This window comes from Channa argus, chromosome 2 (assembly GCF_033026475.1).
Source record: "Channa argus isolate prfri chromosome 2, Channa argus male v1.0, whole genome shotgun sequence".
Classification (NCBI taxonomy): domain Eukaryota; kingdom Metazoa; phylum Chordata; class Actinopteri; order Anabantiformes; family Channidae; genus Channa; species Channa argus.
The window spans coordinates 10,413,926-10,483,937 of record NC_090198.1 but is presented as its reverse complement, the minus strand read 5'-3'; the positions used below and the strand labels follow the sequence as shown (position 1 = coordinate 10,483,937).

At 38.7% G+C, this 70,012-nt stretch overlaps 7 protein-coding genes across 20 annotated transcripts in view; 5 read left to right on the top strand and 2 right to left on the bottom strand.

The window, feature by feature from the left end:
• LOC137113629 (ubiquitin-conjugating enzyme E2 Q2-like) overlaps nt 1-11,739 on the bottom strand; it is a 12,724-nt gene extending 985 nt beyond the window's left edge. Inside the window, exons 1-14 of one of the 3 annotated variants that reach the window (XR_010912767.1) lie at nt 11,007-11,738; nt 10,483-10,587; nt 9,125-9,247; nt 8,750-8,803; nt 7,700-7,840; nt 7,172-7,256; nt 6,558-6,618; nt 6,381-6,471; nt 4,867-4,925; nt 4,701-4,749; nt 4,494-4,589; nt 2,640-2,706; nt 443-2,243; nt 1-209 (exon numbers count right to left, since the gene is read on the bottom strand). The exon at nt 1-209 is cut by the window's left edge and continues 985 nt beyond it. Coding sequence is in view for 2 of the 3 variants with exons in the window: in XM_067495286.1 (XP_067351387.1) it covers nt 2,212-2,243; nt 2,640-2,706; nt 4,494-4,589; nt 4,701-4,749; nt 4,867-4,925; nt 6,381-6,471; nt 6,558-6,618; nt 7,172-7,256; nt 7,700-7,840; nt 8,750-8,803; nt 9,125-9,247; nt 10,483-10,587; nt 11,007-11,165 (1,122 nt within the window). In the remaining variant the exon portion in view is untranslated. Of the gene's footprint in view, nt 2,244-2,639; nt 2,707-4,493; nt 4,590-4,700; nt 4,750-4,866; nt 4,926-6,380; nt 6,472-6,557; nt 6,619-7,171; nt 7,257-7,699; nt 7,841-8,749; nt 8,804-9,124; nt 9,248-10,482; nt 10,588-11,006 lie in introns of all 3 variants that reach the window. The other 2 variants (XM_067495286.1, XM_067495284.1) reach the window with 2 other exon arrangements.
• A 15,408-nt stretch (nt 11,740-27,147) lies between these two features.
• On the top strand, nt 27,148-34,901 carry chrnb4 (cholinergic receptor, nicotinic, beta 4 (neuronal)). Its single transcript, XM_067495564.1, is given in 7 exon segments — nt 27,148-27,878; nt 27,881-27,952; nt 30,140-30,285; nt 30,824-30,868; nt 31,085-31,194; nt 31,522-32,566; nt 34,129-34,901. Coding segments are annotated over 7 exon segments (1,641 nt in total). The 5' UTR covers nt 27,148-27,820; the 3' UTR covers nt 34,294-34,901.
• A 1,777-nt stretch (nt 34,902-36,678) lies between these two features.
• On the top strand, nt 36,679-43,689 carry chrna3 (cholinergic receptor, nicotinic, alpha 3). 4 transcript variants are annotated; one of them, XM_067495274.1, is made up of 6 exons: nt 36,679-37,169; nt 37,603-37,742; nt 39,690-39,734; nt 41,228-41,337; nt 41,588-42,788; nt 42,888-43,689. In XM_067495274.1, the coding sequence occupies exons 1-6, from the start codon at nt 37,109-37,111 to the stop codon at nt 43,014-43,016; spliced, it is 1,686 nt and encodes a 561-aa protein (XP_067351375.1). In that variant the 5' UTR covers nt 36,679-37,108; the 3' UTR covers nt 43,017-43,689. The 4 variants fall into 4 exon arrangements, with proteins under 4 accessions (XP_067351375.1, XP_067351376.1, XP_067351378.1 ...); XM_067495275.1 differs by lacking the exon at nt 37,603-37,742 and having other exon boundaries at nt 36,681-37,169; XM_067495277.1 differs by lacking the exon at nt 37,603-37,742 and having other exon boundaries at nt 37,116-37,169; nt 41,593-42,788.
• Nucleotides 43,690-44,436: 747 nt separating this feature from the next.
• Nucleotides 44,437-48,544, top strand: LOC137113593 (uncharacterized). 3 transcript variants are annotated; one of them, XM_067495282.1, is made up of 10 exons: nt 44,437-44,544; nt 44,641-44,676; nt 44,776-45,087; nt 45,165-45,485; nt 45,618-45,722; nt 45,881-45,905; nt 46,023-46,105; nt 47,540-47,570; nt 47,735-47,792; nt 48,409-48,544. In XM_067495282.1, the coding sequence occupies exons 1-10, from the start codon at nt 44,520-44,522 to the stop codon at nt 48,493-48,495; spliced, it is 1,083 nt and encodes a 360-aa protein (XP_067351383.1). In that variant the 5' UTR covers nt 44,437-44,519; the 3' UTR covers nt 48,496-48,544. The 3 variants fall into 3 exon arrangements, with proteins under 3 accessions (XP_067351383.1, XP_067351384.1, XP_067351382.1); XM_067495283.1 differs by having other exon boundaries at nt 45,618-45,710; nt 47,735-47,796; nt 48,409-48,533; XM_067495281.1 differs by having other exon boundaries at nt 47,735-47,796; nt 48,409-48,533.
• Nucleotides 48,543-57,632, bottom strand: chrna5 (cholinergic receptor, nicotinic, alpha 5). 3 transcript variants are annotated; one of them, XM_067495279.1, is made up of 8 exons: nt 57,423-57,632; nt 56,982-57,122; nt 54,940-55,091; nt 54,716-54,760; nt 53,518-53,627; nt 53,212-53,389; nt 52,437-53,123; nt 48,543-52,272 (listed from the first exon to the last, which is right to left on the bottom strand). In XM_067495279.1, exons 2-8 carry the CDS (start codon nt 57,070-57,072, stop codon nt 52,114-52,116), a joined length of 1,422 nt encoding a protein of 473 aa, XP_067351380.1. In that variant the 5' UTR covers nt 57,073-57,122; nt 57,423-57,632; the 3' UTR covers nt 48,543-52,113. The 3 variants fall into 3 exon arrangements, with proteins under 3 accessions (XP_067351380.1, XP_067351379.1, XP_067351381.1); XM_067495278.1 differs by having other exon boundaries at nt 52,428-53,123; nt 57,423-57,631; XM_067495280.1 differs by lacking the exon at nt 56,982-57,122 and having other exon boundaries at nt 52,428-53,123; nt 57,423-57,631.
• Nucleotides 57,633-62,297: 4,665 nt separating this feature from the next.
• Nucleotides 62,298-64,628, top strand: LOC137114971 (UDP-glucuronosyltransferase 2C1-like). 3 transcript variants are annotated; one of them, XM_067495401.1, is made up of 3 exons: nt 62,983-63,121; nt 63,529-63,614; nt 63,697-64,628. In XM_067495401.1, exon 3 carries the CDS (start codon nt 63,708-63,710, stop codon nt 64,521-64,523), a length of 816 nt encoding a protein of 271 aa, XP_067351502.1. In that variant the 5' UTR covers nt 62,983-63,121; nt 63,529-63,614; nt 63,697-63,707; the 3' UTR covers nt 64,524-64,628. The 3 variants fall into 3 exon arrangements, with proteins under 3 accessions (XP_067351500.1, XP_067351502.1, XP_067351501.1); XM_067495399.1 differs by adding an exon at nt 62,298-62,437 and having other exon boundaries at nt 62,937-64,628; XM_067495400.1 differs by having other exon boundaries at nt 63,529-64,628.
• Nucleotides 64,629-66,528: 1,900 nt separating this feature from the next.
• LOC137113474 (UDP-glucuronosyltransferase 2B15-like) lies at nt 66,529-69,422 on the top strand. 3 transcript variants are annotated; one of them, XM_067495273.1, is made up of 3 exons: nt 67,067-67,207; nt 67,615-67,700; nt 67,783-69,422. In XM_067495273.1, the coding sequence occupies exon 3, from the start codon at nt 67,794-67,796 to the stop codon at nt 68,607-68,609; it is 816 nt and encodes a 271-aa protein (XP_067351374.1). In that variant the 5' UTR covers nt 67,067-67,207; nt 67,615-67,700; nt 67,783-67,793; the 3' UTR covers nt 68,610-69,422. The 3 variants fall into 3 exon arrangements, with proteins under 3 accessions (XP_067351371.1, XP_067351374.1, XP_067351373.1); XM_067495270.1 differs by adding an exon at nt 66,529-66,639 and having other exon boundaries at nt 67,023-69,422; XM_067495272.1 differs by having other exon boundaries at nt 67,615-69,422.
• The last annotated feature ends 590 nt before the right edge of the window (nt 69,423-70,012 follow it).

Sequence of the window (70,012 nt, the reverse complement as noted above, 5' to 3'; positions counted from 1 at the left end):
ATGGCAATACAACAGCTAACAACCATGCCAGTAAGTCATATAAAAAATTTTGCTTAGTGAAAGGTGAAAGCAAAAAGGAGGGAGCACTTGTTACATCCTGCATGTCTTAACAAATGTACGAAATGAACATGTTATGTTTAACACCCGTCTCTACCTGTTCTGAAGATGATGTTGCTGTAACTGATACTGTTAGTATCATTGAGGAAATTCTAAAAAAAAAAAAAAAAAAAAAATTAAGAATGAGGAATGACTGTACGAATTAGCGTAACTAAGCTTTCTATGCTGGTTTTCAGGACAATATACTCAAAACAAGGCAAGTAACCACACAATAAAAACACCCACAACAAACGTGTAACTGCATTAATTGGAATGCTCCGCACAGTTTTCTGCATATTATTCACATTACATCAAAGACCTAGCGCGAATAGTAATGAATACTAACCAGAGAGGAGAAAAATGGGAAGAGCTGGGTCCTTCCTGCGGCAAATGTCAATGAATATTTATCAACAAATAATATGGAAACTTAGGAGACTCCAGTTGATCTTCCCAGGTGTGAAGCAAGAAGGTATATGGTTGAAGACTATTGCTGTGAATTTGAAAATCTAGCCGTGGTTAAGAAGAAGATGGGGGTTATTTAAAAAAAAAAAAAAAAGCAGCCACAAGATGAAGGAAAAGTCAGAAGGTAAAGGTCACTTTTTTCCCTAGACTGCAGGATGCAGGATTGGCAAAGTGGTCAGGATGTGAACCAGTTACAAGAACTAAGCAGGTGACTACACCATTAAGCTGTTAAGACTAATTGTTTTTCAGTAAAACAAAACTCCACAACTGTCTTCACTGCATAGCCTTACTGAGGTCCATCCGGTTTGAGTGAGGAGATATGAATAGCCGAACCTCTGCTGTGCCTCCGCCATTATTGTTACAGCCATTAGGAGGTGCTATCAAAAAAGGGGTATGGTGGTCATTTTCACCAGTATCATGAGGATTACAAATCAATATAAAAATGAAAAAAAGAAAAAAAAAATGCAGTAGTCATTAAGCTTACATAAGAACATGGTGTACTTTTGTTTCCTTCTCCAAGAGTATCCATGAAGCAACTTCTCACTCTAAATGGGTGATGAGAAGTTGCAGTGCCCCTGCTGTTAACAGTCAGGGGTATATAGTAATACAGTCTCTGCCCAGCCAAAGACCCAGACAAGGTTACATTATAAACAATTAAATCCTTTTGCAGAAATACAAATTTACATGTTTACATGTGGAGTTAAAATCAACTACATTACAGTGTGATCCAATCTATCAACGCTCCTCTGCTGTGCCTAGTCAAGTCTGTTGTGCTGCCAGCCTAGCTGCACAGCAAGCCTCTCCTGCAGGGAGTGGTCCAGCTGCTGGTTGTGATGATGACAGTGGTCTCCAACTTTAGAGCTCAGCACAGCTGCTGTTCTTCATTATAGGATATCCCAACCTGGCTGCAAGAGTCTTACTATGTTCTTTCCCACATTATGGCTTCAAGCTTTAAAAGATAAGAGGCTTGAAAGCAAGCTAGCCTCAGAAATATGTTATTCCAGGGGAAGGATCTTGGCATTATAAGATAATACATAAGCACAACATTACAGAAGCAGTCTGTTGAGAAAAAGGTGGTGGTTCTTCCTACCACCAGCATTTAAGTGTCCATCTCAGCCACCGCTGCATTATGCCAGGGAATGTTGTGTGCCATTCTCAGATCCGGTCTGTGGCCAGAGCGTCAGCGTCTGCTGACTGGAGCTTTAGACTGCCACTGCAATGAGGATAAAGCCATGCTGCACCTTCAACTTCAACTCACCGCCAGCAAGTATCCATGACATGCTTAACACCAAAACCAAAGGGTGAGTTTGCACACTTTAGTCCAAATTTTTCCTGGAGTGCAGGATGAATGTCACAATTGAAAAAAAAGAGGCTGTGTAAGCCACCAGGATGTATAGAGATAAATATCTGATGACAGAACACCCCTGTGAGCAGGTGTAACTTGAGTCTGTGTTATGTTCTAGTTTCAGGGTGGTCACTGAATGTGGAATTTGGTTTGTAGTTTGAACTTTCATGTAAAGAGCAAAATGGTTTGCAGGATTTTTAAAAATGGTCGTAAGAAGAAAGAAAAAAAAAAAAAAAAAAAAGCAGCAACAATAATAACAAAAACAAACTAAGACATGTGGTCCCAGTGCAGGAAAGGCAATAGTCTGTTTAGCCGTCCTCTTTCGGGGGTGTGTACCAGCCTAGGTCAGAAAAATAACACAGAATGATCATACATTAAAGAAAAACTAAACAAAAAAGCCCAATCCAAGTCATCAGATCTCTACCACTAAGAGTTCATAAAGCATGAACTCAATATAAATTTTAAATTTGCCTTTTTGGCAGAAAGACCAAAAACCAAGTTGAGTTTCCAGTAACAAAATCCAAAGCAATTCACTTCCCTTCAAATCTCCAGAAGCCTTTATAGAAAATATAAAAAGTCAGTGTAGTAATGTGGACAGCATGCATGTAAATGTCGGTCTGGTACATACACAACAGCCCAAGCACTAATTTCCCTCAGTTTTGATGTATAGGAGGGATTTCATATGATTTCAGTAAACAAGGTCAGCACCATGAAACTGGAGACAAAAAACACTCACCGTTCTTTTCATGGATCTGAACCAGGGATTTGTAGGACTGCTGTGCTCTGGCAAGATTGTACTGGTTCTGCATTAAAAGATGAAATTGAAGTCAACCTTAAAGTTTGCATTGGGTTTCTGATGACCGTACAGAACAGAAGATTTTCTCACCATCTTCAATTTCAAGAACAAAATCTTATTTATGGTGCAGAATACTGAACACACATCCTGCCCTTGTTTAACCACTCAATAGCATGCTGTTTTTATGTATGCCTGATTGCCATTCAGGGAATGCCTGGCTCTGACTGCACTTATACTACCACATATCACAGCTAAACACCAGAGTTCCACAAGACTACAAATCTATAAGATTGGTATTCAGTTGAGTATTGAGTTTAATACTGTTTCTGGTTCCATATATGGGTTTGTTTTTACAAAGAATGACTCTGATCAAGTAACAAACATCAGGTACATGTCACAAATCATCCATTGCACAAGTCTCTCTAGTTCTTGACTTCTGCTCCAGCAGAAGACGTTTGCCATCTGGAACAATCTAAGAGTTTCAAGGAAATTTACAGAGAAAATGCAGCAAAGATTGTAAGAATGAAACAAACTATTTCTAATAGAATAAAATAGCAAACCAGACCTGTAGCATAACCGAGAAGTGTAAGCATTACTTCTGCTATCTCATCTAGTCAGGTTCAGGACTGCTTCCTTATACTAGTAATGACTCACATTGTCTTTACTTGATTAAGTTTGTGCTTCCGTATTGCTAAAACCCCAACATGATTATCATAAGCTTAACTTTTAAAGCTTACAACTTTGGATTTGTTTTTCAGCTGTCCCGTCTAAAACATCAATATGGCTTTCTACAAGGACCAGATTATGGGTCATGTTTAACTCAGACTCAAAATGCATTACTGTAACCCTTAAGCATGTTTTTGCATACCTAATCAATTTCTTATCATTTAATGAAAGTGCCGTCACAGAAAGCAAATGACTCTATCTCTGTGTCTGAACAGATCCTGTGCAGTGTACATGCTGCTGCCAGTCTTTTGCAACTCAGTAGTTTTAAAGAAGCCTTTGTTTACATTTTGTACCAAAGTGAAGTGATTTCACACTGGGTCCCTGACCCTGGATGAGACAGGTAATAACGCTAATTGGTCTACAATGTGTTCACCTCATCAAACTGACTGAGACAACAATGAGACAACATTATACAACATTATACAATGAGGCACCTAAAGCACTGAAATATTTGCCCTTTGTTTTCCAAATTAAAAATGTTTTTAGTAGGTGAGGCATACATTAGTGAGTCAATTACAATAGCTCTTACAATAAAGAGATACAAAGGTTTCATGTCAAAAAAAAATAAAATCTAATTTTCCAATTAGATTTTATCCCAGTTGCACACTCACTCAGCACTTTTTAGATTTTTAAAAAGATTAAAGAAAAAACACTGAGAAACATTAACTATATTAAGTCTACATCAAAACATATCACACACCAAACTGGGACCACTTCAAAACATCCTTGTTTTCTTAGAACTTAGCCTAAACTGAAACCTAGGGGCTATTAAAAGAAAGATTGCTGTAACACAGCTGCTGTTTGTACAGTAAAAGTAACTGAACACTGCAGCATAAAAAAAAAATTAGCTTCTATCTTGTGTATCTTAGTAGTGATGCACTGCATCTCAAACATATAGCCCACTTTGGCTGCAGAAACAGGACACACAACAAAACAGGTCCCAGCTAAAAGAAACCAGGCTTCCATGTCAAAGCACTGTCATTATGATTCATGTCATCCATTATATGACAACATAATCACAGGACATTTCCTGACTTGAAAAGAAACCTCTAGTGCTTTCTCACTTACTTTATTGGCTCCAAACTGCACTCTGGCTTTTCCTTTGACTAAAGTGGCATTGATCTGCATGATGACAGACTCAATGGAATAGGCACTGCTCCAACCCTGCAATCAGGAAACTAAGTGTCAGTAAAAATGTAATCCAGACATAAATATAGTATTATGCAGCACAAATTCACATTGCTGTATGGGTTCAAATAAATACATTCAACATACCTGTTTGGTGAGAAGTTCCATACACAGGGCACCTCCTCCAAGAACATAACTGAGACAAGGAGAACAAACAGAAAAAGTCTGAATTCATTTGCAGAGTTAACCTCAAGTTGAAAATAAACCATGGGGACGGAAGAAACAGATAGGTGTACAACATAAATGAACTTACCCTCCAGAAAGCACAGGGGAAACAACCCGGACAAAGGGTGGATCAAACGGGAAATTATCCTGTGGAGACAACAAGCATATACCGTTGAAAACAGATGGTTACACACACTGTTTTAAAAGACACAACCTTTTTTCCTCTCACTGTCTGACATTAAACCAGACTAAACTTTTCCTGTTTTTGATCAGTTAGCATTCTTTTAATTATTTCTATTTGCTAAACGCCTGAATAATGAGAGAAAGAGACAGACTTACCTTCTTCAAAGTCGGAAGTTTACATACACTAAGATCACTTCGTCTTTAAACAATTTGGAAAAGCCAGATCATGATGTCATGGCTTTAGAAGCTTCTGATAGGTTAATTGACAACATTTGAGTTAATTGGAGGCACACACGTGGATGTATTTTTAGGTCACACCTCACACACACCGCTTCCTTTTTCGACATCATGAAGAAAATCAAATCAGCCAAGATATCAGGCAAAGAATTGTGAACCTCCACAAGTCTGGTTCAACCTTGGGTACAATTTCCAGAAGGTGCGACATTCATCTATTCAAATTATTTACTTCTTATTAGATCTTATTTAGATCTCTCTAAGCTTCTCATCGAGCGATCAGAGTCCTGCACTGAACCAAACACAGCTCCCTTCAAAATACATAGTAACAACTTTAACAATGGACAAAGACAAAACACAGCACCTTTCAGTTTACAACAAACACAACTGGTACTTATTAAAGGGGCATCATTAACTCTCATCTGTTCAACATTAACACTCGGCGAGGAAGAAGCCATTACTCCAAAAGCAACAATAAAAAGCCAGATTACAGTTTGCAAATGCAAACAGGGACAAAGACCTTAATTGTTGAGATATGTCCTGTGGTCTGATGAAACTAAAATTTTAATGTTTGGCCATAATATCACCACATTTGGAGAAAAAAAGGGTGACTGTTGCAATCCTGAGAACACCACCCCAACTGTGAAGTATGGGGGCAGCGGCATCATGTTGAGGGGTTGTTTTGCTGCAGAAGGGGCTTGTGCAGTTAACTAAATAGATGGCAGCATGGGGAAAGAACATCATGGAGAAATATTGAAGCAACATCTGTAAGCAATACTGCGAAGTTTGTTACAAAGTGGCTTATGGACAACAAAGTCAATGTTTTGGAGTGGCCATCACAAAGCACTGATCTTAATCTTATAGAAAATTTGTGGGCAGAGCTGAAAAGGCTTGTGCGAGCAAGGCAGCCAACAAACCTGACTCAGTTACACCAGTTCTTTCAACAGGAATGGGCAAATATTTCAGCGAACTATTGTGAGAAGCTTGTGGAAGGATATCAAAAATGTCTGACCAAAGTCTTACGGTTCAAAGGCAATGCTACCAATTAGCAAGGAAGTGTAAGTAAACTTTGAAGAAAGTAATAATACTATTATCTCTCTCATTAACCTGGGATTTAGCAAATAGCTTCAAAAGCCCCCCAACACTGTTTCCTTTTAATTTATTGTCATTGTCAATTATACTTACTTTATAGGAGAAGTTAAGTAAAATGTAGTCCATTCCTTCCTTTTCCTTTAGGACTTGTAAATCACTGTGTAAGGGGCTATCTGGATCCACTCTGTTGGTCAATAATTTATGCAGTCACTTTGTGTTTACGCAGAGTTTAGAAAATAATGTAGAACACGAGATCCTAAAGCCACTTACGTTCTTAATTTGACATGCCATTCATACAGGCTGTCATTAACAAGCTCGACTGAATAGATGCCTGCGGGGGAGGGAAAAAAAAAAAAGAGGATTAATTACAAGTGCTAATGTCTCTCAGTCTAAGTTCAAGAAAATGACTAATGGTTCATCCAACCATTAGAAAAAGAAACCTTCTAAAAACTAAAAAGTAATGCAGGGACATAAAAACAATGTATTCTTTCTAGTACCACATTTAAATGATATTTTTGTCTATTTTTAAAATAAGAATTGGTTAATGTTTTTTTTTTAAACTGCTGTTAAAAGCATGTCATTGTACATATATTTATTACTATAAAACAGGTAAGTCATTTGCACAAAAATAAAGTATGTGGTAGCTTAGGGCACTGCCAAAATACCCACAATGGTGGAGCTGACTTCATAAAAATGTCACCTTTTAAATTATGCTCAAAAGAGTTCACTCTCTATTGTGTGTTTTTTTAACTTGCATGCACTATGGTCCTCGTTTGCTATGTCCACCAATAACCTATCACATCAAAAGAACAGAATTGGTGATTTTTGCATGTGGCTTTGTGTTTATTTGAGTTCTTGTCAAAATGATTTGGCAGTGTGCATACCTGTCTTGTAACTCTGAGATCTGTAGATCTCTCTAAGCTCCTTCATCAAGCGATCAGAGGCCTGAACTGAGCCAGACACAGCTCCCTTCAAAATACAAAGTAACAACTTTAACAATATGGACAAAGAACACAGCACATTGCAGTTTACAACAAACACAACTTCTACTTATTAAGGGGGCAACATTAAAGACAAAGCTTTTTTCTTAATAGGTGTCAATAATTATAACCTCTGAAAACATTTTACTTAAATATTAACTTAAAGTGTAAAATGCATTGCCAAAACATGGATTGTTGGTTCTATAGTTAGAAAATAATTGTTTTTGACACATTTCAGATACTAATACAGCCACTGAACAGGATGATGAGCAAGCATAGAGCCTTTCACTTTATTATTTTCTTCTTAAATGTGTTATATGGTGCATAGAAGCTCATCTAGAAATGTATTACCCTCCCTGCTGCCAGTTAAGTGTATAAATGTCTTATTACCCTATTCCTTAACTGTAAGTACTCTAGTAAACAAAGACTTACATTCAAGTGGTCCTGCCTCTGGTTCTTTCGGATCTTCTCCAGAATGGCCAGATTTTCCTTCTCAATGCCATCATCCTCAGATTTCTTCCCATCCACAGGTTCCTCCTCTTTCATTTCATAGTGGTCCAGATCCTCTATGTCCTGTTGGATTGTATTTGATATCTTAGCCATTTAAATAGGTTTTGCTTCTCAAGGGATACATTGGACATAAAAAAAGATCTGAGGGCTCAAAACCAGTGAGTTAAGAGTTTGTAATAAACCAGCATAATTATCAGTGTAACAAGAAATATATGCTCAATCAAAATCAAATGAAGAATTAAAGCTAACATTATTCAAATACTTTTTGGTTGATAAGCTCTATTACTTCTTAATGTGGGAGTTGTTGAATGCATCTCCCCCGACATACATTCCCAGAACAGCACAAACATCATTGCATAATTTCTTATGCTACAGCTACCTTGACTCCCAAATGTTGCAAATTGCAGCTTTAAGTCACTACTTTAAAATACCTAAACACCACAACAAATTTCTCAAATGTGTGAGTGAGATGCTTCCGAGATTATCTGTACTTTATCCTTCTTGCACCCCAATGCAATGTCCATATTATGGGCATGACCTTGTGGGTTTAGCTCACTGCTGTGTCCTGAATCATCGGGAGGATTTAAAGCGAGTCAGCATGTTGATGATGCTTCTCAACTCATCACTCAACTGCCATTGTTTTAACTTCTAGAACCTTTTTTTAATAGATGCACAGCTCTGACATGCTGTAAACACAACACTCTTTCCCACAGCTCAAGTTTGGTACCATGCTGTGCCTCCTGTATGCACTTATCGCGCACTGAAATAGAGCGGATTTTCACATGCGAGGATGGTCCTTACTCGGATGATCTCCCGCTATGTGTTACATCTGTGAAATGCCACTCTGGACATGATCTCAGTCTGAATTTTCCTAACAATGCTACATACATACACACACGTTATCACTAAGCGCCCAGCACAACACTAAAAAAGTAAATACAGTACTGTATTAGTTATCAAAAGAGGAGTTACCTCTCCCATCTCTTCCTCCTCCTCTTCTTCAGATGTGACCTCCTCTGTCCCATGCTAAACACACAAATCAGACAAGGTAGTAAGTCAAGCTAAATTTAATTAGACTGCATGAAACTCACTATGCACCAGCTTTTACTGCCCATGACCACCGGAAAAGACTAACAACATATTGCAGTAGATGAACAATTTAGATCAGATAAATCATCAAGGCTCTGTGTAGTTTGAATGCCATTTCAATACTAAACAGAAGTGGTTAGAGTATATACATATACATATAAAAACATATTCTTCAACGGTTATCCAATATTGGCCAGTCTGCCATTTGTATCATGCCATGGGGAAAAATGTGACATAAGGCAAGCTAGGCAGCCTTGCCTTTCGTTCTTGTCCGACAGGGCCTGTGGGTAGGGGCTGGTCCAGCATCTCCACATCAGGATGTTGGGGAAGGTTGTACAGCCGACACAGGTCACAAATGAGTTTCTTCAACTGCTGCAAAAGCTAGGAAAGGATAAAGAAGTGGATAAAGAGTTAAACAACAGGATTAAAAACTCAGCTCCAGAGCAATTTGACATTGCAGACCTTTCGTATGAGTGAGCATTAGTGAAAAATATATTTTGAACAACAGACACATCTGAACGAAAGACTAGAAATTGTATACCACAACGTAACAAAAAGTGAAGAAAATATTGGAAAACCTACCACCTCTGTGGGTATGATGTTAGGACTACTGGCCACATCTTCAAAGTAAAGATTTTAAGATAATACATGTATTACAGTAGTATTGTAAACACATGCAGGAAGACATTGTACTCAAAAAGTCAGCTCTGCAGATTTGGTGCAATTTATATAAAGGTTACCACAAAAAACATCTGTGTAACAGACTGATCTTATCTGTCGACAGGAACTTTTTTTACCCTTTACCTGATACGCAGCATTGACAATGCTTTATTTGTTATCTGAATAGAGGATAAAAATTTAACACAAAACATTGAACACACACAAAAAAAAGTCTGTCTAAAAAAACCGATAGCACTTCTAGAAAAACGCATATTGAGCATGCAGCATACACAAGTAGGCTAACTAAACCCAGAATGTCACTTACTTTAGGAGCTGGCTGTCACAGAGCGATATCAATATTTGCCCTGCAACAAACCCTTTTTCTGTCAATACTTGCCAAATGTTTATTCTACTTACAATGTAAAGTGATCTAGAATAAAAAAATGCAAAGTCTCAACTCGCATCAGTTACTTTAACTAGTACAATTCAGAAAAACAATTGCAAGAATGTTGCAAAAAAACTTGAGGACAATAACTTGTATAATCTAAGATTCCATTACAGAAATGCAAATAATACACAAAGCAATTAACACAAATAAAGAGTGTCAATAGAATATTCTGAACAATAATTCGTCCCATTTAGATGCTCATCACAGAATGGTATGATGTCAAAACCATGCAGAGAAACATGCTTCTGCTGGGACCAATATGTGTCACATCAGATATACAATGAAAGCATTTTAGCTGAGGCTACCGACTAACTTCTTAACCTTTGTGTTTTAGTAAACATTCCCCAAAGCCTAATGTATATATTCTGCTGGTATTTCTGAGGAAAAGGGTTTTATAATTAACCTTTATTGTGAATGGTAAAATTTCAGCAGATTCACACAAAGTGTACAGAAAACATTACGTTGTGGTCATCACCACATTGAGGAACAAGCAAGTTAGGATAACTACCAGGGTGCTGCCTTTTCTCACATCTTCCAGCTTCTCCAAAACTTGCGCTAAACTCGGGTCATCAGAGTCCACAAACCATATTGGGGGCGTAGAAGGATAGGATTCCTAAAGACAGTAAAACACAACAAAAATGGGACAGTTCCTCAACACATTTGACCTACATATGCAAGCATTGCAGAGTTGAACACAGTATTTAGCATAGCTACATTGTGGGTGGGTGACACCAGTATTCACAGTGCTGCGATGGCTAACATTAATCTAGGTTAAGCTAGGATTGATTGCCAGTAGGGTTTAATATTGGACTTTTAGCCTGACAGGCTTACTAACAAAACTGCGCAGTTCCCCTTGGCACTGGTAAATGATCGTACGCAAAGCCTGTATCGCACAGCATGAGATTGGGCTGTTGAGAAGGTAGCCTGCTGCATAACGCTAGCTACCAAGTTAACCAGCTAACTTTAGCTCGCTAATGAGCAACAAGGGAAGTGGCTATATAAATCCCTGTCCTTGTGTTCACGGGCACTTACCGTTATATTACAGTGTATAATTAGAAGCTTTTCTCCGGTTACATTAAACTGACAGCTCAACTCGTCGGGCTTCCAGTCAATTATCCTGAAGCGTTCGTGGTTTGGATCAAAAATGGACTCCAAAAACTTCAGTTCGGCCTTTAGCCCCGACACCGACATCTTCCACGCATCTCCGGCCGGGCCGCTGGGGAGGGGAAGAAGTCGGGACTTAGCGTTTAGCTAGCTTAAGCCCCAACGCAAATTTTAATAAAAAAAACACTTCTTTGAAAAGTGCCAACGATATGACGTACTGCCCCTCTAGATGTAGCTGGAATCACAGCGCCAGCTATAAGTGGCGTCCACTCAAATTTCTCCGAGACTGGATAGATTTGCTAATGAAGTAGCTACCTTAAGCTAGCACTCGGTTAGCGTTAGCAATTGAAAACAGCGCAGTGCTTGGCAAGATGCTAACGAGAGTTAGCGAGCTAGTCCGTTGTTGTTGTCTTCCCGTCTATTGTTGTTGTCTGCCTATGATAACTACATTTTTAAGGTCTTGATGTGTCCCGTGGTCCTCTTCTCGCAGTCCCATCGGAGGGTTTGTTGTTATTTACTTAACGGGGAAAGAATCATCCGATCTCCGCGGTCTGAACTTAGTTATATCCTGCTGTAGGTACAGTGTTTTTCATCCCGGTGTAAAACTGTAGCTGGCCTCTTGTGGGGTTTAAAGATGGCGTTCTGCAATCTGCCCGTTCCCGCAGACTCCCAGCATTCAGCGCGTCATCAATTTATTTGAGGCTCAGAAAATAAAGGAAAGTTTACAACAGTGGGTCGTTTAGTGAAACATTTAGGCTGGGGCAGTAGTTTCGAGGTGACTTTAATAGGGAAACAAACAATCTCCCCACTACAGATATTAGGCTACTTGAGTAAAACGAGTTCACACAACTTCAATAAATTGGCCCTTTCTACTTACTCATTGTGTCCCGGTATCTCCAAGATGTATGCAATTATTTACATTATGTTTCCATTATGTATTATGATGCAGTATCAAAAACTCTGGCTGTGGGTTGTTTGTAGGCTTTTACAACACCTTAAAGTTCAATAATATCTTATCAACAACATAATCAGACACTTTTAACTTACAATTTTGTTTCTCTTTGAAGAAACCACATTATGAATTTAAAATGAGCTATTATTTTTGCGTCAAAATACAAGCATCCTTTTAGTCAGCTCTTTTTGTTTAGTCCACAAAATTAATTTTGATTCATTTAATCAGTATCATGATGCCAACTTTGTATATATATCTATATATATATATATATAGAGAGAGATATATATAGATATAGATAGATAGATATAGATATAAATATATAATTTTTATATTTTATATATATATTTTAAAAAATTCCAAAGATTCATATGTCTCATATGTCATGCCAGTGTAAGTGGATGCAAACCTTAATCTAACCCTAACATCAAAATAATGCAAATTCAGTTGGTACAAATATTCTTCCATGGTCATAACTAATGGTCACTAAAATGTCTTTCTCTCTTTATCTAACTCTCTACATATACACTGATCAGGTGCAATATTATGACCACGTGCGCAATTTAATGCAATCTAATACTGTAGCTCTGGTGGTTCTAATGTTTTCAGTGGCCAAAACATAGAACCACCTCTTCTTATTATGCACTCTAGGATCACTCCATCACCCACTTTGACCTCAATTATAAACTCATTTATCACCTTTATGACAGTTTCAACCTAAAAACTGAGAATATTTATCAATAAATTGCTACAAATTAACTTTAATTAAATTCCAATAAAGGCTCAGTTGTACTAGCTAAATGTACATTATATATTATGCAAAAAAAGGTCTAAATACAGGGATGCAAACTCTATTAAATCAACAGCTTTTAGCTTGTCCCTTCAGGGGTTGCCACAGTGAAACATGCTCTGCATGTAGATTTGGCATGTGTTTTTAAACTGGATGTCATTCCACAGTTTTGCAGCACTTCCAACCAGGTAAAGACGCTCCTTAGATGGATAGGTGCCACCTCTCCAAAATGAATGAAACATGGACATTTTCCTAGCTAATATTTGTAACTGAGCAGCGTGTCAACTGTTAAGAAATTAGTTTTAGTAGTTTTATTAGTTTTACAAGCTACACCAGCATTCACTGTACTGGCATTGCTTCATTTTATCTTTTATATCAACCAAGAACAGTAAATGTGACATCTGTGCATTTATAAGCATTTGCCAAGGTTTTTGATGAGCATCCTCTGCGTGCCAGATTCTCGCTGCAGTAGCACCTGGTGTCCACTCGGGGTTAGTGTTGCCTAAACATTTGAACATCCCGCTGGTATGATGAGCTTCTCTTTAGTTGTTTCTGCTCTTTGCTGACTTGAAATTACCTACCAGGACAATGCCACAGATACTTCAAGAAGCAGTCCTATTAGTCTTTGAATTCAGTTAGACAGGTCAATTTTGGTTACATTGCTTCTGTGATTAAGCTTGTTATCTGGAAAAATTGGCATAGAACTGACTGGCATAGAATAGTGCTGTGTGATCGCCTCCAAGTATGCTATCAGAAAGTCTTCCTTTTAACAGAACTGATATTTCTTTTATTTGTCTTTCTCCAAATTAGTGTCCTATAATATACAATGGATGAAATTGAATACTCACTGTAAAATCATTGCTAGAAGCTCACTTCTTCTTTTTAGGAGTTCTAGACCTATCGTAGTATCTATACATTCAGTGGATTTAGCAGAATAATGCAAATGTTAAAATGCTTTGAATATGTTAGATTTTTCAAACTTTCACAACAAATTGATTTTCTTTTTTAAAGGCCAATAAATTAATTAAGTGGGCAGCTACAGCTGATTGACCTACAGCTGCAGACCAGTGCCTTGTAAATGCACGAATGACCAGGCGTTAACTCATGAGAAGAGCATTCTCACTTGAAAACAGGGATGTCTTCTTACATTCCAAGCCACACTGCCACCCATATATGTCAACCTCTACATATTTGTTTTGACAGATTTTCACATTCACTGGAACATTCCAACTGTGTGCATTAAACTCTAGCAATCTACCTGAACCCACTGAAGTGAGGTCAGGGGCTTTGTTAATATAACAGTTCTCCACAAAAAGTCAAAGTTCCAGACCAGCAAATACAGTAATTTATGTTTGTGTGTGTGCGTGTGTTTGTGTCTGTGTGTGTGTCTCATCATACTTTGTTCTGACTAGGCCACACAGGTTTGAAGGGTAGTTACTGAGTTCCCCATTTAAATATCACAGCCTACCTGTACATATGAAGGTGGTTGAATGCTCTGCAAAAATATGGTAACACAATCAGTATACGCGACAGAAAACATGGCAATAGTTTAATTTACCTTTTAAGTTATGAATGCTCTAAAAGAGTGGGGTACCAAAGATCGTGGCACTAGATTAAACCCAAAAAATAAACCCTTTATTAAATGTAACATATTTAATTCACATCAGGAAGTATAAGATTTGTTTTCCTGCTTTCAGCACATCCACCTGGCCACCACACTTTTCACCTCTTTAAAACTGCCACGTTATCAACTGCATCCATTCTTTTGGTTACTGTAATAATTCTGCAATAACTTAGGGCTGTATTAATTGGGCTGTGTTATTTGATGTATTGGTAAGACAATGACATGAGACCCAAGATGTCCAAGTGGAGTGGTGAAAGGTTACTACATAACAAAACACAGTGCAGATGGAATTGTACAACTCTGTAAAATTAGCAAACCACAAATTTGGTTTGGTTGTGACAATCTTGAGACACCCAGTTAAGAAGAGCATTCACATTACAATGCAGTCTGCTAGGAATGCACATAATTAGCCAACACAGTACCTTAAAATATGGTATGATGTGCTGCATCATCAAATTCCCCCCTTCTACATTCAAATAACAGAGAAGCAATGAGTTATTTTCAAACACAGTAAAAGCGTGTGTGCATATTGCATTTAAGCTTTATATTATAGATAAAGCCTTTAGTTTAATTACAGTAACAATTGTTTACCTACTGAATTTAGACAATAAAGTACCGCATACTTACATGGAGACACATAGTCATATTTCAAACAGTTTTTCATAATTATTAGATGGTAGTGCTGTGGACAAGATATATGTTTCTTTACTAATTGCATCTAGAGTATGACATCCATTTCACTCATAAAGGACATGCAAATGAAGAGGAAGGGACAGTCAGCTGAGCAATTGATTGCAGACTTCAGGGTTAGAATTATGTTCCATTTATGTTAGGCTAACTGTTAATAAAGCAGCTCTGGCAAACAGCACATCAAGCTTTTTCAGGGGTCAGAACAAACTAAATCAAATGTCTTTGGTTGAATCCTGATTGTCTTTTCTGCATAGTTTTATGATTGAGCGGCTGACGTGTAGTTTGTCACAGTGGTGACTGTGGACCCGCTAATAAAGAGGCAGATTGTCGTTGTCTTCAGTGATTTATTCGGCTCCTCTCTCCTCCATCTGGACTAGATGAAAAGTTAATTAAAACCCTGCCTTGTCTGCTCATTCCATCCCAGACAGTAAGAGCAAATCATCTTCCGCCATTCACAGCCTTTATTTTTTTATGAACAAAACCAGATGTAAAGTTGAAAAGGGTCAGAATGAAGGCTTAACATACCTTCCCTTTAGCATAACCTTAAACTTCCATATGGATGTATATCCACAAAGGCTAGCATGTTTTATTGTCGTCATCCCATTCAGTTGCTCTCTTACAAATTGTTGTATGTGAAAAGAGGTAGCACTTTTCCTATTTAAACACAAGTGTCTTGGTTGTATATTTGCTGTGGGTACAAGAATTGGTGCAGAAAAAAGCAAAATACATTAACTTAATCCCCTTTTTACTCTTATAGCTTCATTGCATATAAATGTGTATTGTAATAACCAGTTCAGTTCATTGGTCCACTAAAATGTCCTTATCAACAAGTTTTTTTAAGAAGAGCTGCATAAGCTGCAAGGTGTTAAACCAGTGCCTTGTAGGGATTTGGATGTGTTTAGATATTTAGCTGTGGATAGTTGAAGCCATTCTTCAACTGCCTGTACTGCTGATTCACCCCAGGGTAGTTTGTCAGAGCAGACAGCACCATTTCTACCAAGGAGGAGCAACATTCAATTTTCTTTTGGGGAACAGTGAGCATACGGGTAGAGACAGAGAGAACAGTTAACACCCAGGACACAGAGCCCTCACAGTGAGTGCAGCATATGTCCTTGGATGATCCACAAAACTGACAAAGATGCCGATTCATTAACATAGAATCTTCATCGCTCACACCCAGTGCGAGGCAGTAAATATTTTATGGTACATCAGTGAAAACTTTCTTAAGATGATCTCTCCTGCATACTTTTATACTGTATGGTTTTTCCTAAAAGAGATGGTCATAAGTCAAATATACTATAATATGAAAATTGCCCTTGAGACCAAATGATTAAGGGGGCCATTAGTCTATGCACAGTTTGGTAAATGCTAATTATGTAAAATGCATTAAACCCTGAGGGTAGCAGTCATTTTTCACCTTGGAAAATGTAAAAAAATGTGTGGTGGCAATAGCACATGTTCTTGTTTATCTGTTTGACAATCAATCAATTCAACAGCTGGAATCACAGGTAAATTCAAAATACATTCACAATACAAATAAAAAAACTTGAAAGTGATTTGTCTCATACAGTACAAAACACAGCCCAATAGCATCAGCTGGAGTTTTATCACGCCTCAATTTTTATGGTAGGATACTGGCAAGCATCTTGGGAAATTGTCGTCCAGAAAACTTATAGTTTCACTTAAAGTTCGGTGACGTGTCCTCCATGAACACTGCATCTGGAAGATTGGCTGGAAAATTAAGTGAAATCCCGATAAGAAGAGGCAGCAAGCTTTATGTGCAATAATTCACAAAGCTGTGTTTGCTGCTTTGAAAGTCATACTTTCTTATCAGGCATGTAGTTGAATATCTTTAAAGTTAATCCTAACAACTGGTTTCGTACATGTTTTAGACCAGCGTCTTCCAAAACATAATTACATCATAAAGGCCCCTTGTCACTTCTGTGCGCCTTAGTCAACTTAAATGTTTTTCCAGTGAGCCCAAATAGCACTGAATAAAGAGCAGAGAATGAAGAGCAACTGTCACCTTGGAATGCAACTGACATCCCTTTACTACGTAGGTAAAATGTTAAAGCTTTTTATTGGATGGGTGTGACCCTTTGCATTTAAACATGAATTTTGGCCTTATCAACAGTAGATTGCTGAGATGCTGACAGGAAACGTGGGAAAGCAAATAGGGTATAACATAAGTTCCTGAGCATCTCAGATTCTGTAATGATGGGTTTTTCCTTTCTCTGTCTTTGAGAGTTACCATGGTGACTTTTGGAATTTATACTTGCCCGTATGCACAGTGTCCGAATAATGATCAGAATGGGCAGTTACCACCGTCGGCACAGAGCATTTTTTTCTTTTCAATCTGCCTTTGTTGTAAAGGCAGATGCTGAACCCGCATGAGGGCACACTTTCAGATTATTTGTATCTGCATTTATTAGTATTCGTTGGTAGACTTACTGCTTCCTACCACTCTTTTTTTGTTCTTTGCTAAGGGACTAAGAGACTCTGACTGTGAAGTTACTTACCTGGTTCTGTGTTACCCGCTGAAATCAGAGCATGAAGGTAAAAAGCAACTAACATGAGCTCTTGTAATCCTGTGGATGAGGTTGTCAGCTGTATGATGTAGTTTTTATGTAATAAACCTTGAATGCTATACTCACCTTGCCTCTGTATTTGGGTCCAGACCTGCTCCTAAAATGTGCACACTACAGTTATGGGCATTGTAACCATTCCACAAAAGGATGACATGAAAATATGTGACTAGAATTGGACTAAATCAATATTTATCACATTTACAGCATCTTTAATAACCTCAGTAATCTGACATGTCTGCATTGTTGCATGCCAGACGTATAGTTTGTGATCAAGAGTGAAACGTCTATACTTTGCTCTTTCCATAAAACATAATTATAAGTGTATAAAAAGATCCAAAGAAAATGATTTGATGGGACTCCTACAGTAATATATTGTAAAATCATGTATTTTTCATAGGTTTTTACAGCATAATGGATAAATGGACTATGCTGTGCCAATCTAATTGCATAAAGGTTTTCTGTGGAGCGACGCTGTTCAGTGGGATCTGTTGTTTCTCATGTGGTCTAACCAAGTAAACTGCTGCCTAATCACATTCAAGCCAAAGTCTATTTACTTTGCAGGGCACTGCTGTTCTGGCAAGAGGCAAAATGTACTCGTGGAAGGGGTCTCATTATGAGTGCACCATGGCCAGTCTATCCATCCTAGTGCTAATACAGTTTACAGGGCCAGTGAGAGACCATGAAACACTGACAATGGGGGAAGAAGGCTCAGCTTAAATCAATTAGCTAAGAGGACAAATATCATCTAAATCATACCCTGCCTGGCCCTGAGCAATGGCCCTGAAAAAACAGTCCAAGAGAAGCACTTAGTCAGTCCTGGCCAGAGTTATGGCTAAGTTGTTGACTGTTAAACATACACTTGCTGTATCAAATAGCCCAGAAGTAAGCAGGTACCACAAGAACTGGAAATCAAGCTTTACATGACTAATTTGCTTAATCAAGCAAGTAACTGTTCATTTCTGCTGCATAAAGTGAGTGTGCATAATGTCTACTGAACCTCTCTGTGTCACTGAGAAACTAAGCCAGAACTCTCATTTTCATCTGCATTAAAGTTAAGACCTCACTATGCTTCAAACTAAATGCTGGTCGGGATTGATTTTGCTTCACTCAGCTGTTCACAGGGAAAGCTGAGCATTTATGTTTGTACATTGCAAATCAAAAATACTACAGTCACATCAGCAGCAACTGGTCAGGAGCAGGGATGGTTTAAAACAGATCAAACAGCCCATTCTGTCTTTTCATTCTTTATAAAGAGTAGGTGTTACGGGGAGCAACATACCATCTGGCATCCTGTGAGCCATGACATGTCTAATTTACCTGTGGAGGGCTCAGCAGGGCAACAGCCAGAGAGATTAGAAAAAGTGAGACCTGTTAAAACACACTGCTCTCCAAAGTAGAGAAGCTAAATGAAGATTTGAAGAGTAAAAATGCTGAACCATTTTTGCAGCTGTCTGAGGAACGAATTCATGCATTTGAAAAAATTGTCTTAATGTACATTTTTATCCTGTTTATCCAAAGACAAAAAAACAGTGCTTACTCAGGTTTTTATTTGCCTTGGTCAATATCAAACATTTTTTGATGGAGAGATTAAAGTACATAATGCCAGCATTGCAATGTTGGCCTGCATCTAATCGAGCCAATACCCTCATAACTTGCTGTCTGCTCTAATGCCAAGGAAATCCTCTTTCTTTCAGATCATCATATAATTTGATTGTTATGCTAGAGATGACAAATACAATATCAGATTAAAGATTTCTGACAATTGTGGTAATAGACGAAGTGAAGGGAAGGAAAACAAAATCAGTGTATTTTCTAAACAGTGTATTTTATCAACAATGGCTGTTAACTTGATAAATGTGACTTAATATAAAAAATCAAAGGCTGCAAGCAGCAGAGAAATTCTGCTCATTTGCTAGCGAGTTAGATATGGAGCTTGAGATTGATGAAGCTAAAGGCAGCAACACAAGGTTTGGTTAATGCTACAATATATACTTTTCACCAGCTGTCCAAGCAGTGAATCTGTAGTTGCATTTTCCCCTGAATACCCCATCTCATTTTTGGCAAAAATTTTATTACACTATCATTCTAAATCACTGCATATGATGTAATATGTGAGACACACATCATGTGGGTACAGTTTCAGGCTACTCCAGCAGGAGTCAACTATCCTGTTCAGCCTGAGATTATTTGCTTTGAGCTAATTGATGGATGGGCAGATTTACATGTGGGAAATTTAGCTTTGCAGTCAATCTGGTTCACTTATTTTGGAGTAACTACCAGCCACGCTGCCTTTGGTTAGTGGATTATCTCAGCCCTGCATCATTAGCAGCCAGTCCAGATAGGCACACGGCCATCAGTCACCTCACCATCTGAACCCCCAGGATGAGATCCCTGCTATAATGAGGGCCTCTGTGGTCTCTTGGGTACCATGGATGACAGAAAGGCTTCATCCTGTCTATCGCTCTCCCTGGAGAGTCGGTTTGATGGTAACACAGACACAGAATTGAATCACAGAGACATAATCTTGGCCACATGATCAGATGCTATTAACGTAAGACTCAGCATCAGCCAAAAGGATATAGTTACATCATGAAAGATCCAGTCACATACAGGTCAGTAACATCAACCAAATGACTGGTGATTTCATAATGACGTTTCCAGGAGGCCTGTATTACTTCAACTTTGTCTTTTACTGATTCTGGTGTTTTTTGAGCAGTCACACAAGTGAGGTCATAGATCCAACGTAAGCTGTCATAGCATCCTGAATATATTTTTCTACAAACCACTAGCGTGTCTTCCCATTTGGAGTCAGGTTTTTTTCAACATTTGACCTTCCAGACATGCATCCTTTCAATGGGACTCCCTTCGTAGTGGTTTATTATCTATTTCACACTCCTGGTCAGGCCCAGCCAAGTCAATTCCATGTCCACCTTTGATAGGCATTGATTGAATCTGCACAGCTCTGACCTTATGAGCCCCAGGAGAGGACTTCAGCTTCCAAGGTCCAATAACACCAGAAGTGCACTGTCAGTCCCACTCCATCATAATTATGTCTGAAAAGGACCCCTGTCTCCTGTTCTTCCTGTTCAACTCAAATTAGTTGAGAGGATACAATGTAGCTTTAGGATTTTCTATGATTCAACGTCAATGGCAGACAGAAAAACAAATATTTCCAGAATGATAAAGTGAACAACATTATTGTGTGCAATACAGGGCTGGGATGTAATTTAAAACACTCTATTTAACTTTGGAGAATTAGGTAACTAGAAAACAAACTGGCTTCTCGATCTTGATTTGCATGTAGAATATTCTGTATTTCTAATATTTTCACAGCAGCTGTTGAAATGTGTGAATTATGCAGCAGAATTATTTACCTTCAGCCATCGATTAATCTGCTATTCTTGTTTAGGGTTGTGGGGGTGCTCGAGCCAATCAAAGCTGTCATTGGGGGCGAGTTGAGGTGCACCATGGTCACCACTCTGTTTCAGGCCTGACATGTAGAGACGGAAAACCCATCACAGGCAAGAAAGAATGACCAGTTAATGGCACGGCATACGAGAAAGCATGTAAACTCCACACAGAAAGGCCCCGGGTTGTTCTAGCTGTGAGGTGGCACTGCACACCACCACACCACTGTGCAGCGTGCTACTTTCCTTCATGTCATACATTCCCTCTTGCTGTCATTTTCTCTGATGGTCATAGTATCTAATGTAATTGATGGAAAGGATTTTCAATCCTTTGAATTTTATGCAGCTGTTCCTCTGACAGGCAAGGTTATGCAGCAAAGCTTTGTTTGTAGCCCTATCTCTAGCTAGCTACCAACCCCTACAGTATTGATTATGTGTTTTTTGGCTTTTTTATTTTCTGCCTGCTTCCATTTGTCTGTATCCTCTTTGGTCTGTTACTGTTTCCTGGTGACGGAAGAAGCAGAAAAAACAGATTTACAGATAGACACAGTTTGCATGACTTTGCTTCGATCGGTTGTTGTCTAAGAGCTCTTAGACACACCTTTCTAAACACATTAAGATCTCATCTAGGGCAGAAAGAATTGATTCCGGTCAGCTGCGATTGTGGGAATGCATGTCAGTAAATAGTGCTTATGTAAAAGACCTTACTGTGACAAATGTGATCGATTTTACAGTTCTCTTAACAAAGGAGGACTGTCAAGCTGTTTTTAAATTACACACAAGAAGAATAACTGGTGCAGTCACCCAATTATACCTCTCACAGCCACGAACGTGTACAACACACACGTAAACAAAAAATGAGTTAAATCAAGTTCTGTGATTGCTGTTTTATATATTTGGTCTCTTCTTTGGTCTCTGTAATTTATTTGTAATTTATTTCACTATAATACACTGTAGTTGCACTTTAATCAAGTTCCTGACTTGGTATCTGTGACTTACAATTCAGTCCAAAGTCTTTGATGTTTAAAATGACCTGACAGGCTCCATGACTGTGGACATTTGGAGAAGGACACCTCTAAATCAGATTGGGGTAAGAGGAGATTAATGATGACCCAGACCAGTCGATGCCTTTAGGATTTGTGGGGATGTGCTTCAAGACAAGTGTACTTTATTGGGCCTCGATGAGCTGTGGCACTGAGCAATGGCACTGCAAAATAGGTTTAGGACGTCATATTAAGTCCTGCTCTACCTGCATATGTCACATAAGATCATCTATCTTCTTCACTCATGTTATATGACACGCAGTGGACACTCCACTCAGGAACAGTCTCAAATTGCTGTCTATCACTGAGAAGCAGAATACATTAATAACCAGGCTAATCTGTCTTCTTCAGGGACTATTCATTACAGATTCATTACAGTCTGACACAACAGATATGGACCAGTGAGATAATACCCCTACAAACAGCCTTTTGCATTCCACTCTCCCTTCTCATTCTTGTTACAAATATCATCAGAATATTTTCCAAATATCATCAGTACAAATGTTGTTGGGATATTATACCAGTTCATTTTTTTTAAGTAAAAGTCCCACCTCATTGCCTATGCAAAGATGAATCAATGAATTATAGTTGTGGTCAGCGTTCATTTGTGGCTTTTTAGTGGCTCAGGCCAAATGGAAGTGGTAAATGTATAATGACTGCTAGTAGCTAGTAGCTACTGATGAGCCGTTGCAGTACCTGGCCTCAATCAGAACTTCTAAATGTAATAGAGATGCCCATAATATTTATATTGAGAATACGACTATATTGACATTTAGCTAAATGCATGTGCCAAAGCTCAAAAGCACTGTTTCTTAACGTTACTTATAATAACATTTAGTACTTTTGGGTCATAATACGATTTGTTAGTATATATTTTAATTTTAATCTACAGTTAAAAAAGTAACTTTAGCTGTCCAATGGTGAAGTAAAAAGTACAATATTTCCTTCTGAAGAGTAAGGCAGCAAGAACTGAAATTAAAACTGGATTGGACTGGATTAAAATGCAGCACTTTGCTTTACTCGCTGGGCCTTAAGAAATTAATTAGTTGTGATGAGCTCCCAGAATCCTTCCTATCAGCTTGATGAGAGTATTTAGGCCAGTGTCGTTTTTAATGCTGCAATAAATATAAAAACATTCATAAAGTTTACATTAAAATGTTATGTCCTGTTATGGATTAAATGAATGTGCAGCTCTTGTCAGTGTAAGTGGCTTTTATCTGCTTTCAATAAGGCCTGTTACACGATTGATCAGGAGATGTCCAGGTGTTTGTTATTTGCAATGGCTCATGGGCTCAGTTCACGTGTTGTTTTGTGCATCTATGCATAATTGTGGTGCATGAACGTGATATGAGAGCAGTGATTCAATCATGCACATTTCCTGAGAGTGCAAGAATTATTGGGTAAGAGTTATTTCACTTTTCTACAGTGACACAGCACAGCTATTGTCATTGACCTTTCTTTTTAATTTATTTTATAGGAAGACGTCATGATTATGAAATGGAATAATGATAGACGTCTCAGTTATCAGTGCAGAGATTAGGATTTCACAAAAATGACCTCAAAATGTCACTTTGACACACACAAACACAGTAAGCAGTGTTTTGTAGGCTAGATTTATCCAGTTCATGTGGACAAAGCAGGAGAGAGCGACCTATCACACTGAAGAGCCCAAGCACTCTCAGGTAATGAACTGCCTGCTTGATATATTTCTCTCACAGGGTGGGATTGCAGTGGTGCAACATGGTACTGCAACAGCAGCAATTCTTTGATTAGCTATTCCTCTACCATCACGCTTCCCTAGGATGCCGCAGAACTCATACACTATGTCTGTCAGCGGCAATGTGTTATGTGGCTCCTACAAGAGAAGCACCCAGCTCATACCACTTTTCACGCTGCACAGCCAGAGGTGTGTCACACGTGGCTTTTTCATTTGTTTTCATTTTCAATCTGTCTTTGCAGATACAGTTTCAGACTTATTTTTATATTTGTTTGTTCAGTTGAGGGTAAGTCTATGTTGTCCTCTTTGCAGTATTTTTGCCTTGAAAACTGCGTAGGTGGGGCTATTGAAAGGCTTTGGTATGCTAAGCATCCTCAAAATACTCATGGAAATATACCGCATATTAGTTTTGTTAGAGAGAGAGAGAGAGAGAGAGAGAGAGAGAGAGAGAGAGAGAGAGAGAGAGAGAGAGAATGACTAAAAAATCTAATTACTGATTGGAACGATCAGTGCAGAACTTGAATTTTAAAATGAGCATTGCCTGTCTGTGTATTTATGTGCCAAACACAGTCTACAGTGCACAGGTGAGAGGAAGAAACCAGGTGATGACTATCCAGATAAACATCTTTTTCTGAAGCTGAACCATTCTGCTGGAACTTTGGTGATTTCATCAACATGAGAAAACAAAATTCTAGCAGCATATTCACAGAAAGACACATGTTACTTAGTGATGAACGGTGTTTCTTTAACATCCCTAATGAAATGCATTTTAAAGTCAGTATGGTTATTAAAATTAACAATGAATTTAGTTCAAACAGGACCTCAGTAAAGCAGTTTGTATTTTTGACAGATTATGATATTATCTATCGTCTGCAGCCGCTGTAACTTTCTGTAAGGTTCAGTACAGGTCTGAAGCATGTTAGTAATGGCAGTAAAGTTTGCAATGAACACTTGGCTTTGCTGGTTATTTGTGCAATAGCTAACATAAGTTATTTTGAGAGACTGAGCAGGAGACACTAAAGCTGCTGATTATACTGAAAAGACCAGTTCAATAACAAGGTCGTGACCTGGGCTCTGCATCATTGCCCACAGTTTTTGCACTCTGATATGTATTGAATTTATTAATATGATTGTGTGTGACACAGCTGATTTGTATTAAAGGAAATTAAATGTTTTTCTCATGCAGCAGGACACAATTGTCAGCAGTAGCTGCTTTTACACATCCCACATCATGTACAGCTAAAACTTGATGCATCTTAAACTAGTTGTTGAACAAACGTTGAACAGGTTGAAATTACCTAAGTGCCCCAACACACCAGACCAACAGTGAGCAGTGATCAAGCTCCAGGCCATCGGGGAGCGTCCACCAGCCTAGTCTTTTTTGTGTGTCCTGCACCAATGGTGCTAATTGGACTCCAGTCAACGAATTTTCAGACAGTTCAACATGTCAAATCTCCTCTCACACAAGTGCAGAAAGTGCAGCACTACATGCGATTTGGCTTTCATCTTTGCACTGGATTTGAGTGCCACTTGACAGCCCAGACAATGCTGACATGTGCCAACAGAGCAGTTGGTCTCCGTCAGCACTACTTCTTTGAAGTCAGCTTTGTGTTTTACGGCTGTGAGCTAAAGGCTTACATCACATTACATTACATTTTTATTAAAGGCATTAAAGCAGTGAAATGTAGGGCAAGTACACAGTTATGTTTGTGTCTCCCCTTTTTAAGTAATGCTACTTAAACTCACAAAATGTTCCTCATTCTTAATTAAAAGAAAAGCTTGGTGTTTATGACTCAGAATGACCAGGAAGAACTTTTCCCCAGGACATGTCTCTGTAATAAAGAAAAGGGAGTTGGCAACATGTGTCTTCATTCCCTCAAACAGTTTGCTTATCTGCACAAAAACACACACACACACAAACACACACACATGTGAGATATTAGTGATTGGCTCCTATTAGCTATGCGGTCCTTGGCTTTAACACAAGTCTAAATTTCGTCATACTGTTACCATTGAGTATTTCACAGAATAAGTCCGTTTGAATTGTCATCATTTTTTAATATGATGAAGTAGTCTGCTGTTTAAAAAATGAACTGCACATGGCAACACTTTGCCTCTTATTATTGAATGTATATTAAAAATAAGGCCTATTCACTCACTCCATGATGGGATCACACTTTTAATCTCTGACTGAATGTAATTTTCAAAGGTTATCTCAGACCTTGGATTTCTATCAAACCCTATTTGCTAATGCAAAATTTCCTTTATTTAGTAAGTGCACATGTTGTGATTGTATCCATTTCTCTGCAGTATGAAAATCAACTTTGAATCACTTAAGTGCATCATAATGAGTATTACATCTGCTTTTATTTCCAAAAGGTATTGCGTTGAAATTCAGTTCTTTTTCAGACTTACTTAAAAAGGCTGCGCTGAGTAACTACTTTGCAATAATAATGCGTGACTTTAAAGCAAAATAAAACAGTCACTTTGGTGGTTTTCTCTGGAGGTATAGAGTGAATCTGGGGGTTCACAAGATAATTAGCAGTGTAGTAAATTCTTGTCTCTAATGTTATTTTCCAATCGTGCGCTGGGAAAATATTCTTTAAATGATGTGCGATTTCAGATGAGGTGTCATAAGAACACAAGTTGGGAAATACTGGTCTAATTTAAACTATGAGCATGGATGTTGTGCTGCAAAGATAAATGAAATCCATGGCCATCTGGATGACATGGTAACATTGAATTCAAGAACACTGTTCTGCATGTCAATGTGTGGTCTTTATGAAAACCTCTGGTAACTGTTTTAAACAATATATCAGACACATATTTGGTTTTGCAAACAAATGAACAAACTGTGAGTCCATGGCCTTTCAACGTGATAATATATTTGAAGGTCAAACTTAATCAAGCCTTATTGATCTGTTCTCAATGATCTAGAATAGACGTCTTTGGACTTCAGATTTATGAGCCCAGGAGAGTCCTTGGGGCTGCTCCTCCTGCCTGATCCAGTTCCTTTACTGGCCATTATAATGAGGCTTTAAGCAGTGTGGTGACAGTAAATCTGCTACAGTAAGATTGCACTGCTCCAGGTCTGACTGGACCTCACCTCACTAAATTTCTCATCGAGGACCAGAGAATAATTTATTATCCTTTCTTGTGAATGCTTTAGCCAAAACAGTGTGGAGTCGGTGCATGATGGCAAGTCACCAAGATCATCAAATACACTTGTTAGCGAGAAGGGAATTAGACCCAGATGTCTACATCTGTGCTCAGGTGTCTGGGTTGTCAAAGTGAGGATGCTATTGGTGGCAGCTGTGGGGTCAACACCCATGTTGGATATGACTATATTATGGTTCATGAAACATCTTCTCTCTTACAACACAAAGTTCTCAGATATGTTGCTTTAAAATTGTGATTTCTAAGTGGTTGTTATGTGTTTCAGTCTAAATACCGTTTTACTGTAGGATGTTAATTCACTCAACAAATATACAATCATGTCTAGGGGTGTGGTGAAACAAAAAAGAGCTCATACAAATAATCTGACCACACACAGATGTCATCCAAGCATTGTCAATCAGGCGTTTCCTCCATAAATGGACTGTATGTATGTAAGCACAAAAAATGTGAAACATATTGGCATCTTCCTTGTGACACACAGCACATGAAACCTACCATCTAAAGCAGCTGCTGAGCTGGTGTAGACCGAGCACAGGACCTGCAGGGGACTGACATAGCAGTGCGCCAGGGCAGGCTGCTGCGCGCTGGCGGAGTGCGGAGACCCGTCTGCCCACAGGAGGCTCGGATTCCTGGAGTGCATTGTCGTAAAGTTACCCCACCGTGGGACAGCATATGGAAATAGGAAACCTTTTCTTTTTCAGGCATCAACACAGTGCTGGTAAAGTGTCCATCCCGTGAGCGCGTAAAGCCCGACATGTCCATGAGGAAGAGCGCTGAAAACCGCAGCTTTGAGGCTTCGTCACTGACAACTGCTGCGGAACAGATGGTGCCGAAAAAATGACGCGGGCTCTCTTCGTCCTCGCTTACTTTTTCTCTTTGGTTTACTGTAAGTGTGTCTTCATTTTAATTCACCTATTGATCTGGGTCTTTCTAGTATGTGCTTCTATCTGTCAGCTCCACTTTTTTTATGGGTGAAAGTGCATCTGTGCTTAGAAGTGACTGTCGTTTTTTTTAATGTCCCGAAGTCGAATCTCAGCTTTTAATAATGTTTACAAAGTTTTCAGCAGCAAAGCTCACACAATGAAATTAATAAATGTTTTGCTTTACTTATACAGGTCAGCAACAACAACAACAACAACAACAATAAAAATAATAATATGAAAATTGAAAGTATTTTTAGTATGGAATAAAAATTAACATGGACACAAATCTTCATAGCCATCAGCTGAGTTGTGGTGCCAATGAATGGCCACACTATTTGTATATAGAGGCAATGTAATGAAACGTGGCCTATGGTCACAAAATCTGAGCTAATATGAAGGTTTGATATGTTATATTGTGTACCAATAAATTCTACAATAAATATTACTTATAGGTGTAGACATCATCAAGAACAGCCCCTGATAGCTGTCAGGAAATCTGTGCCAAATATCTTTTTACTGGCATCACTTTTCACTTATTACCTTCTGAGTTTATTTCACATATTAAACAGCCTATAGACAATAATTTTGATAGCATTAACGTTTAAGTGAAATGCACAAACACATAACGAAAATCCTTTTTTTTTTTTTACCAAAGTAAAAAATAAAAAATGAAAAAAATGGTAATTATTAATACATTATTAGTACTGATGATCCTTTCGTCAAGAAGAGGAATACAAAGAAAAGAAGAGAATACCTTTGGCTCATTCTGATACGTCGTCATGCTTTCAGTTCTCCAACAGTGTTACATTTTTGTAGAAAAATGTTTTTCCGTGTTGCTGTGCAAAGTGACCTTATCAGCTCCACAACAGCTGACTCCTGTATTAACACGCCTGACCTCACTCTAAGTCAATTTAATGTCAAAGCAGCACTTATGAGATGCGTTTTATTTTTTTACACATGCTACACACACACAAACACACAGACACACACACACACATACTCACCAGTAGCCGATTACAGAAGGTAATTAAAAGTTTGATTGTTTTGCAAGTGGCCTCCACCTCTGGGGAAGAAAGGCAGGACTTGTTTGACTCTGTGCTCTGAGGATTTTGACAACACACCATCTGTTGAAAAATTTAATGGACATCTGACTGTGTTAGTTGGGTCCTTAGCCAAATGACACAGATGCATTCATAGCAGCTTATTCTGACCCGTAGGACTATAGACCCTCAGTGTGCCACCCCCTGCAAAGTTTTTACATGAACCTGTGGGCTGTTGAAGTAACACCGTTTGGTAGTGAGCATGGAAAGAAGGATGGGTGTTGGATATCCAATATAATTCTTAGTTTTATTGCACCACATTCCCAGATAGCTTTAAAAAAGGCAAAGGTAATGCATCTATTTTGCAGCCTTGAGTGTCTCCTGCTGAACATAGACAACAGTAGTGATTCTTCTTCAGTGGGTCCATCTGGAGGAGTCTCCAGGCCATGTTGGGGCTGTTAATAACCAGGAGCATTTAAAGGAAATAGAAGAAGTAGTGCTACATGTATCCACTCTGCTCCAGATGAGAAGAGCTGCTCATCAGTTTCAGTGCAGCTTCTCCATCCCTGACATCAACCTGACTTAGGCAAAAACAGAATAACTGAATGAATGGCCTTCAGCATAACTGAAGATAATTGACAGCTGCTGTTTCTTTCAAGGCTTGAAAAGTTATATGTGCTGTATGAGCGACTGACACATCCGATTGGAACAGATGAAGAAGCATATTTTAGCTGTCTCTTTCTTTTCATTGTATTTTAGAGGTTTACCACAGGGCCAGACAGAGGGGGTAAGTGTGTACATTTTATAAAGCCAACAAAAGATAGTAGATTGTCGTATCCTTCCTGTCCTCATGCACTGTGTGCTGTCATGCACATGAAACAGTTATTGATTTTTTGTAATGTAATCATTATTTGTCCCCAGCCAGAAACACAATAAATGCTCAATTTTCTTTTCACTTAGGTTTCAATATATCCTAACAATAGTCACATTAATCTGTATCGTTATTTTAGTCCAGGCTTTTTCTTTCTGACCACCAAGATAAAAATATTAAAATTGATACTATAATTTTGGATGTTTATACACTATACGTGTTTACAATTTAATCCCCAGGTAGCAGCAGTGCTGAGTCAGAGGAGCGTCTCATGAACTGGTTGCTGGGAAAGGACCGTTACAATCCACTCATCCGGCCGGCTGTCAACAGGACTGAGAGGGTCACAGTGAAGCTGCAAGTGTCTCTGGCACAGCTCATCAGTGTGGTGAGGCACCAATTACTCCTGCCCACCAAGAAGATGGGTGTAAAGTTATTTATGTATGTGTATCTGCCTGAGCTCTAAATGGATAGATGAAGTCGAGAATATCTGGTCAGCTGTGATCTCTGCCTCTGTCATTTCCAGATTGAAACTTCAGCACATTGGATTAAAAGGGGCCATAAAGCTGTTTTAGCCACAGTCATAGAGGCTCTCCTCTGATTTACAGTGGAAGCTCCTCCCAGCTGCAGAGCAAAGCAGCAAGGCTCACTCACAGCCTCAGTTTACGAGTTTGCATTGTAGCCCTTGGTGTAATTGGCATTTGGTAACACTTTATTAGATCTGTATGTTATGTATGTGATGCCAGAATGTGTATAAACCTCCAGTGGTACTACTGCAGTCATTTCCAGACAGTGAACAACCCATGACTTCAGTGTTCAGAGTTTGTCAAAGCAAAAGCCATTTGTTATTTATTCTCACAAATATTCAGGTGTATCTATGCCAGAAAACTGAGCTAACAATTTCCATCTTGTTTGTGCATTTACAGAATGAACGAGAACAGATAATGACCACAAATGTCTGGCCCACTCAGGTAAGTGTTGCTACGCTCAGTGTCACACACTCTCTATACCTCTATGTCTATTTAAATGCCCTTCAACTTGAACTTGAATTAAAGCATATCTATTCTCCTGTTTCAATGTGTGGGCTGCTTCGGTAATTGTGCAGCAAATATATTTTTCGTCGATAATTAAGCATGTAATTAGAAATCAGTGTGTGGAAGTCAGACTTAATGGCCTGGTTTCTCCAGCACTGGGTGGATTACAGGTTATCGTGGGACCCTGCAAAGTATGACGGAATTGACAAGCTCCGCATCCCATCCAGGCACATCTGGCTCCCAGATATTGTTCTGTACAACAAGTAAGTATGTTTGTATAAGAACAATCTTCGTAAAAGGTTCTTTCACAGCTCAATAAATCCAGTATATATTTTTTCAGAATCAGAAACAGACACAGTGATCTAAGCTCTGCCTGGCTTCTCTCTGTTCACTATCAATATCTATTCCAACCGACTTTCTGAAGACTTTGTCTATTTCAGTTGTTGTTTTTAAAATGAATTAAATGTTTCTGTAGCAAAGAACAATTTCCAATATCAGTAATTTTGTCCCTATAACTACATTGCAACGGTCTTGGAGATTGATTTGAAGGCTTGCTAAAGTTCTCTTTCGCTTTCCTTCTCTTTACATAGTGCTGATGGGACTTATGAGGTAACAGTCTTCACCAATGCCATTGTTCTCTTCAATGGCAGCATCAACTGGCTTCCTCCAGCCATCTACAAAAGCGCCTGTAAGATCGAAGTCAAGCATTTTCCCTTCGACCAGCAGAACTGCACTCTCAAGTTCCGGTCTTGGACATATGACCACACAGAAATTGACCTGATCTTGAAGTCTGAGGTGGCCAGTATGGATGATTTTACTCCCAGTGGGGAGTGGGATATCTTGGCATTACCGGGTAGACGGACTGTCAACCCTCTGGATCCCACCTATGTGGACCTCACGTATGACTTTATCATCAAGAGGAAGCCACTTTTCTATACCATAAACCTAATTATTCCTTGTGTTTTGATCACATCTCTGGCCATTCTGGTCTTTTACTTGCCTTCAGACTGTGGAGAGAAGATGACCCTCTGCATATCTGTCCTCTTGGCTCTCACTGTATTTCTGCTTTTAATTTCAAAGATCGTTCCTCCAACCTCCCTGGAGGTGCCTCTGATTGGCAAGTACCTGATGTTCACTATGGTGCTTGTGACATTTTCCATCATCACTAGTGTTTGTGTGCTCAACGTGCATCACCGTTCACCTAGCACCCACACCATGCCCCCCTGGGTAAAGCTGATATTTCTCGTCAAATTGCCTACCTTACTCTTCATGAGACGGCCTCATAATAGTTCAGCAAGCCAGAGACTTCGTCGATCGCAGTGCCTACAGGCAAGGAGAGCCATTTTGGGTTTGGGTTACCCAGTTCCTTCCAGAACAGGTACCACCATGTCTTCTTCTGCCTTGCTGTCTTCCGACTCTGCCTTCTCCACCCCGGGACATAAAAATGTTGGTCCTTCAATGGGCTATAGCCAATCCAACAGGAAAGGGGACTTTCGCTCCACCGATTACCTTCCCACTTCCTTCCAGAACCTCCAGCAAAGAAGTAGCTCAGACTGGGCTGCTGATGTCCAGGAGGCAGTGGACGGGGTGCGCTTTGTGGCAGAGCACATGATGGGAGATGATGATGATCAGAGCGTATGTATACTTAGAACTTAAATGTTGTGATAATGAATGTTCAGATTAAACAACAGGAAAATTCCAGCATGCGAGCTGAACATATGTAGAAGCAAAAAATCAAAATCTCATGTTTCTGTTTGCTCTGTTGACTCTGTCATGCTTTCCAGAGGCTCCCAGAGTCTTTCTCTGGATCCTCCCCAAAAGTTCCCAACAGTGTGTGCAAACTGTCAGGTACCAATGTACCTCCGTTTTGATCGCGTACTCATATTAAATCAATGGCTCACCACTGTTCTACAACATAGCCAATCAGAAACAATTGAATTTGGGTGAGAAGAGCCTTAAAGAGGCAGGAGCCAAAGCAGTGTTTATATCGCACTGAAGAAGAGTTACTACATAAAGGACCATTATAAGAAGAATCAGCAGTTTCGGAAACTGGAAAATATTTCAGTAGAGCTCAAGAATAAAAATATGTACCCAACGTTATGCATAAAATGACCTCTTAAAGGATTTAATCTGATTTTTTTTCCTGAGAAATTTAAAAAGATTTAAGAAACTTGATGTGCATAAAGTTAGTAAATACACTTCTTGTGTCTTTCTGTTTTAACTGTATTAATTTTGGTGGCATCACAATGCAAAATGTAACGTGCAGTTCTTTATATATTTTTACGGGCCTTCATAACACCATGTTTCTATGGTGATGCTATGGCTAGCTAATCTTAAGGTGTATGAATATGTAAACATATACTATACTACACATGCACCAATACAAAAAAGCAAAACCTATTAAATATGAAATATTCAACACATTAAACACAAATATCGTCTCTACATAAGAACAGATAATAATACCTTAAAAATAGGAACATTCTCTTACACTGAACCATCTATATTAAGCATCTATTGATATGATAACATTTATTGTGCCGTCTGTGACCCTTCAGAGGGAGGACGGAATACCAATACCCGTTAAGTAGTGGTGGTGACCCGGCAAATTGAAAGTAGACTTTAGGTAATCAATCTTTTTCTCTGACAAATCAATAAAAGAGGATGAACCAGAAATGAGAAAGGACAAAATTCAAAAACTGCCAAGGATAGCATTGAAAATGGGGTGAAAGGGTCAGTAGGTACATATTTCAGAATAGGTCTCAGCAATACAGGGATGGGTCCTTACAGGGTTATAATTGTACTATATTCCTTTTCAAATATTCCCCTTCCACATGGAACACTGCATTTTAAAATTAAGCTATTGTAAAAATGTTATTTATGTGAGACACATTTTTTAGTTAATTTCAGTCCAATTGCTGATGAACACAATGCACTTTAAGACGTAATTGCATTATGTAAGAGATAGGATCAATGTTTTACATTTGTCTCTGGATGTAAAGTGAAGCACTCACATGCTTATTCACTCACTCATCCACTCTGTGCCCCGAGTGGCTGCACAGACGTTTGGAAGGATTTGCTTACTGCACAGCTCTCAAGGTTTATTAAAGGTGTTTGTTTATTATTTGTAAACATGCTTGTGTACTTTTGTGACACAAATCCTTATTGACTAATGTGTGCTTTCTTTACATTTACAGGTTATAGAGGACTGGAAATATGTGGCCATGGTCGTGGATCGTTTGTTCTTGTGGATCTTTATTATAGTGTGTGTGGTTGGTACGCTGGGCTTGTTTCTCCAGCCTCTGTTCCAGAGTCAGATTATTCCCAGCCAGCAGCCTAGCTCAGAGACCCCTCGCATCTGACCAGAAGCAATTGAATTTATAGGATAAGCATAGTTATGAGTGGATGCAGGGAAGTAATAGCTTGAAAGTGTTCTTAGTTTTTTGCTTGTAGTGCCGTATTGGCAGCGACCGGATGCACTGACATCATGCTCTGTAAGCCAGATTTCATCAATATGGAACTTAAGTGGATTTCATGTGAAAAGTACTTGGAAACACTTATTGTGTACATTAGTGGGACAGACACAAGACATAAATGGACATAAATGTCTATTAATAATCTAAACAGTGTGAGCTACAACAACACAAAGCTGTATTGCTCCCAGTGTTTTGAGGAAACTTTGTATCTGCAACTGACCTATAATGGAACAACTGCACTGAGGTTTTTCCTCTGCAGAACGGTACTGAACGTAGCATTCGCCGCAAGTGTGGCCTGTTAAACTGTTCTAGGAATATACCCAGTATGACAGAGATATAGAGTAAGTAACATGTGTATGAGTCATTTGTTTTTTAGCTCATTAATTGTGTTAAAGGTGTATTACCCCACCATTTAAATGTGATGTGTGATTAAATAGTGGATAATAAGGATTCATATGTGTGGTCTTCAGTTTGATTAAAAATCTAAAATGCCAAATAAAGTTATTATACTGTCTGGTTTTTATCAAAGTCCTAACTTAATTGGTGTTGATGGTAATAAAGTTTGTCCTCAGAATAAATACTTTCAAAATGTTCCAATTAGAACATAGATAAGATAGTGGTTCAGTTTAAATGTGAGAATGAGTGACCATGCCAAGAAAGAAAGAACTGATGATGCTTTTGCCATAGTGGTGGCCAGAGCCCTCACGCATGTCCAAACTAATCTATACATGGGCTTTTAAGTCTATGAAGAAGAGAATAGGTAATGTATTTGTTCCAGGCACTGAAATCCTGTAGTTTCTCATTTGTGCCTTTTCACCAGAGCTGATCTCGGTCAACTGCTTTTTTAATTTGTACTTTCTGGCAGGCACAGATATTAAGAAAAGTGGAGCTAAACGCTGCACACAAACCCATGTTGAATCTTTACACATCCACACGCACACACACGCCCACACACACTCAAACCCTCTTTTCAATAAACTGTGCTGAGTGGGCTTGTTAGTGATTCTGCAGACTATTAGTTCTTTTGTGAGTCCCCCATTTAAATCAAGAAAACCCAATCAGCATCTGACTTGTTTTACTTGAATCTATGTTTGCAGTTTTTAAAATCATTCATTGCTCCTTCATTCAGTCGTTACATTTCTGTCTTCAGCAAAGAGGCACAGGGCAGTGAAACAGATATCAACCATTACAATCCAGTATCTGTTTCAAAAAATCTGAAGTGTGAGGAATCTTTATTCCATACTCAATGAAAGGTCCAAAGTCACAAGCCTTATGCCATTAGTATCTAATTAGAGCTGGATAGAAACACTGTTCAGTGAATGTACCGGACACAGAAACAGCCATTTTAAAGAAATGTAAGTTTTTAATCGAAATATAACCTTTGCAAAGTTAAAGATTTGGGGGTTAATTCTTAGACATTGTCACGGTGTTTATAAATGACTTGAGCCTGAGGTATCATGTTTAGGTGTAACTTATAGAAGGTTAAATTAGCATTTGTTTCAGTTTTTTGTGATGTAGCTTTTAGTCATCCCACTGGGTGAATTCTCTATTCTTTTACCTTACTTGCCAAAAAATGCCACCTAAAAAGCCCTTGCACCTCTACTTTACTTAAATATAGGGTTAAACCACTGCACCACCCTGCTGGCCAAAACAAAGAATACTTAATAAGAACACAACAGAATATGAAGGGAGGAGTCAAAGACAATAATTATATACATCCCATTTAGAAATGGATTCTATGTCATAAACAAATACACAAAGAAAAAAATCTAATGAAGAAAGATTGTTTGTGGCTGACAGCCACGTCTGAGTGAAACACACAGACTCCACTGACCTCGCATGTTATTTAGAGATCTAATAGGGTTGTAAGAGGAAAATATGTAGACATCACCTGGGTTTAGGAAATGTGTCCCAGAAACCTTGACTTCGCCTTTTTTCTTAATAAGATTTTATATGAACTTCTTCATCATAACTATGAGTGCAGTTTTTAAAATATTTGAATGAGAGCAACCAGCCAACCAACGGAGTCTGATGTTTCTAAAGGCTGATTGGTGCCCAGAGGTATCGGGTATCAGATTGATTGGGATGATGCTCCGCCCACTTCAGCTGGACAGAGAGAGTAAAAAGGCAAAGAAATCTCTCTCATCAAACATAAAAAATAATTCTCGTTTACATAACCTCAATGTAGGGGGGATTTGAAAGATTTTTTAAAAATGATTTATTACTTTTAGTTTTCTACAAAACTGTGCACCAAGCTGTAGGTTACCTTCAACCCCCACTTTCTATTCTGGAAAAACTAAACCTTTTCATTAATATTATCTTTTTATTATAACCTTTTTTCCAACTTGAGGAAAGACTGTGGCCACAACGTGTGCACTATTAGCCGATAACACATAACACAACAAACTAAAAAAAAGGGCAAATTTAAGGCCAATGGGAACTACTTGTGATTTCTAAGTGAAAAACTCACTCTGTCCAGTTTTCCTTGTTTTATTGGACTAGGTCGCCATGGGTTGCACATTTTTTGCAGTGGCCTGCCTCCTGTCAGTGACTGGCTGTGTGGCTCAGTGTGGCTCTGCCTCTCTCTCCCTGCTCTCTGGCTCTCCCAGCAGCTTTCACTCTTCCCACTTTCTCCTCCTGTCTGCTCTGCGGAGCGCTGCTGCCACTGACCCTGGATGCTTTTTTTGTCAGGTGAAAAAGGATGAAAGGCAGATTTTGCTTCGGTTTGACCACATGCTCCTTCCTTCTGTTTCTTCTGGCAGGTGAGTAACAGGCTTTCCACGACACCTTGCTCACTTGTGCTTTTCAAAACTTTGTTTAATAATGCTGCCTTCTGTGCATGTTTTTACTGTAGTCTCTTCACACAATTATTAAATGAAACATCATTTTAAATGAATTTTACATTAGCATCCTAAATATTTTGAGGCATCAAGAGAGAAAAATGCCTTCACTGAAGCTGGGGTTGTGTTTTTGAGGTAATTGTAATATTTGTATTATGGTCAATTCTTTCTTTACACTGAAGAAACATCATAATACAAGTCAACACCTGCATGATAACGTAAAGAGAGCATCATATGCCTATAAAAATAAATAGAATTGTTGCAGAGCTACAGTATTGTAAAAAACATGACCTTGTGGCAGTCAATTATACTTAAAACATGACATACATTTGTCTGACCTTCTGCTCTGATTCAGGAGGCACATGTTACAATGCAGAGCACAAACTCTTCTCTGTGATATTCACCAACTACAATCAGTACATACGACCTGTGGAAAATGTGTCCGACCCGGTCATTGTACAGTTCGAGCTGTCCATGTCACAGCTAGTCAAAGTGGTAAGTGGCCTACAAAAGGTCAGTGCTTCTGTGATAATTGTTGATGTCTACAGTCGGCTACCCTGAGTAATAAGCTGTTACCTCATCGTAGTCAAACATACATCGCCCTGCTCAATGAGCAGAAATGACCTGAAAGATACAAACAACAAACAGGATCAAGTAGCAGAAAGGCAGCATTTGGTGCAAAGGGTGTGAGCATAACACACCAGGTTATTAGTAGGAAACCTCAGAGAAAATAGGTTGATTGTGGATTTGTCTTGTGACAACAATGTTTTAGAAACAAGAATAATTATAGTTATATAGGATGCCATCTCAGACACCAGAGACTTTCCCCACCAGTAACCCCTGGTACGTAACACTAATGAGCAAACTAGGTAAAAAGAAGGGTTTCGCGGCTGTCCATCTGGCCTGGACAAGAAGGGAAATGTCAGCTGTCTGAGTACCTCTCAGTGTTTGCAGCTTCCATCACTCAATCACTGGCACTTCAGCCGAGCATGTCCTGGATTTACCGGCAGGTTCAGCTGAAGCTTCTTGAGAACTGCTGACTGGCAGGGCAGACAGATGCCCTTTCCACTTAACTCAGACAGGACTAGAGTTGATGTTGATAACTAAGTCAAAAAGGCTTGTGTTGGACAGGCAGGACAGCTTCATTCACAAAACGAAAATCCTTGCATAAACATAGTAGCTTTCTTACATATAATATTATACTTCTTGAGCTTTTTATGTGCTGGTAGGTGATTTTATATCAGGGAAGAGTCAGGTTAGCTTTTTCTGTTTGCTTCTAAGATTAATGCTAAGCTATACTAACAGTCTCCTGACCAAACCCTCATATTGCGTAGTATGGAAGTAGTGGCAGGAAAGCCAATGGTAATTGGAGCCACGACTTTTTCTAAACAGTTTCAATACATAATTTGTGATCTAACATATTGCACACCATCCTAATCTATTTTCCTTTGCGTGTGCGTAAGCAATACATTTTAGTCTGTAAAGAATTAGATAAGTATTGAAGACTTGTCTGATTTTAGAGAAGACAAAGGGATTTTGTTATATTCTCTTAAGGGTATTTAGGGTATTCTCTCTGGTAATGTGGCATCGCTACAGAGCTCCAGGTGCTGATGAATGACAGTTATTCTCTCTGCACACCTGCTGCTCCAAACCCAGATGCAGTGGGTATTGGTCAGCCTACACCAATTGCAGCAGAACTGTATTAGTTCATTAAGACCATCAATAGCTCATTGTCTGGGCTGCCTCAGTAATCATCCCATAATCACAGATTGTTCCACGGGCTGTCTTGAGGTTATGGTGGTAACAGAGGCTGTTGGGAAATGTGCTTATTCACTTTATTGCCTTGGATTCAAAGAGAAGATTAAATCATCATCTAGTTCGCTTTGTCCAACAATATTTGAATAAGAGTAATTTTTTTAACCCGTGCAAAAAACAAAATATTACCTTTCTACGAAATAAGTGACTAGCTTTGCGTTAAGATAAGCTAACAAGCTGCTGGCTTTAGCCTCGTATTTTCTTCCCACACAGAAGGTTTTCTCTCAGTACAATAAATGCAGAATGAACCTGTGGCCTTCTTCCATCCACTGGTGCATGAGGTCACATTTGTTAATGTTATGCAGTGGCTCATGAGATTAGTTTGTTCATGGTCTGAAGTCATACACAAATCTGATGCTGACACATCTGCCCCCCCCCCCCGAATAAAAGTGAAGGCTTTGCTCCAGCCGTGCATTATGCTCCAGGCACAGAGGACTCAGGTGTGTCTCTATGAATTCTCTTGTGCAGGATATGCAGAGGTCTGACCCTGTTCACGGCACACAAACAATCTTCAGGGGTCAGTTGGATGATTGCTTCTGTCAGTTTCTGTTTTAACTTCCAAATGTGAACATAGATTAGCTTTTCTTTTCTAAAATACCTTCATTACCACTTCTGTTCTATTTTCAGGATGAAGTCAATCAGATCATGGAAACCAATCTGTGGCTGAGACATGTAAGTGTATGGTGTATGAGTGCACAAAATGACCTTGAGTAAGGTCATCAAGTATGGATCTAGCCTTCTCTGATAGATGATTTTAGATTGACAAATTGAATTATTCCGTGGAAAAAACTAAAACAATCTGATGTTTGCATTCCTGATGCTTTCAAATGATATAAACCAAATGACCCCAGGTTCAATTTGACACTGTGGTATGGAGTGTATCTTGTTGTCATGATAGTCCACAATCTTCCTTTTGACAGTGTGACAGACACCTGGGCCTCTTAAATAAACTAAACCGGAATGAACCAACCTGATTGAAACTATGCTATGCTTGTCAGAGTGTACAACAGAAAAGAAGCTGCACGTACATCCTCTATGGTTTGGTGGTTTTATCATCCAGTCGGTGCCACATGGTGCCTCATCTTCCATGATGCATAGTGCAGTGAACTAGTTTTTAATCAAATGAGCCATGGCAAGTCTCAAATACTCTTCTGCCCTGGTGTCAGGTGTACTAAAGGGTGGAGCTGTTGTGGCTTGTTGGTGTTTAGAAAAAAAGACCATTTTTTATTGACATCTGTATTAGTCTCTCTTGAAAAATAAAAATGTGCATTTCCCCCACTACCCACTCAAATCTTGCAATACAGTCCAGATGCTCACTGTTTCTTAATGAAGTTAAATTTTTACAGCTCTCTGGGGTTGCTTTGCTGTTGTCACTTTATGGATCTCATGAGATCACTGGCTGTCCTCAAATGGGGGTGGAAAACAGTGATCAAAACCTCAATAAAACACACTGAAGTGTGGTCTATTGTATCTCCTCACACACATACAGTAATGGATAAGCTCTATCTGTATGCCACTGGTAAAGAAAATAGTTTCTCGTGTTTTATGGGGGACATTTCACAAATGTGTATAGGTGAAGACAATCACCATGAGGGAACAAGTGCTACCTTGTTGGCCTTATATCTGATAGGAAGCTTCATAAAGCTGTTTAAAGCTGTTCCACTTGGACTGCAATAACGCCACTGCAAAGAATTGTTCCAGGGATGAAATCCTGACTCTTCCTTTTGGAATTGTTTGCAAGACATTTTGCTCAGCATGTGACAACATAGCATGCTAGAAACAGCACTTACTACAGGTCCTGTATCTTTTTAGGCATGCTGGTGGCATGAATGAACAAACTAAATGACTATGGCAGATTGCCATGTAACTTTGTGTAGACATTCACTGTTTCCAGAGGACACACTCTAATGGTGTTTATGCCCTGATTTCTCCTCTAGCTCAACCATCAGGTAGACATTTGTGTGTTTTTTTTCTTGAAAACTATAAAATTTACTAGCCTACATGTGATTATGTAGGTCTTCATCAGGGCAGTTTTTAAAACTTGGTTAATTTATTAAATATGTGCAGAATCATTTGCGCCCCATCCACCTCAGTTTTAGTTTGTTATTGCTTCTAACACAAGCATGTGAACATTCTAAGCTAAGGCACCTTGTTATATCTTTCAGATCTGGAATGATTATAAGCTCAGGTGGAATCCAAAAGATTTTGGAGGTGTTGAGTTTATACGAGTGCCATCCAACAGGATTTGGAAGCCAGACATTGTTCTCTACAACAAGTGAGCAAAACAACTTACAATGAAGAATAGCTGCACAGTGACATATTATTTCAGTCTCTGATTTTGCATGGGACACTTTTTTGTATTGCATATTCTTAAAGGACAGCGTAAGGAATGTCAGAGTGTGCAATTCTTTGATTAATCTCTGTGGCACAAAATTCAATTGTTGATAGAATCTTGACTCAACTGTCTGTGAACACACACACACACACACACACTCCTGTCTTTCCTTCTCTTTCTTTGTCTGCAGTGCAGTCGGAGATTTCCAGGTTGATGATAAAACAAAGGCTCTACTTCGTTACAATGGGGACGTTACCTGGATTCCTCCAGCCATATTCAAGAGCTCCTGCAAGATCGATGTCACTTACTTCCCTTTTGACTACCAAAACTGCACCATGAAATTTGGCTCCTGGACTTATGATAAAGCAAAGATTGACCTGGTGCTAATTGGCTCCACCATAAACCTAAAAGACTTCTGGGAGAGCGGCGAGTGGATGATCATTGATGCCCCTGGTTACAAGCATGACATTAAGTACAACTGCTGTGAGGAGATCTACACAGATATCACTTACTCTTTATACATCCGCCGTCTGCCTCTATTCTACACCATCAATATGATCATCCCTTGCCTCCTCATCTCCTTTCTCACTGTGCTCGTCTTCTACCTGCCTTCTGATTGTGGTGAGAAAGTCACACTTTGCATCTCTGTCCTGCTCTCATTAACTGTCTTCCTTCTGGTCATAACAGAGACCATCCCCTCTACCTCACTAGTCATCCCCCTGATTGGCGAGTATCTCCTCTTTACCATGATCTTTGTCACCCTCTCCATTGTCATCACAGTTTTTGTGCTAAATGTCCATTACCGCACACCAAAGACACACACCATGCCCTGTTGGGTGAGAAGTGTGTTCTTGGGAATGCTACCTAGGGTGATGTTCATGACCAGGCCAGAGAGAGACCCAGAGAAGGTGACAGTGGGTGGCAGTGTTCACACGATGCATTCGAGAGCCTGTGCCATTCATTCATCTGGTACTTTCCAGAAGCATCACAAAGCTCAGGCTATAGCTTCCTGCGTGGTGTCCAGCCTGACGAACCGCCAGCACAGAGCCGCCAACACAGAGCTCTCTAACCTCAATAACTTGAGCGGAGACCCAACCAAAGGTGTTGACTCTGGGTTTTTATGCTGTGAAGGCCGCTGCAACTGCTTTTGGCACAAAAGCTCCAGTAAACTGCCTGCAGACTGTGGGGGAGGCAGTGGAGGACTGGGCAGTCTCGGGATTCTGACTGGAAGTGGAGCTGTTGGGGGTGGGGGGGGCAGTCAGTGTTCCAGCTCTGAGTCTTTGGATGGCGGAATTACGTCCCTGTTGCCGCTCTCCCCTGAAATCAGAGAGGCTATTGAGAGTGTCAAATACATAGCAGAGAACATGAGACTACAGAATGAAGCAAAAGAGGTGAGTGTCTACAATCAACTATTTTAAATCAAGTGATAAAGCTGCAGCTTCTAGGAAATTAGTCTTTAAGGTAACTCTCGCCATGTCCTACTCTGACAGGTTCAGGATGACTGGAAATACGTCGCCATGGTTATCGACAGGATCTTTCTGTGGGTCTTTGTCCTTGTGTGTATCCTGGGAACAGCTGGCCTCTTCCTTCAGCCTCTATTACTTGTGGAGGATATTTGAACATGTTTGACAAAATATGTACTACAGACTAATGGAGTGCACATTTTTGCCATGGCTCAGAGAGAGAAATGTATAAAGCCATTAGGAGATACTGTAGATGTTGTTTTGTTTTTCGATAATTGCTTGAGGACTTCCTGATTTGGACTTTCTAAGTGATCATCCATTTGTGTATTAAATCAAAATCCTCTTATTAGAAATTGTATTGTTTTCTAATGTCATATAGTGTACTATGCCCAAAATAAAAAACACATTTACAAAGATTCTTTGCCATTCACTGTAATGTGGATTTCTCTGGCTGTGAGACCTAAGGCAGGGTGTTAGATGGTGAAAGAGGGACATCATGTGGTAATGCTTTGTTACTACAAGTAACTAAAGGTTTTTAAAGGGGTACTGAAAAATACGCAAATGATTTGTACAGATATCCTCTAGAAAGTGTGGTCATTTATTAAAAACATGATCCCTGTGCTTGTGTGAGTTTTCCACTAGGGGCTCCAGTTTCTTCCCAAACAAGACGTACAATAAGGTAACTGGTGAAATTCTTGGTGGTGGTCACCTTATTTTCTGCCATTTATGGTTAAAGTGCATGACATGTGGAATGTAAGTGTCCCAGGTTTGAATCATGCCTTTTCTTTTTCCATGTGACACAAAGTGTTTTAAATAATAAATAATAATAATTCACAGATGAAATCTACTAGTGTGCCACAATCTCTGTGTTACGAACAAGCTACAAAAAGCCAAACAAGCTGTGGTTGTTTGACACAAACATACATGCAGGAGATGACATACTTTAACATTTGTTTTGTATTCTATTAGCTAATATGCAAAAGCTTAGGATACATGTGTGATAACACAGTTTAAATATTGTGCACTGCATCTGATTGTGTGGTTCTTTTTCTACAAGGAAAATTAAGGCAGATGGTAAGTTATGTGATCACATGAAAACCAGCCTGTATTAATTGAATTCTGACAGGGAAGCTAAGATATGTTATATGTTAGCTATTTGTCACATCTGATAAGAAACCACTAGCTAATGAATTTCATTATAGCTCACTCAGAAGTGGTCTTGCTGATCTGCAGGAGATCTCACAGATAATGTATGACGTATGAAATGAGTCTCCAGGGAGTCTCCAGGGTATCAGTGAATGTTTTCTGGATTTTAAAAAGTGAATGACAAAGGGGATAAAGCAATTAAAGTAATAAAAATGTGGAAGCTAATGCCCAGTACGTTATATTATATTATATAAAAAGTAAAGGCACAACTGTTTCTAGAACAAGGAGTTTTATTTTCTTGCTGACTGTAATTGCTGATGTGTTATTTCTGTAAAAATGTTTAAAGGTCACAAGCTACAGCAGAATGAACAGGAAGTGGTTCATAATCATTTCTGCACATGTACAATTTTTTTGTTTCAGTAGGTGTTGACCAGAACTTCATGCTGGTTTCACATGATATGCTGTGAAGTCTTTTAATGGGTATCACTACTTAATCTATCATTACTTATTACCATGAGTACAATCGCCGTCCTGCTGTGTGAGTATTAACAAGTAACACATTTAACTATTTCATTGTTTTTATTTGTAACTACATAATATGAAGGTGAATTAAATCATCATACATTTTTTCAAGGTGCTCTCATGATGCAGGTCACAAGCCAAACTAATGGTGAGCTTCCATTCCATGTCAAAACATAGTTTTTGCAGTGTTTGCACCATGATTGTCTTGTTCCGGTTATCAATACATTGTTTGCCTGTGTTTCAACAGTGAATGTTTCAGACATTTCACCTGCAAGGATCCTTGCCCAGCAGAAAACTGTAAGCGAGAACAGTGACCTTCATTTAACCTGCAGCACGTTTGGGTTCAAGAAAGTCCAAATGGTTTATGTTTATCTATGTAAGGAAGGAGTTGGAACCAGTGTACTGATGCAAAAACATGATCAAAATGACACAGTCTTCATCATACCCCGAGTCGGTCGTCATCACAGTGGGAATTACAGCTGTGTTTACTCCAAAACAAAGTATTCGGCCATCGAAGTGGCTAAAACAGGACACAACACCATCCAGATTCTGGTTATAGGTAAGTATTTTCATTTCTATGGCAGCATTTTGTCACTGCTGTGTTTTCCCTACTCATTTTCTAACTCTGCCATGCAGCCAATTTTCTCCCTGGGGATATTTCATTTGCTGGGCCATCAACAGTCAGCGAGGGAGACAATGTGGAATTCAGATGCACTTTGTCTGAGACCCTGCAAACACTTGGTGAATGCCATCTTATCCAGTCTTACTTGAGGAATAACAAGTCCATACTCCAAGTCCAAGCGTTTAATGTCACACGAATGGAAGCAACTTTTACCATCGAAAGTGCTGTCATGAGGGATTCAGGTCATTACAGCTGTGTGCTGCTGCCATCGAAATGCATCGAAAACCATGATACAATACCTTATGGAAATAATGCAGTTTTCATCGAGGTTAGAGGTGAGGATGTAGACAGCTCAGGCTACAAAAAGTATTAGAAAACGTGTTTATGTTTTCTCTCATTTAGATTTCATTACATAGATTTTTTTCCAAACATGACACTAATGTTTGTAATATTTGTTTGTTTTACAGTGAGTTTGTTTGTTCGGGTGATTATTTCTTGTGGAGTGATAGGCCTGATGTTGTTACTGGGTGCGTGTCTGTGGTTGATCAGAAACAAACAAGGTCAGATGATTGGTGAGAAATAAAATGACAAATTGTGTACTTTTAAGTAACAAAAAATATTCATATTTGGATTTAGTTTTTATCTCGGTGCGCCCATCAGATCATGTACAATATGTCTTAACATTAACCTCTTATAGAAAAATGATGGGTTTATTTTTCTGTTTTAACAGACCAATCAGTTGTGTACAATTCATGGTGAGTCTTGATCTAATCTGACTTAAAAAAAAACAAAAAACAGACTGGACACACAAGTGACTTTATCACTGACAGAACAACACACAAATGTATTGATTAAACTGTATTGTCTTATAGTGCAGCAAGTCAGCAGCCGAGTGCAAATGTGTTTGAGGAGCCACAGGAGCAGACAGAGGGAGTGGATCTGGAATCACTAGACAGTGAGTTTACAGTAATTACAAATAATTCTTGTTTGCTCTGGTGATGGACCGGCTGACAGATGAGGATAGACAGGAATCTTCATGGATAGTTCCACTGCTGGCTGATGACACCCAGCTTTACGTATTTGCAAACCAAATTCCACACTCCCTCCATTACCAACTGCTTATCTGAAATAAAATGCTGGTTCACCTCACACTTCCTAAAATTAAACAGTGATAAAACAGGACTCCTCCTCACTTGTACTAAATCCACATTATCCAAAGTTGACCCTTTCCCTCGCAATCGACAGCTCTTCTGTTTCCCCTTTCCCTTTGGTTAATAGTCTGGGTGTCATCCTCCACAGCTCATTATGATTCCAATCCCACATCAATAACATCACCAGGTCCGCATATTTCTATTTGTAAAATATTATTCATCTCGGCCCCTCCCTCACCCCCCATATGGCTTCATACTTGTTCACAGCCTCATTACCTCCCGTATTGACTATTGTAACTCTCTTCTCTTCGACCTCCCCCTTAAATCCCTCCAAAAGCACCAACTGGTCCACAACTGGTCCAACGTCCTCATTTCATCACATCCCCTCTATCCTGGGGATACTGCCTGCTGGTTAAATTGAGAATAGAATTCAGAATCCTCCTGTATACCTTTAAGGCCAATCACAACCTTGCCCTTCCATATCTGTCTGATCTCCTCCACATCGCCACCTCCTCCAACTCTCTCAGATCTTTTTTTTCATCCACCTCACTGTACACTCTGATCACCTCTGCAACATGTGGAGAAAAGCTTTCAGCGGTTTTGTTCCTAAAATCTTGAACTCACTCCAACCAGATATTAGAAACATTGACTCTCTTCTGGTCTTGAAATCCTGACTCAAAACCCATCTGTTCAAGATCGAGGAGTGTTGTGTGATAAAAAAGCATCAGAGAGAATGAAAGTAAAGGTGTTCAAGACGGTGGTGAGACCAGCGATGTTGTTCGGCTTAGAGACAGTGGCACTGAAGGAAAGACAGGAGGCAGAGCTGGAGGTAGCAGAGGAGATTTATGGATGTAGTGAGAGAGGACATGAAGTTAGTTGGTGTGAGAGAAGAGGATACACAGGACAGGGTTAGATGGAGGCACAAGATTCGCTGTGGCGACTCCTGAAAGGGAACAGCCGGAAGGAAAAGAAGAAAGAAGACTCAAACAATCTCTCCCATAAATTGACATATAATTAAGGACACCTGCCTCAATCTGCTGCCATTTATTTTCAAATCTCAAAATATTATTTACATCTTCTTGGTGATTAGAGATGATCAAAGCATTAAAGTCTTCAGTAAAACTTAATACTATGTTAATCCTGTAATGTAATTATTGTCAAGCTTCACTGTTGACTAGTATGAAAATTTAATTTGTTTGTTTTTTATGCATTTTATAATCCTTTTATTCAATTATTAGGAGAATCTTTGAACTCAGAGGAAGAAGAATGGTAAGACTATACATTTAATTTCAATAATTTCAGTGTTGCTGTTATGCACAGGTCAATTAGGATATATTTTGATTGTACATTTTATATAAACCACATTATAAATACACAAAGTTGTTTAAATTATACTAGTTATTATTATTCAAAAAAACGTTTTTTCTCATAAGGAATGAAAATGACTCCCCCTACTATGACGATTGTGAGGAACAGGGAGTGTACAGCATGGTAGGTAAGTGATAACAGGTGTCAAAAATATATATATATTTTTTAAGTAGATTACATTACTTTTTTAGTATGCTGATGAGAATGAATAGAGAAAAATGACAATTATTAGATGTGTGACAACTAATAAAAATTTAAGTGCCAAAGGGACTGTATATAATAAAAAATGTCATATTCTCCTATATAGTGGTTGAAGTTAGCAAAGAGAGTAAAGACATTCATCAAATCGGACATGTGCTCCTTTTGTCTTTTTTTCAGTTTTGTTTTGTTCAGTGCAAACACAATGTTCATTAACTCCAATTGTGACATGATAATTGATAACAGTTCAAGTAGTAAAACAAATATTACACTTGTTAGCTCAGAATCTACTGAAGCTTTCTTGTTATTTTGCACTGAGCAGATTTCTTTTCAAGAGAGTTCTGTGCATCTTACAGGAAAACCACATCTATATTTGAACATTCTCTGCACGCCAGATGTACTTGGTGTGTTAGTTTCCGACCCAGCTAATTCTGTCTTCTGAACTAGTAAGCAGAAAACTGAGCTGAGACTAAATGCGTGACCCACTGAAATACACAATTAATAGCCTGTTTCTTTAACTGTGAACTTTTTGTACCAACAGATGATCCACCTGCAAGGCCAGGTTCAAGGTTTGTTTATGCCAAATCCTTCAAACACAAGTCTAACTGGTCACCTGATTTTCCAGTAGGTTAAAGTGTCACTTAAACAAGAATAAATAAGATTGTCTTATTTTAACATAAGAGTGTTGAATAAATCAATGAAGACGTTTTCTGCAAATGAACAACCAGAAGAACGTACTATACTGCCTGGAGAAAGTGTAGATCTGAGTACACAGGGCTAAAAATGCTCTCACACTTTTCTTCTAACTTCTATTATTTTTGACGTACTTACATTCTAGTGTTACATTCAATTTATTATTGAAAGGAGTGGGTTTGCTTGCTATTTTGTACAATCAGGGTGTTGTAAAATATACTATGATTTTAGTTGATGTCATAATTGTGTTGTTAGATTGCATGTTGCATTAAAATGTGTCCAAAGTAATAATAAGTAATAATAATAACAAATATTTCTATTTGTTGCAGTTAATTCAAGTCTCTCTCTTTGTTGAGTCTATTGTTTTGTGGTGTAAAAATGATAATCAAAAAGAAAATGAAGACTTGATTTTTATCTACATAATATATACTGCATGCAATATTTAAAGTTACTATGGTTAATTTATTTTAATAAAACAAGCTGTATTTGTGATAATTACTAATTGATATATGAATGAACATTCAGGTCAATTCAACTACCACTGTACATTGGGATTTTAATTGAAAATTGACTTGTCCAACATTCATACCTATACACAAGACATCACTAACTTTGGTAATCAAGCAGTCACAGGAAATGTCACATTTTCCTCAAGGTTAACTCTGACATTACAATAACTGCACTGTTACAGATGAATAGCTTAACTACTTATGCTGTCAAATGTTTTGATCCCAAATTAAAATATGAATTGAAATATGTTGCAGGTGGTTTTCATGTGTTAATCTTAATTTGGTAATTATTACAAATAAACATTGAATCATCATTCATCGGCATTTTAAGATGTTCACAGTGGCTGATTTGTGTCACACTGGCTTTCATCATGAGAAATAAACCATGATTTCTGTCATTCAGTAAAGGTTCTGATTTGCAACAAATTCAAAATACCCCTACTGCATCTCAACGGGCAACTGTATTTTTGTTTTAAGAAAAATGTAATAAATCAATGTTGTTTAAAGTGAACTAGTAAATACTTTGTGACATCAAATAAAACCTGCGAGAAACTGAGTGAAACAACCTGGTGTTCAGCTAACTGAACTAAAATCTCTAAAAAACAAGTAGTAGTCACAGCTTTAATTCCACAAATAACAGCTTCTTGAATAACATTTTATACCACGATATACAGATAATTTTAACTGTGGGTGCCCAAAGCAGTCCACTTCTGAAGTGCTGTTGCTTTATTATGGCTTTATATTTAAAGAATGTAGTAAATACTGTGCCTCAACCTGCAAACTCACTGAGATCATAACAGGGCTCTCTTCCCTTTTCATAGCAATTATCTTTTTCAGAATCAGATTAATAATGTCATGATTAAAGCCTTCAGTGGCATGAACTGCCTGGTAGAGTGAAGAGTTGACCTTGATGTGCAAAGCTTTTATCGGTTTATAGAACATCAGCAGAGAGTCCTCAAGATTTCCGAAAGCTTAGATCACGATCTCCATGTTCACCCAGTGGCTTCCCTTTAATGGAACATGAATATTTAAAATTCAGTGAACAATAAAAGAAGTTCTGTTTTGTCTTTCCATCAGAGGGCCTCCTGAACTTAATAAAAGGCTAAATAAAGGGAACAATCTGGATGGCAGTTCTACAAAAACATGTTTAAACTATGTAATTATTTTATTCAGGTTTTCACTGTTTTAAATTTCAAACTAATGCATAATGTCTTTCCCAATTACAGTATAAATAGTCTGTCTGCAATGAAAAAGGACAAATGCCATCAAAAGTTATACATTTTCTCTGTTTACGCATGACTTTTACACATAAGTTTATTTCCAATCACAAACAGTAAAAAAAAAAAAAAAAAAAAACTTTTCCAACCATGAAACATTTTCCAAAATATCTTGCAAATCTCCAGTAACTTACTGCACAACCTCTACAGCAGGGGTCACCAACCTTTTTGAAACTGAGAGCTACTTCTTGGGTACAGTTTAATGCGAAGGGCTACTAGTTTAATAAGCACCTTTGAAATAACAAGTTTGCTCAATTTACCCTTGATTATATGTTATAATTAATAATTAATTAAATTAATGATATTTATCTATGTAAAGACACAGATCATGTTAATGATTTCTCACAATAACTTTCAAATGTGATTTAAAAGAGAATTGCAACGAAAAAATTAGATGCAGCTCACTGGTAAGTGGCGCTATGCTGATATATTTTTAGAACAGGCCACTGGGCTACTCATGTGGTCCTTGGGGGCTACCTGGTGCCCACGGGCACGATGTTGGTGACCCCTGCTCTACAGTAAGGCACTGTTTACATGATAAATCTCTTACTGTATGTAAGAAAATGTCCTATTCACAGTGCAACTCCTCAGTTTAACACATTGACCATAAACAATACAGAAGATTTTTTTATTTATTTATTAATTTGTTTGAATAAATGCTATGAAATGATTGACATAAGTTTCAAATATAAAGATAATAAATTCCACAATAATAATTACTGTATCTGCAGCAGGAAAATCACAGATTTGATTGGTACCATCACCAACTTGTCCCTGTTGGTGATGCATTGTTGCTTTTTTCAGCTGTAATGTGCTGTCATGGCTGCACCATGGAGACGTAATGCAGGGTTCAACCAAAGGCTGAGCTGCTGATGGCAAAGAGAAGCACGCTGTGTGTAATGAGTGAAATGCTTTATATTACATTTGTCTAAAATACATTGAGGTATTTGCATGCAACATCAATAAAATAACACATATGTAATAAGATCTGTGATTCACTTTTGAGGCAATAGACTTTGTACCTACTAAGAACCCACTGTGTATTCTTCCCAACGATAAATGCAGGCTTTGACTGAGGCTGAAAGGAATGCTGTCTGAGAAATTTAAGTCCTGACGAAAAAGACTTTCCTTTTTCGTCAGGTCCCATTAAGAATAACATCTGCCAACATAGGTATGGGTAGGAATTACAGAAAAGCAAATTTAAGCCATCACTTTTATTTCAACTGTGCCCCACAGGAAAAATAATCATCTTTCCAATGACTATAAATAGCAGAGTCAGGCAGTTGTATGTAAAATGAGAATGAAGGTCTCCTTCCTATCTATTGCATGAATATGCTGCTTTATAATTGCTTTTTAGGAATAAAGTTGTATTGAAATGCACTGAACTGAACTGAATTATTTTTCATCATTATGTCCAACAGCCATACACACATATCCTCAATGATGCTGTGAGGACATTTCCTTTTTATTTTGTATCTATTGACCTGATGAGAAATCTCTACTCTATGATACCAGCAAATATAGAAGGTGGAATAAATGTACTGCACTCTGCATGTGATACATCAATTCATTTTTCATTCATTCTCAAACTCAGAAATACAGAAAGGTTTGAGGCTTTAAATCTGCAGCTTGACCTCTGGCACAGCTGTAGTTTACAGAAATGACTGGATAGAGCAGAGAACAGTAATCTCATAGTCTCTTAAATAAGACCCATAGTGAGCTGTCAATGTGAATTGCCTCTATTTGAGGATAGCCAAACTGTAGTTCTTAAAGGGTACTTCCAGCAAAGTTTGGGACAATGATGCTAGCCCATTTGTAAATAACAGGGATGAAGAGTAGAGCGGAGCCCAGGATGGACACCAGGAGAAAGGCCCAGAGAAACACTCGATCCAGAACCTGGGCCACAAACTTCCAGTCTTGTACCACCTGTGCCACAAAAGAAGCACATGTCGGTCTTATGATACATCTAGACATGAGCAACGTGCAGTGTTACTAGTTTGCAAAGTTTCTTAATAAAATGGGGTAAAACGTTATTATTAATAGCTTTGGTTGTACAAACACACAAAATCCTACATACTCACCTCTCTCACCTCATTTTCTTTAACCACGTGCATGGTTATGTACCGAATAGACTCCAAAGCTGCTTGAAGGTTATGCCTGGTGTAAAGTAGAGGGGGGACCTCAGGTGCTGAATCCTTCGCCTTACCAAACCCTACTGCTCCCCCTGCTCCGGCCACTGCTGCTGTAGCATAACGGTCCACATGGCTGCGCATGCACAACAGCTTTGGGAGTCGATGCAGGAAAATCTTCCTCACCCAGGGTACCATGCTGTGATGTGTAGAGGAAGAGCGATGGTGGATGTTAATGGCAAAAACGGTGATGATGATGGAGAGTGTGACAAAAATCATGGTGAAGACTAGGTACTCCCCAATGAGAGGGATAGCCTTTGAAGAGGAGGGGATGATCTCCTCAATGACCAGGAGGAAGACGGTGAGCGACACTAGCACCGAGGTGCAGAGAGAGATCTTCTCGCCACCATTGGAGGGAAGATAGAAGACAAGAATGGTGAGGAAGGACAGGCCAATGCAGGGGATGATGAGGAACAGGGTGTAGAAAAGGGGCAACCTTCGGATAATGAAGAAGTAGGTGATGGTGGGGTAGGAAGAACTGTCATCTGTCCTCACACCACAGCTGCCTGTGGCTTTCACTATCTCCCATTCACCATTGTCAAAATAGTCTTGCTTGTCCACATGGAAGTCCTGCAGAATGATATCTACCTGTTAAAGGTGGAGGCCAATCTCATGTCAATACAGTAACTGCTCTGACACTAATCTATTGCACAAACACTGTGGAGGAAAGACCCACCTGGGATCCATCGTATGTCCAGGAGCCAAATTTCATCGAACAGTTCTGTAGGTCAAACGGGAAAAAGGTGACATCAATTGTGCAGGCTGACTTGTAATTGGCAGGTGGTGTCCATAATATGGTTCCATCATATTTAACCACAGCTTTAGTGACAGTCCCCTCAAAATGTCCATCTGAACTGTTGAAAGAAACAAATTTGTTCATCTGAAAGACAAACGCTTTGGCTAAAACGTTAGCTTCTTTTCCACTCATTGTAAAATGAAGTGAGTATGTGTGAGATCCATTTCCTCTCATAATAACACATACTTATCATACAGCACAATGTCAGGCAGCCAGATCCTGTCAGAGGGGACTCGGATTGTTGTGATACCCAGATAGTCATCAGGGTCCCATCTGAGTTTCATGTCAGACCACTCCTAATGAAAAAAATGGATATTTAGTAAAAGAAATTAACAAAGAACACACATCCAATGATGTCCACACTTTAAAGGAATAGTTGACATTTTAGAAAACTTGTACAGCATGTGTTTTCTCAACAGCTTGATAACACTGTCAGTATATAAAATTTAAGCTACAACAGGCAGCCGGCTAACTTAGCCATAGTCTGAAGGTATAAAAAAGATAGCACATAGTCAGCAATAAAGCAAAGTAACACAAACTTAATTGAAGAGATTAAAAAACAAGATGTGTCAAATGGTGATAGTTACAGATACCTACTGGTGGCTTTGCTTTTAGTTTTGTTTGGTTTTGAACTAGCTTGCTCTTTCCGTGTTTGCAGTGTTTGTGCTAAGCTAACTGGCTACCAGTGAGGGCTGCCAACATTCACTTTTAGCTCTCTGCATATTGTAGATATTGTCAAATTTTACCATTAAATATAATGTACAGTAGTAAGGGTATTATAATAATTGCAAATTTCGCTAAGTTCCAGGCCACAAGGAAGGGTGTGTGGCACAGGTGCTGTAAGGTTGTTAGATTAACAATTAGCAAATCTATTTGATTTAGCTCAGACATGCATTGGCTCAGTATTTGTTTTCTGAACTAAAATGGTGACTACAAAAAAGGAATTGCCCATCCGCCTTGCTTCTTTGCATATTGCAATCCATCACTTTGAAAGGGAGCAACTGACCTGGCAGAACCTGGTCTTTGGGGATAATTCATAAGATGGATGACAGACAGGGCACACAAGACCATGAATAAGGCTGACAGTAACTAGAGTCGGGAGGAGGTCTGTTGTGGAGGCAGGTGCATGGGCACAGGGCCGAAAGGACTTGCATAAATGAGAAGTGTCAGTGAAATGCCACCAGAACAGTTTAAAAAGGGGTGTGGAGGGGCTGACAAGGTGTCTCTAAATTCAATGTAAGCAGGAGATTTTTGTGGAGCAGTTCCGTGGCCATAAAGTAACACAACTACAGCCAATCAACTTTACTTGTGTTTATACTCAGCATGGTGAAATGTGACGCTCAGTTCCAGTTGTTTAGAACAGACACTGTACAGCTTTACTTGCCTGTTTCATCCACACATTTGTTGTCATTAGTTGATTTTTTTCATCCTAAAAGTGTAAAACATGAATAAAAGTTTACGTTTTAATTTATTAAGTTGATACATTTGAGTTGATACATTTTTATAGAACTGAAAAAGAAATTGCATTTTGTTTTTTCTGTTCTGTTATATTTCATGTAAATACTCATTGTAAACATCCACTGCTTTTTTTTTTTTTTAAATCCTCACCACATCCACTAGCTGGGAAATGGCCAGTCCAAACTTCACTTGGATCGTCTGGTTTAGGTACTCCACTGGACGAACCCATTTCTGGTAGTTATCAAAGAGGTATTTGAATAGTTTGTCCTCTGCTTTTGCATAGGAGGAGAGTTTTGGAATCCCTACAAGGTGTGAAAAGACATGAAGGTCAAAGAGGAAAATTGGAGGATTATATTAAGTTGTAGTTCCGTCTAATACAACAGCACTTTAGTGGTGTTAGTCCTTTGGGCTCTGTGCTTGAACTAATCCTTTCCCTGTTCTGTTTTTAGCCTCACTGTCAAAAAGCACTGGAGTCACCTCTCTGACCCTACAACTGTGTTCATGTCTAGAATTTCTGCATATGACCTCTATGATAAAGCTTTGGTTTCAAGAGACAGAGAAATGAAAGCTTTGAGCCAAACACAATCAATATAAAATGGCTAAACGAATCCTTACATTGACCTTACCTTTGCATTATATTACTTGTTTTGGTGCTGTACATGGCTACTTGCTATTGCCAGAGCACGGCTGTGAGTAGTATTTCAAAGAAAACCGCTTCAAATACAGATGGTTTTAATTATCATTGTAGAAAGCGTTGCAGTGATGTGGCCCACTTCATATTGTGTATATAACTTTCCTGCACTGTGACTTTGTTGTAAACAGTGCAGGCACACTTAAATCAATGTGCATAGCCTCATTAAAATCACCACTTATCATGGATTTTGGCTAATGAAAAGGAGTAAATAGTGTAAATAGAACTCATGAACTAAATTTGAACTTGAACTGAGGGTACAGGTAGACTGATGGTTGTATATTGACAACAAATTACACGTAAATATTTCTTCGACAGACATGTAACACTGTAACATTACATGGTGCAGTAAGCCTCTTTTTTTTACTGTAATTTTGTAAAATGTGCAGTTACATTCCGAGTCCCAGTTAAAATGCTTCATTGTTTCGCTGAACCAGAAGATAGAAAATATCGACTGCATTTTAAATTACACATTTCTTCTAACCCTTTTCATTAAATCATTCACCTACATGGTCATAAACCTAATTTATGGATGGAGCATGTTGCTGGAAATGACCCACAAGACTGAGCATAAATGGTAAAGTGTCACTCTCTCAGTGTGTGTGGATCAATAAAGACAAGGATGCAACACCTCAATCAATGACTGAATAAAATCCAACATCTCTTTGGCTTCTCCTCCACTATTATGAGCACCATGCTTGGCTAATAAGCAAGCTGTGGAGTCTGCTGGATTCTACATGAATCCATTTTAGAGAACAATAATTACAAATATGTGAGGTTAAAAGAGCTTATTTGATTTACACCTAATGCTGACTATACTGTAATTCATTTCTAATATTAATTCATTCCTGTATTTTCCTGCCTGCAATTGTCTCCCTGATTCAGTCCATACCGTCCATACAAATGATATTGATTAATGCAAGTAAATATGACACATTGCAACAATTAGCCAAATATGCCAAATAAGAATAGAAAAAAGAAAGAAGCTGTACGCATCCAGTACGTATTTTATCATATACCTAATACTGTATAGTTTCAGGACATACTGTACATATTGTACAGTAGATATATTCACTAATAAATACACAGTTGCACGGCAACAGTAATTACTTCTTTGTGTGTGTTTGAATCCACTCTACACACATTTAATTTCACACATGCTGTTCTACACCTGCCCTCCAGGTGTCACTGCGGCAATGACTGAATTAGAGCAGTTGTTTGGGGTGGGTGGGGGTTATTTGTGCTGGACCATGTAGGAAGACTAGGTTTTAAGTTAGGCATGTCATTGCTTCCATGCAAATGAAATAAAAATGAAAAAGACTAAACAACTGTGGAATTTGATACAAGCAGGTGAGTTCTCATCATTGCTTAGAGGCCATCAGTCAATTTATATCTTTTTTTTTCAGTTTCCATATATCCATTATAATGCCATATATCACACCGAGCCTATTACATTCCTCTGTGAAACTGATGATGAATTACTATTCCTTGGGAAACTTACGCAGCGAGTGGCAGAGGTGGCAGCAGGACAGCAAAGGTGGCAGCAGCAGCAGTGCAAGATAGGTGTTTGCCCCTCCTACTCTCAGCATCATATCAGAGGTGGCAGTGGATCCACACAGTGGGTCCTTTGGGTGTCACAGAGCTGGGAGATATATGGTGTTAATAAAAACAGTACCTTTTGGGTACACTGGGTGAACGTCTAAGCTCTTAAAGTAATCTGCGTTGGGTTAAGGGTTAAAATCCCAAGACAGCCACCCCTGTTCCCCTCACCAGGCTCTGTTAAGCAGAAGACTATAAACAAATCATCCTAAATCACATTCCTTTGATGCACAGAATGCTTTCACAAGCCTGGAATGCACCCTACCCTCACCTTGTTAACCTGACCCTCGCCAAGGTAATAACTACATTTCTCATAGTAAGCATGCAAATGTTGTATGCATACCTGCTCTGACTCGCTGCCATTACACACAGTCCGGAGAGACAGTGGAGGTGGTAGGCGGTGGGAGTGTTGACGAAAGAAGCAGCACTGCTTTATCCTGCTTTTTCCTCCATTCCATGCAGGTTCTTTCTCTTGTCTTATACAGCTGCCGCTTCAGTCCCTGCTACCTCCAATTGTGCACGGGCAATGCATCCTCCTCCTCCTCCTCTTCCTTCAGAGAGCCCGCCCATTTCCCCCTACCACCACCCCTCCTTTTCCCATTCCTCCAAGCATTCTTGTGGTCGCCAATCACATGCAGAGATAGACGCCCCTTCCATGCAGCCTCCTCGGTGCCCCTCCACAGCAGTCTCGGGAAATGATAAAGGCAGCTTTGCCATTGAGATTTTGCTTTTTCATAACAGTTTCCATGTTGTTACCTGGTGTCCACAGCCACCCATTATACTGCATTTGATCACTCCTGTTCATGTTCCTCTCTCTGTCTCAGCTTGAATGCAGGGTTTTATGGCTTGTGGCATATTGGGGGACCCAGAGATATTGAAAAACCAACCTATATCCAGTTTGTGCTTTAAAAAAAAAATCAATTTGCAATTTCAACTAGGATCATCAGCTCTATCTCCCCCCACTGCTTCTAAACGATAAGCAAGTATATGTAATGGATGGATGAAAGAATTGAAGTCACCTTGTCTTTTAGTTCTATACACAGGTTTATAAAACTTTTTTTTTTTAACGTATGGAATGTGGGGACGTATGGAATGTGTGGATAGTTCAACACAAATTAACAGAGAGAAAAGCTACAAAAGCTTTTCTGTCTAATGAAAAAAAATCAAGATTTGTGAAAGATTAAAAAAGACAAATTATTTGGATGAGAGAGGCAGAGGAAGCAAGTAAAACCATTATTAAAAATGAAATGTTCCTTTTCAGTATTGCATGGATAACACAATATTTCAATTTTAGCTGTATATTTTATTCCTATGTGAAATGGGCCTGAGTAAATGCACATAAAAAATTTCATTTGAATTTGCTATAAAAAAATTTAAAGATAGGGTTTTAGTGAAGAAAAAAAGATACTCTTATAGGGTCTTAGAGAGGCAGCAATTTAAGCATTGGCTATAAATGCACATACATACACAACTATATATAATTCACATGTTTTGATCTTTGCTGAGTCAGAAATGTAGAGCAAAGTATCTGTGACTGTTACACACCTTAAATAAAGCGCCACTACTTTCATTATACAATAACTCTAGTCAAAGGATATGCATTTCAAGCCTACACAGAGATTCTGATTGCTGTTTGAGTGGGGGGGGGTCGCATTATCTCTGGGGCATAATGATGACTTTTGCATAAGAAGCATAAGATTTTAACAAAGAATTTTGATAGTAAATAGGCATATGCAACACCAAAACGAAATAAATGGAACAGAAATTACATCCACATTCTGCTGCTGGGTCAGTGAGAGCATAGGTTGTGCTCTCAAACTGCACCACAACAGTACTGAACAAGCTATGAATAACTATGAAAACCCATTTAAAACAGTTCATTTTATATACACTTGGCAAATGATTTCTTGCAAATGTGACTGCACTGGTTTATCAAGGAGTTCTTTATGGTTTTTGATTGAGACATATGACTAGTACATTTCTTACCTGTACCTCTAGAGCAATGAGGTTGAGTAAAAATCTGCTTGTGGTCCCTAAAACCCATTTTAAAACTTGGGGGGATCTTTCTTTTCAGTCTGTGGCTCCCAGATTATGGAACACCCCGTCCTGAGGCGGTGACCTTTTCAGAGCTAATCAATGAAGCAACCACTAACCAGCACAAATGAGAAAAACTCTCACAGAGAATAACATGGTTTACAGTTTCCAAAAAGAGTTTACAGGTTTGGGCTAAAGGACCTACTTAACACCATGACATCAGTACACAAAGCTTCACTGATAAAAAAGCAGATTCCACCTCCTCTGGCTTTCTCCATAGCTCCGTAATGCACAGCTGCAGTGCATTATCCGGGATGGATTCGGTGAGCCTGGTTTCAATGAAGTAGAATGTGCTTAGTCCATATTTGTTCTATTTAGGAGTAGCAGCTTGTCCATTTGATTGAGGAGGGAGCCGAGATTATCTAGGTGAACTGATGGTAGTGCCGTGCGAAGTCCACACTGCCGCAGTTTCAAAAGCTCACCAGCACACTTCCCTCGTCTGCGTATCCTCCAAGATCCATAGACAGCTGTTGCTCCCCAAACTAAGATTTCCAAGACTGGTGAAACATTATGTGGAGTGGATTGTCTAATATTAGGCAGGTCATCTCTGAAAATTGGGTTAGAGTGGCCTAATACACAGAAAATATAGAAAAAAAATAGACCTAGAGAGCCTCTGTTGGATCTAGGCAGCTGTACGTGGAGCCATTTTGTAATATCAGCTTAATACAAGATCTGCTATTTCCTCCTCAAGTTTCTTAGTAGGGGTCTGGAAACTTATATGTAATTCTGCTTAAGAATATTGTTGTAAGCTGGCCAGTGTAGCAGCATCTTAACTGGCCTTATCCCCCACTGCCTGTGCTTGATCCTTACTTGCTTTCTACTCTTTAGCATTTGTTTTTCAGAGGACCAGGAACTCGTGAGCCACTTCCTCTTTCTCATTATAGCTATCTCAGCTACTTCACTTATTAATCTGATCAGCATGTGCTTTTTGGTCTGTTTATCAGTGGAGATTTTTGCTTGCAAACACGCGTATTGCAGTTGCTCTAACCTCAAAAGTACCTGGATCTCACTGAAATGGTCTTACAGGTGCTACTGCACCGTATCTTTTGTGGTGACTCTTTAAACGCACACTTTATGCTCAGTAGCACAGCCAATCCCACAAATTACACAGACATATCAGCACACTGTTGTTAGCATGTTTCTGCCTTGCCACTCATCTCAGCGCAATATGACAGAGTGTGGGTGCTGACTGTACGCTCCTCATAGAAAGGCTCACAAAAAGGGTATTTCTCTCTTGTGGCGGATCTCGGTAACAAAACTTTCTTAACTGCAATATGTTGTCTGTGTTCAGAAGACTGGAGCATATATTTTAAAATAAACCCAACTAGCAAATCAAACGTGTCAAAGAGAACAATGTTGGAATATGAACTTCAGATATAATGGAGTTTTATAAACAATATCTGTTGGTTGTGTTTAACTCACTGCCTTCACAAAAGAAATGTAAAACTTTGAGATGCTGAAAAGAAAAGGCTGAAAATGTAAAACAATGGAGTGATCAGGGTATACAGCGTAGTCTAAAGTAAATACTGAAAGCAAAAAAAAGTTAAATCTATATTAAAAAACTTGTGCAGTATCTCTGATATAGACTGAAGACCAGTCCAGGGTGTACCTTGCCTCTTACCACACACATAAGTAGTTATACACAATGGATGGATGGATTTGTGCATTATGGACAAGAAGCTGTTGCAATGTAAATTTCTTGTTGAGTTAATCTTAAATGTAAAAACATGAATTTATTGTTAATGAATTGTTCATTGCTTTCATGTCAGATGAAGCTGCTGTTTTGCTGCAGTGCTTTCCTGCTGCTGCTCTTCCTCGATCCCAGAGTCCGTCAAGTTAGAAACATCTTGGTCATGCCGACTGAAGGCAGCCACTGGATAAACATGGATTTTCTACTTCAAGCTCTGCACTCGAGGACACAATGTAACAATTGTGCTCTCCAACAAAAGCTGCTACATTAAGGACAACTCCTCTTATTGCAAATGTAGATGTTTCATATTAAATATATATGTATGAATTTTCTTATTGTTTTTCTTCATTTGGAGATGAATAATGGTATATTCATGGGACATTTGGAAAGTTAGGCACTGCCTCTTTTTGTCTCAGGCAATTTTTTCCGATCAGTTATTTTAATGCCTGATATTTATTATTCCTTGACATTATTTATTTATTTATTTATTTTTTTGTCCTTTCAGCTTATCCCGTGAGTTCAGGGTCGCCACAGCGGATCATTGTCCGCATGTTGATTTGGCAGTTTTTACGCCTGATGCCCTTCCTGACGCAACCCTCCCCAATTTCTACCGGGCTTGGAAAAGGCACTGCACAGCTGGGGATGGGAATGGGCTGTTGGGTGTTCAGTGTCTTGCCCAGAGACACTTTGACATATGGCTGGACCTGGCGATTGTTTTGACAGCCTTACCAACTGAGCTACAGCTGCCTCCATTCCTTGACATTTTTTATGAACTGCAGTAATGTTCTACAGTTTTGTAAAAGATTATGCAAGCAAAGAGTACACAAGTAATTTGAACTTTGCTCGGCCAGAAATGTGCAGCAAAATATCTTTGACTGTGACACACTTTGAACAAATAACCATTAATTTCATTATGAGTACAATAACTCTTGTCGAATGATCCGCATGTCAAACCTACACAGAGTTTTTGATGGCCGTTTGAGTGGGTAGTAAATCTGATCATACACATAGCTACAAAACACTAAAACTGCATCTCTACAGTAGATAAATCACAATTTCTGTCTGACAGTTATGGTAACTACATTTTCCTTAAAAATAGCTGACAAAGACTGCAAATTTAAATGAAGAAGGAGCAAGAATAACATCCACATTCTGCTGCCTGGAGTGTCTGGGTCAGGTTGTGGTCTCAAACTGCACCACAACAGCAGTGAATTAAAACCACAGCGGACTGATCTTAACACTGTTTAATTTGCATTTAATTTATAATTAACTGTGAAAAACGATTAAAAACTGTTCTTTTTATCGACACTGGTTAGGTGATTGTTTGTAAATGTCGCTGTACTGCTCTTATCAAGGAGCAACTTCTTTATGGTTGGTGTTTTAAGATAAATCCAGCCATTGCCTGTAATCTTACAGGGGGAAATGTAACCTGAACTTTGGCTAAGCTCCTACGCTGTGCATTGCATAACTACACATTCTAGACTTGCAGCCTGTACAGATGTGGTACTGAGCTGGTGTCTAACAACTGGAGTTCTCTGCTGTGTGGAATAACAAAATACCCTCGATAAACTACAGTAAGTAAAAACATGTAACTATGAATTTACTAGTATATTCTATGTCCATAGTTCTTTCAATGAGGCTTTGAAGCAAATCAAAGAAAACTTAAAAGTGGTACTGTGCGGCAGTAAACTGGAGTAAACTATGTTACATGTTGATGTACTTTTGCACAAAACACTGATTTTATACAATCCTCATTTATACAGACTTGAATTACTTCAAAGTCTCCTCAGCTAAAGCTTAGGCACAAGAATGACTGTTATAAAACATTTAAAGTACTTTAAAACTTTGGGCTGTTGGAAAAAAAGGCTGAAAATGTTTTTGCAACAATGGAGTGATGGGGGTATTCAGTACAGTATGAAGTGAACCCTGAAAGCAATAAATAAGTTACAATTATTTTAATAGATTTGTGCAGTATGGAGAAGAAGTTGTTGCAATGTGCATTTGTTGTTGAGTTAATGTTAATGTAAAAACATGAATTTATTGTTAATGAATTGTTCATGGCTTTCATGTCAGATGAAGCTGCTGTTTTGCTGCAGTGCTTTCCTGCTGCTGCTCTTCCTCGATCCCAGAGTCTGTAAAGCTGGAAACATCTTGGTCATGCCGACTGAAGGCAGCCACTGGATAAACATGGATTTTCTACTTCAAGCTCTGCACTCAAGAGGACACAATGTAACAATTGTGCTCTCCAACAAAAGCTGGTACATTAAGGACAACTCCTCTTATTACACTGCCTACACAGTTCAAATGGACAAGTACTTGGATAAGGTGTTAAACACAAAGTTTTTTTCTGATTACTTTGAATTTGAAAGAGGGGCCCTCCCTTTATCAAGTTTTCTCCACATGACTGTAGGAATGTTCAGTTTGTTTATTGATGTTCACAGAATTGTGGGTGAATTTGTATCAGCAGTGCTAGAAAACCAGGAGCTAATGATAAAATTGAATGACAGCAAGTTTGACCTGTTACTCACTGACCCCTGCTGGGGGGCTGGAGTCATTTTGGCCAAATATTTGAATCTTCCTTTGGTTTACAATGTTCGATGGCTGATAGCCAGTGAAGGTCATCTTGCTATTGCTCCCTCTCCTATATCATACATTCCTATAACAGGGTCTGGCAACACTGATAAGATGTCTTTTCTTCAGAGAGTTCAAAACATGGTTTTGCATCTGATAACCCAATCACAAAACTACCTGGTAGGTAAACTAGTATACCAGCCAATAAGTGACAAATATCTTGGGCCTAATTATGATTTTAACGAGTTAATTCTTGATGCAGAGATTTGGCTGATGAGAGTAGACTTTGCCTTTGAGTATCCACGTCCCACCATGCCTAATGTTGTGTACATGGGAGGCTTCCAATGTACACCTGCAAAACCTCTGCCTCAGGACTTGGAGGACTTCGTGCAAAGTTCAGGGGAAGATGGAGTCATCATCATGTCAATGGGGACATTTGTGAGTGAACTTCCTGTTGACATGACAAATGAGATTGCTGCTGCTTTCGCCAAACTACCTCAGAAAGTCATCTGGAGACATAAAGGCAACAGACCAGCTACTCTGGGCAACAACACTTTGATAGTGGACTGGATGCCACAGAATGACCTGTTGGGACATCCAAAGACAAAGCTCTTTGTAGCTCATGGAGGAACTAATGGAGTCCAAGAAGCTGTTTACCATGGAGTACCAGTTGTGGGTTTACCTATATTTTTTGACCAATATGACAACCTGCTGCGACTGAAGGAGAGAGGAGGGGCAAAGCTTCTAGAAATTAAAACAGTGGACAAAGATAATAACTTCCTGAATGCCATACAGGAAGTCCTTATTGACCCCTCCTACAGGCTGAACATGCAGAGATTCTCCAGGCTGCATAGAGATCAGCCAATAGAGCCGCTGAATAACGCCCTCTTCTGGATAGAGTTTGTCATGAGACATAAAGGTGCAGCACATCTGAAAAGTCAGTCCTACAGACTGCCCTGGTATTCCTACTACTCTGTGGATGTAGTTCTGTTCCTGGCAGCAGCTGTGCTGTTCGTGTTTTTAATTATTTTCATCTTGGTTAGGTGTTTATACACTGCGATGTGTAAACCTAAATTGAAACGGGATTAGTCAAGGCAAATGTAGATGTTTCATATTAAACATATGTATCAATTTTATGACTGATTTTGTGATATGTCATCTATGTTGTATTCTGAATAAAATATAAGTTTATGAGATTTGTAAATTATTTCATTCTTTTTTTATTCACAATTTGTACAGTGTGCCAACTTTTTTGGAATCGGGTTTGTATATTAATAATGGTATAGTGATAGGACATTTGGACAGTTAAGCTCTGTCTTTTGTGGTAGGGGCAATATTTTCTAATTAGTTATTTTATTGTCTGAAATTCGTTATTTGTTGAAATGTTTCTATGAACTACATTGATGTTCTATTAATCTGTCTTTGAGCCATTTTCAGTTATACGTACTGTATATTTTTATAGTTTCTGTGTGTCTGTGTTTATAGTTCCAACTAACCTGATGTAGCCATGAGACAAGATCACTGTAGTCAGTTTTAGGTGTTGCTAATTTGCATGTCTTTGTGAAAGTGAGAATCATACAGATTTTGGACAAGCTTGTGCCTAACACTGTCCCAGAATTGTCCCCATCTTTGTAGTTTGTGTGTTTTGGTGTAACTAATATTTAAAAAGGAAACATTTAAAGGTGAGGTCCTGTAGAGAGACCTGTACAGGTACAAACTGCTTGTAAATCTACGAACAGCATCACTTGTCACCTGTAAATAAAGCTGCAGCCTCTCAGTGGCTTTTTGGAGAGCAGGAGATATTAAACTCTTTTAAATCTCCATTTAACAGCATGTTGGACTTTCTTTCACATGTACATTCTTGTGATTAATTGTACATTTAAGTCCCGGAATACAAAAACATGGACTTTATGTCTAGTGAGATGTTTTTTTTTTCAGTTTTCACACAATCTTTCACAGACACATGTTGGTAAAGTGTTTAATAGCAAGGCTGCACCTAACGATTATTTTTTCTTGTCAATTAATCTATTGATTGTTTTTTTGTTTTTTTGTTTGTAGTAATCGTTGGTTTCCGTGGGAAATGAGAAAGGGATCTGTGTTGACTTGTGCTAGCTGAGTAAAAACCCAGATATATCATTTTGAATTTGCTATTAAAAATTTACAGATAAGATTTTAAGAAAATAAATATGTTACCCTTAGATCTTTAGGGCCTTACAAAGGCAAACTAAATATTGTGTCAAGATGCATATACATATACAAAACATAAACAAAGGTATACATATATTTACGTGAGTATTTAAGTATCTGTGACTGTGACACACCTTGAACAAAGCACCACTACTTTCATTATGAGTACAAAACTCTTCAAACGATCCACATGTCAAACCTGTTTGAGTGGGGGTTGCATTATTTCTGGGGCATAATAATAATAATCATTAATATCCAAATCAGAAATTTCCAACAAGAAGGAACTAGCTGTTCCTGGGGCGCAATAAAAGACGGCAAATAAAACTGGGGATGGGCCACTAAATTTAAACAGGAGCACTTCAAAGGAAGAGAATTCACTCGATGATAACCGTTTACATTTAAGAAATTTCCTGTAAGTAGAAACAAGTGATGTCCATGATGCCTTATGCATAGCCAGCATGAACTTTAAACAAGAAATTCTGATAAAACACAGAGCAATGCAACACCAGAACTACAATTCTACAGTAGAAATATCACAATTCTTGTCTGACAGTTATGGTATCTATATTTTCTTGAAATAAATAGTTGACAAAGACTGGAAACGGGTCTCTGGGTCACTGACAGCTTAGAAACTGCACCACAACAGCAGTGAATTAAAACCAGCAGACAGATCTTAGCACTGCTTAAAATGCATTTCACTTATAATTTACTATGAAAAACCATTAAAAACCGTTCATATTATAGACACTTGGTATGTAACTGCTTGTAGATGTGACTGTACTGCTCTTATCAATGAGTAACTTCTTTATGGTTGTTGTTTTGAAACACATCCAGGCGTTGCCTTTAATCAATCAGGGGAAGTGTAACTTGAACTGTGACTCAGCCCTCCCCCCTGTGCATTGCATAACTACAGTGCTCAGTCTAGACTTGCAGCCTGTGCAGATGTGGTACTCAGCGGGTGTCTAACAACTGAAGTTCTCTGCTGTGTGGAATAACAAAATAGCCTTGATAAACTACAGTAAGTAGAAACACGTAACTATGAATTTGCTAGTATATTCTATGTCCAGGGTTTTTTTAATGACACTTTGAAACATAACAAATGGAAAACTTAAAAGTGGTACTGTGCGGCAGTAAACTGGAGTAAACTATGTTACATGTTGTACTTTTGCCCAAAACACTGATTTTATACAATCCTGATTTATATACGCATGGAATACCTCAAAGTCTTCTCAGCTAAAGCTTAGGGACAAGAATGACTGTTGTAAAATATTTAAAGAACTATAAAACTTTGAGCTGTTGGAAAAAAAGGTTGAAAATGTTTTTGCAACAATGGAGTGATGGGGGTATTCAGTAAAGTATAAAGTGAATTGTTGAATGAATTGTTCATTGCTTTCATGGCAGATGAAGCTGCTGTTTTGCTGCAGTGCTTTCCTGCTGCTGCTCTTCCTCGATCCCAGAGTCTGTCAAGGTGGAAACATCTTGGTCATGCCGACTGAAGGCAGCCACTGGATAAACATGGATTTTCTACTTCAAGCTCTGCACTCAAGAGGACACAATGTAACAATTGTGCTCTCCAACAAAAGCTGGTACATTAAGGACAACTCCTCTTATTACACTGCCTACACAGTTCAAATGGACAGGTACTTGGATAAGGTGTTAAACACAAAGTTATTTTCTGATTACATTGAATTTGAAAGAGGGGCCCTTCCTTTATCGAGTTTTCTCCACATGACTGTAGGAATGTTCAGTTTGTTTATTGATGTTCACAGAATTGTGGGTGAATTTGTATCAGCAGTGCTAGATGAGCAGGAGCTGATGAGAAAATTGAAAGACAGCAAGTTTGACCTGTTACTCACTGACCCCTGCTGGGGGGCTGGAGTCATTTTGGCCAAATATTTGAATCTTCCTTTGGTTTACAATGTTCGCTGGCTGATAGCAACTGAAGGTCATCTTGCTATTGCTCCCTCACCTATATCATACATTCCTATAACAGGGTCTGGCAACACTGATAAGATGTCTTTTCATCAGAGAGTTCAAAACATGGTTTTGCATCTGATAACCCAATCACAAAACTACCTGGTAGGTAAACTAGTATACCAGCCAATAAGTGACAAATATCTTGGGCCTAATTATGATTTTAACGAGTTAATTCTTGATGCAGAGATTTGGCTGATGAGAGTAGACTTTGCCTTTGAGTATCCACGTCCCACCATGCCTAATGTTGTGTACATGGGAGGCTTCCAATGTACACCTGCAAAACCTCTGCCTCAGGACTTGGAGGACTTTGTGCAGAGTTCAGGGGAACATGGAGTCATCATCATGTCAATGGGGACATTTGTGAGTGAACTTCCTGCTGACATGACAAATGAGATTGCTGCTGCTTTCGCCAAACTACCTCAGAAAGTCATCTGGAGACATAAAGGCAACAGACCAGCTACTCTGGGCAACAACACTTTGATAGTGGACTGGATGCCACAGAATGACCTGTTGGGACATCCAAAGACAAAGCTCTTTGTAGCTCATGGAGGAACTAATGGAGTCCAAGAAGCTGTTTACCATGGAGTACCAGTTGTGGGTTTACCTATATTTTTTGACCAATATGACAACCTGCTGCGACTGAAGGAGAGAGGAGGGGCAAAGCTTCTAGAAATTAAAACAGTGGACAAAGATAACAACTTCCTGAATGCCATACAGGAAGTCCTTATTGACCCCTCCTACAGGCTGAACATGCAGAGATTCTCCAGGCTGCATAGAGATCAGCCAATAGAGCCGCTGAATAACGCCCTCTTCTGGATAGAGTTTGTCATGAGACATAAAGGTGCAGCACATCTGAAAAGTCAGTCCTACAGACTGCCCTGGTATTCCTACTACTCTGTGGATGTAGTTCTGTTCCTGGCAGCAGCTGTGCTGTTCGTGTTTTTAATTATTTTCATCTTGGTTAGGTGTTTATACACTGCGATGTGTAAACCTAAATTGAAACGGGACTAGTCAAGGCAAATGTAGATGTTTCATATTAAACATATGCATCAATTTTATGACTGATTTTGTGATATGTCATCTATGTTGTATTCTGAATAGAATATAAGTTTATGAGATTTGTAAATTATTTCATTCCTTTTTTATTCACAATTTGTACAGTGTGCCAACTTTTTTGGAATCGGGTTTGTATATTAATAATGGTATAGTTATAGGACATTTGGACAGTTAAGCTCTGTCTTTTGTGTTAGAGGCAATATTTTCTAATTAGTTATTTTATTGTCTGATATTCGTTATTTGTTGAAATGTTTCTATGAACTACATTGATGTTCTATAAATCTGTCTTTGAGCCATTTTCAGTTATACGTACTGTATATTTTTTGGACAAGCTTGTGCCAAACATTGTCCCAGAATTGTCCCCATCTTTGTAGTTTGTGTGTTTTGGTGTAACTAATATTTAAAAAGGAAACATTTAAAGGTGAGGTCCTGTAGAGAGACCTGTACAGGTACAAACTGCTTGTAAATCTACAAACAGCAGCACTTGTCACCTGTAAATAGCCAATTGTGAATAGTTATTAGTCTTTTAATGACAATTCATTGTGTTAATGAAAGTAGAATATATTTGACTATTAGTATTAAGGATTAAGTGCACTTCCTAGTATTGTAATGGGAAAGACCGATGTAGACAAGGCTCTGAGTCAGAAGTGTGAAGGAAGGAGATTGCCTTGCAGTTAATTTGGCTCAATACAGCCTTTTTGAACGTTACTTCTCAATTTGGATTATTGACAATTTTGGACCTTCAAAAGTGTAATGGATAATCCTGTGGATTATGTATGTGTGTATATATATATATATATATATATATATATATATATATATATATATATATATATATATATATAGTTTTTGTTTGTTTGTTTTGCTTTATAATAGATTTCCTCCGTATGATACATTTCTGCTGAGTAAGAGGAAGATTAGTCACGTGTCCTTAAAAATAAAGCATCATCTAATTATCTAAATGGGTGGATATGTAAATTACCCCCTAATTTGAAATGGATGCACAATAGATTTGTAATAAATAGAAATGCATCAAAAATGCAACCAAGGGGCTAGAACAGCCAGCAAAATTGAAAATGACATTGTCAAAAAGGCTTTGTGCATCGTGGATACAAATAGACTGGATGTTACCGATAATGGTTATGCTGTGTGGATGTGTAAAAAAAGTCTTGGATTAAAGCTGACTCAAAGTTTGCCCTTGGAAAGTTGACAAGGACATAATGGCAGATGGTGTTGGATCAGAAACTGTAGTTACAAACGATGACCAAAAGAGGGCGATAACGCTCAGCAGTAAAGCCCTAGAAAATAAACTTCAGGAGCAGATCAATGCAAGAATGTACAAACTGCAGTTGACTGCA

Bases quoted from the DNA above. Each gene is read 5' to 3' on its own strand.
- chrna3 (XM_067495274.1), top strand. From the start codon at position 37,109: ATGAAAGGCAGATTTTGCTTCGGTTTGACCACATGCTCCTTCCTTCTG. The intron at 37,170-37,602 runs GTGAGTAACAGG...GCTCTGATTCAG, and splicing joins CCTTCTGTTTCTTCTGGCAG to GAGGCACATGTTACAATGCA. The intron at 39,735-41,227 runs GTAAGTGTATGG...TATATCTTTCAG, and splicing joins CCAATCTGTGGCTGAGACAT to ATCTGGAATGATTATAAGCT.
- LOC137113593 (XM_067495281.1), top strand. From the start codon at position 44,520: ATGAGTACAATCGCCGTCCTGCTGT. The intron at 45,723-45,880 runs GTGAGAAATAAA...CTGTTTTAACAG, and splicing joins CAAACAAGGTCAGATGATTG to ACCAATCAGTTGTGTACAAT. The intron at 47,797-48,408 runs GTAAGTGATAAC...TTGTACCAACAG, and splicing joins GGGAGTGTACAGCATGGTAG to ATGATCCACCTGCAAGGCCA.
- chrna5 (XM_067495278.1), bottom strand. From the start codon at position 57,072: ATGATGCTGAGAGTAGGAGGGGCAAACACCTATCTTGCACTGCTGCTG. The intron at 55,092-56,981 runs GTAAGTTTCCCA...CACACCTTGTAG, and splicing joins CCACCTCTGCCACTCGCTGC to GGATTCCAAAACTCTCCTCC. The intron at 52,273-52,427 runs GTGAGTATGTAG...TTTGTGGCACAG, and splicing joins AAGAAAATGAGGTGAGAGAG to GTGGTACAAGACTGGAAGTT.
- LOC137114971 (XM_067495399.1), top strand. From the start codon at position 62,937: ATGAAGCTGCTGTTTTGCTGCAGTGCTTTCCTGCTGCTGCTCTTCCTC.
- LOC137113474 (XM_067495270.1), top strand. From the start codon at position 67,023: ATGAAGCTGCTGTTTTGCTGCAGTGCTTTCCTGCTGCTGCTCTTCCTC.